Source organism: Aplidium turbinatum, chromosome 10 (genome assembly GCF_918807975.1).
Source record: "Aplidium turbinatum chromosome 10, kaAplTurb1.1, whole genome shotgun sequence".
Lineage (NCBI taxonomy): Eukaryota > Metazoa > Chordata > Ascidiacea > Aplousobranchia > Polyclinidae > Aplidium > Aplidium turbinatum.
The window spans coordinates 6,155,468-6,227,556 of record NC_137481.1 but is presented as its reverse complement, the minus strand read 5'-3'; the positions used below and the strand labels follow the sequence as shown (position 1 = coordinate 6,227,556).

At 39.2% G+C, this 72,089-nt stretch overlaps 3 protein-coding genes across 4 annotated transcripts; 2 read left to right on the top strand and 1 right to left on the bottom strand.

Annotated features, from left to right (window-relative positions):
- Positions 1 to 3,290: 3,290 nt before the first annotated feature.
- On the bottom strand, positions 3,291 to 23,055 carry LOC145778908 (uncharacterized). Its single transcript, XM_082590495.1, has 4 exons — positions 22,934 to 23,055; positions 22,242 to 22,370; positions 4,081 to 4,176; positions 3,291 to 3,855 (listed from the first exon to the last, which is right to left on the bottom strand). The coding sequence occupies exons 1-4, from the start codon at positions 22,977 to 22,979 to the stop codon at positions 3,746 to 3,748; spliced, it is 381 nt and encodes a 126-aa protein (XP_082446621.1). The 5' UTR covers positions 22,980 to 23,055; the 3' UTR covers positions 3,291 to 3,745.
- Positions 23,056 to 28,240: 5,185 nt separating this feature from the next.
- On the top strand, positions 28,241 to 54,680 carry LOC145778566 (cilia- and flagella-associated protein 43-like). 2 transcript variants are annotated; one of them, XM_082590078.1, is made up of 36 exons: positions 28,241 to 28,382; positions 30,540 to 30,793; positions 31,432 to 31,565; positions 31,809 to 31,942; positions 32,355 to 32,502; positions 32,742 to 32,889; positions 33,172 to 33,308; positions 34,011 to 34,202; positions 34,466 to 34,546; positions 35,076 to 35,239; positions 36,792 to 36,898; positions 37,228 to 37,422; positions 37,770 to 37,933; positions 38,311 to 38,457; positions 38,930 to 39,060; positions 39,563 to 39,708; positions 40,117 to 40,265; positions 40,724 to 40,849; positions 41,122 to 41,212; positions 42,316 to 42,446; positions 42,549 to 42,752; positions 43,124 to 43,243; positions 43,902 to 43,991; positions 44,628 to 44,798; positions 46,038 to 46,134; positions 46,672 to 46,792; positions 47,389 to 47,527; positions 47,827 to 48,002; positions 49,213 to 49,367; positions 49,869 to 49,962; positions 50,045 to 50,185; positions 50,727 to 50,886; positions 51,267 to 51,431; positions 52,084 to 52,200; positions 53,736 to 53,853; positions 54,288 to 54,680. In XM_082590078.1, the coding sequence occupies exons 1-36, from the start codon at positions 28,348 to 28,350 to the stop codon at positions 54,455 to 54,457; spliced, it is 5,052 nt and encodes a 1,683-aa protein (XP_082446204.1). In that variant the 5' UTR covers positions 28,241 to 28,347; the 3' UTR covers positions 54,458 to 54,680. The 2 variants fall into 2 exon arrangements, with proteins under 2 accessions (XP_082446204.1, XP_082446203.1); XM_082590077.1 differs by having other exon boundaries at positions 38,308 to 38,457.
- Positions 54,681 to 60,927: 6,247 nt separating this feature from the next.
- LOC145778533 (uncharacterized) lies at positions 60,928 to 64,645 on the top strand. Its single transcript, XM_082590030.1, has 2 exons — positions 60,928 to 61,087; positions 62,121 to 64,645. The coding sequence occupies exons 1-2, from the start codon at positions 61,061 to 61,063 to the stop codon at positions 62,616 to 62,618; spliced, it is 525 nt and encodes a 174-aa protein (XP_082446156.1). The 5' UTR covers positions 60,928 to 61,060; the 3' UTR covers positions 62,619 to 64,645.
- The last annotated feature ends 7,444 nt before the right edge of the window (positions 64,646 to 72,089 follow it).

Genomic DNA, 72,089 nt, shown 5'->3' with positions numbered 1-72,089 from the left:
GCAAATGCACTGCAACTGAGAAAATTCAAAACCTAAATTCTGTTCTCACGAATTTAGGTTACCCTTCCTGTTAACAAATGGAAGCCACTACATGAAGAAATTCTTCCATACCCCAATGAAACCGCCAACCAATCAGAACATGTTATAAGAGGCTACCGTCCAATTGTGACCCTTCTAACACTAAGCCAGAGAGTTAATCCTTGTTTTGAGCTTTATAGGCTTATGGTAGTTACAGAAAAAAAAGAGTAGCCTAATGGTAGGGGTGGTAATCGAACCCAATTCAAGAAATGACTACGGTACTTTCTAGCTCTAACCCCTAAGTCAACCAGCTGACAGAGAATCCATCACTTGATTTTTGTTTTTTGTTTTTCATCTTTATCCTGCATTGCGGGAAAGCGGACTTGAGCGCTATGCATCGGTGTACGCCTTCCGACGTACACCTGACCCACGCTGCAGCCGACGGCAATGTCTGTTTCCGGTTGTCTACTCTACACGACTTAAATTTGGTACTACCCATTACTCGAAATCGATCACTGGGTAGAGGCAATTATCATCTTCTTTTTGCCCTTTTCACGTCACGGAAAACGTAGCTTATTTGATTGGTTGGTTAGCTCGAGGTTTCAATGGCTGTGGCAAAATTTTGTCATGTTAAAGTGGCTCCCTTAACAAATGCCACTCTCGCGGAATTTAGCTTACCACATCCGTATTTTTGGAATCGACATAACTGTGTAACCGTTCCGCTTTCATAACTCCCACCATATAGGCTATTACTGATAAAAAGGCACGACATTATGAAATAAGCGGGGAATTGAAAAATACCCGTAACATATATAAACCAAAAAGATTTCTATTTAAAAACAGACGGCACCGAGAGAAAAGACCGAACGACTCGCGAACTCACGACGGGAGAATGCCGCTTTTCTTACACCCGTCGCAATAAACTAAAGTGATTTAGAGTTAGACAGGATAAGTAGGCTATTTCTCAATTTTCCGAGTAAATTTGTAATTTTCACCTAACAAAAAATGCATTTAAAATTAGCCTACATTATTTAACTTGCCTAATTTTGGAGGCAATCATACTCCTAAACAGAAACCCTAAAATCCACGTAGCTACAGACTCAGAGTCTCTCAATAAACAAAAGCCTACACTAAAGATAGCTCAACAACATCAAAAAGCCTACACTGGGAGCTTGTCCGGAATTTGACTCAAAACATCAAAAAACCTACACCTACTTTTTGCTGATTTCATTGTTTTGATCTATTTTTTATATCCTACCGGTACTTGATTTTCATCTATTTGTTGCTAGCCTACGTAGGCTGTTATTGGAGTTATTTTTCTTTTGATAATGTAGGCCTATACATGGATCAATTCAGTGATCCATGGCTTTTAACATAATTTTGCTGGCTTGTGATATTAAACTTATAGTCTTGTGTTCCTCACATCTCATTGTTTTTGTTACTTTTTGGGATAGGGATACGGTACCGTAGGCATTTCTGTGTGAAGTGATCCGTAATTTCACCACTGTTGTAGTCTATATCCGATTGTTCAATTAGTTAAGCGCACAAGTTTGTTTACAAATAGCTCAGTTGGTTAGCGCGTGACTTCTGGAACGAAGAAGCTTCAAGATCAAGCGGCGCTAGTTCGACTCTCGGGGTGTGCGCTTGAGCAGCGCACGTTAAGGACTGCTCTCCATTCAGCGGCATCTAATGGATGGAATAGTTTCCCGCCAACAAGATTTCAACAATCGGAAACTTCACTCTGTCAATCTCGGTGACCGGGCCTGCGTCAGTGATTCAAAGCCTCTACAAGTATGCGAAACTGCCAGGATTAAGCTCTGCAAGAAGCTTTTCCCAGTCCGAGGACAAAGATTCAATCAATCAATCAAAGAAACCTATTGAGATCAAGAAAAAAAATATACAAAGCTTTCGTTATTTAGTTGGCTGGTTTTTGAATCTTAATCGTTGGACTGACAAAGTCTTTGAAGGTTATTCCTAGCACTTTCGCATAGCCTAGCCTACTTGTAGAGGCTTTGAAGTTTGAACCATTGACGCTGGCTCGGTTACCAAGATTAAAGTTAAATGTTTGTTAAAGTGTTGTTGCCAGGGAACTATTCCATCTACTGGATGTCACTGAATGGAGAACAGTCCTTGAAATACGTTACTCAAGCGCATGCTCCGAGAGCCGAACCAGCGTCACTTGGTCTTAAGTGCACTTGATTGCTGAGCTAACGAAACGGTGTTGTCAAATGCTCTTCTGATTTTCAATAATTCGAGATGTTATTTCCAGTGATTCGAGAAATACTCTTCGTATTTGTGTAGTGATTCGAGATTCTGTTGACTCAATTTGGTAGCTCAGATTGTCAAAACTATCAATCCAAGATTGTCAATGAAAAACTATCAATAGTTAAACTATCAAAGAAATTTAAATTATGTTTATTCTGACTTTGGAGTTTTAAAACAAAGTTACATCGGCATCCAGTCATTAAGCTCGCACGTTGGCAAGGCTTGTGTAACTTATAGTAGACCTAGGCTATATACTGTATGCTATTCAAAACCAACCAACAATCTTGGCATTTTTAATCTTCCATCCTAAAATATGACTACCATTTCATTACCAATCAGTCCAATACTCCAAGTGGTGTTGACATAGGGGTCCAGGGAGTAGGCTACTTTCGTACCCAGGCTCCAGAATTTTAGAAGCTCGTAAATAGATCTCTTTGATACCGGCCCAAATTATAGTCCCAACGGCCCTGCATAACCGATGCTCATTGTTACAACATCCATACTGGCATTATAACGGGCCATGCGCAACTGCGCATGTGATAGAATGCCTCCATCCAGGCGCGAATCTAAGAGTTTTTTTCGGGGGGGGCCAGAAAATTTGAAAATCAATTAAAAAGAAAGAAAAAGCTAAACAGATATGAACAATGATACTACGACATATACGATATGCTAGAAAATAGACATTAAAACAACCATTTTCATCAATTGTGACGCCGAGGGACTAATATCAGCTGTTTAGAACCATATCAAACCATTTGATGCGGAAACATACAATTTTCCACAAAATTTCGGGGGGGGGGGGGGTGGGCCCCCTGGCCCCCCCCCATAAATCCGCGCCTGCCTCCATCCCTTGCCACTAAGCAGGCTACCTTTTTTACTAAGTTTATTAGGTTACGTAAAAACTGAGCTATTCTCAACCAATCAAAAAATCATGTTTACTTGAAAAGAATTAATTTCATTTTTAGCACAAGCTTTTTTTCACAATTGTTTTTATACTTAGTGGCAGCGAAAAGTCTTCCAAAAGCTTCAAAAACTTGCGGATTTCGTCTTATATTTTTTTTGCGATCTATTATGACTAACAGTAACAAATAATTATTAATTATTTAGGCACATGCTAGCTTAAAGACTTAAAGCAAAAGAATTTTCACGGGTAACGAAATTTTTAGGCAATGCTGTTTGTCTCAAAACGTTTTCCTTTTTGTGGAACCTCAAATTTACTTAGGCTATTTATTTGCATCAGTCACAAAGTCCATAGAATTTCAAGTTTTAACAGTCATTACATTACACAAAATATCAGACTGAAACAGCACCAATATAAAATGTAGATTTGAAATAGTAACCAAAAGACATGACATTGCGCAAAGGTGGATTAATAGAACTTTTGCAGCCTGTAGAACTTTTGCCTAACCAGTCTTGACCTGATAAGATGGACTGTAGGCTATTGCATGTCGCAGTTGTTAGGCTACAACAAATCAAAAACTTTATGCAGAGATAACAATGATGCAACAAACAATGCAAGAGTATCGAGTCTGCACCTATTAGAATCATTGCCCATAGGTCCATTGCAGAGGTCTGTTAAAATAAAAAATAAGTTTTTATACGGTACTTTACAAAAAACATATTTCAATAAACGGTGTTAAATAAACAGATTGCTGAAATTTGTGCAAAATTATATTAAACATGATCTTTTCCTAGGCTTAATGCTGCACAGAAAATCTTCACAGAACACCATTAATAAATAATTTGGTGCTCTGTGCAGCATTAGGCTACCAAGACTATTGTTTGAACAAATCTTACCTGTGTAGCACACAGATAAGCATGCAGTTGCAGGGCCGTCATTCAAGCACCCTTCAACTAATTCTTCTGTGAAGCAATCTCGTATCCACATTACGGCTGTAAAACATTTTATGAAGTTACCGAAAAATTGATTGATTGTTGTCTTTTCGAACCCTAACATCGCCAGGTTCATGTAAGCTACTCGTAAATGCTTTGAACTACCCACACAGCAGCTTACCCGGCCCGGTCACCTAGACCATGGATCCGCAAATAATTGTTGACGCGACCCAAAAACCAATAATATACTTTTAATTCTTTTTTGCTCAAAATACTTTGCAATTTAATATCAGTTTCAATACAGTCGTCTCCGCGTATTAAGCCTACATATGGACAAGACAAATTTGGGCTTATTAAGCGAGGGACGATTCTCTGTCACTCTTATACTTTCAGTAATTCCGGAAAGGACCAAATTGATCAAAAACGGGTGGACGTATTAACCGCGGGCTTAATAAGCGGGGACTAGGCTACTACCATTGAAAGTAGGCCTATAAATTGTTTGTAAGCTACAAAATGGTATGAAGCTTATCACATCACAGAGTATATGATTGTATTTATTTTTGCCAAACAAGTTATATTTATAGTAAGTTTAAACTGTTTTGCGACCCACAGAGGATGGTCTCGCGACCCACTAGTTGCGGACCCCTGACCTAGACTATGTTAGAGTGTAGTTTTCCTTTATTGAGGTCGCGTTGTCTGCAAATGATTATATTATTGTTCCTTCGATGAGGTGCCGCTAATGTAAGGTATCCTTGAAGCCGCATAGGTAAATTATCCTTGAAGTGCGTAGCTCAAGCGCTTCCCGAGCGTAAAACCAGGGCCGTGCTAACTGCATCCCGGCTGTTTGGGGCTCACTCATTTTGATATGAATAAATAGTTTTAACGATTTAAAAAAGCTGTTACAAATGCTCGATATAATCAATAGCTTAAATCATGTAAGGCCCTATTTACTGCTTTTCAAACCACTGACTGGGGCCCCACCTCCGTCTAAAGTTTCGAGCATATAGTTCGTGCGGCGTTTTTGGCTTATAATTTTACATGCACCGGCGACATTTAATACATTTTTTTTCATTTTTGCAAAATTTTCTCTCTCGTTGTGCTCGCTCAACCACATTTCATTCATCTAACCAGTGACCTGGGGCATGCATAGTTTTGAAAAGTTGGTGAAGAAAGTAAAAAGTTTTATGTCCCACAAAAAACTAACAAAATAATGCAATATTCCGAAGTAAATACTGCTCACTCAAATATCCTCATTATTTCAAGATATACATCATTAAAATCCTTCTCAGGTTGTGAATGATTTTTTTTAAACGGTAAGGTGACTTAAATTCAAACCAAACTTTCTACCCAAACCCAATTTTAATTTGATTAGCCTATTACATACAAAACGACTTAGGCTATGATTAATTGATTATACATACAAAGTTTGCATCTTGATAAAAAAACATTATTGCGCTAAAAATGCCAAAGGAGTGGCCAAAACAAGATTATATTAGTCAAAATTTTCAAAGGGGCAAGCCCCATTATCTGACTTTGCTACTTCGGATATTAAGTTGTGCATTGTCCATTCATCTTATAAAAATTTTGCTTTACAAGTTTACAGCATTAAAAGTCTGTTCTTCCCCTAGCGCTTTCTTGTCCAGTTTTTAAAAGCGACCTCTAAACATAGGAGCTCACTATTGGATTTCCACGGGGGCAAGATGGTGCCCACACGGCCCTGAGTAAAACCATCGTTTCTTGATCTTACCGATTTCCCTATTGCAAAGCTGATCGCGCAACTGATTGCGCTATAAGGACGGACTATTGTTTTTAATTTAAAAAATTGTTTTTTTTTGTTGCAAGTCATTATCACATAGGCCTACAATAGGCTACTGTACATAAAGTTAAGCTATTGCTTTCAATTTCGGTTGGATGCACAAAGCTGTTGGATAGATGCACAGACAACAGATCTACGGCAGGCACAACTTGGGGTGCAGGCAGGGGCGGCGCCAGCCAAAAATGAGTGGGGTGGACAAAAATATTTTGAGGTAATATGAACAAAAGAATAGAATGGGGCCAAACGCTCCCATACATTTCCTCTGCGGTCCATAGAATTGCCAACTACGATCTTTATGTTAGCAAGCTTGTCGTTATTTTATGTCATGGAGCTGCTGCAATGATAGACGGCCTCATAAAAATTTATTGGGTGGCCCCTTAAACAGAATTTTAAAAAACCTGGCTATTACCGGTACCTAATAATACCCATTGCCATAGGTTAAGAACAGAGATGTAGCCTACGTATACGCCGCAAATTCTACGCCGCAAGTATGCGGCGTAGACTTTTTGTTTACGCTAACGCTTGCGGCCACATTTTTTTGGATAGTTTGCGCTTGAGGCTACGCCGTAAAGTTTTCGCGGTTTTTTAGCGCATAGCGTCAACGCATAGGCTACTTTTTAATGTCTTTTTTTCGCTACAACACGCCAATACCTTCCAGCGCTGCAGTTGAAAGAACGTTTTCAATGGGCAAAGACATATTGGAACCAAAACACAGCAAAATGTCTGATGAACACTTTCATATGCTTGTGTTTCTTCGTGGAAATTCAAAATAAAACTTGTTTGTTTCGAGTGGTTTATACCGTGTGAATGTTTGGCACCTAGCAAACAAAATTAGTTTACGCTAATGTATGCGCTGACGCCGCCAACTTTTTTTACAAGTTACTTTGACGCATACGGCGCATGGTTTTTCAAACGTTTGCGTAAACGCTGACGGCGTCAATATTTTTTGTATGCGCGTACATTACTGGTTAAGAATCACTGCACTAAAGTTTTATTTTGAGCTCGCAGGTCAGTTGAAAAGCTTTCACCATTTTTGAGGACCAGTGTTGTCGGCAATGTCTCGCTTACTGCTGATCTGCACCAGATGTTCAAGTCTTTGTAATGATGGCAGGTCGCAGATAATAGTTTATTGTCTTATTTTGCTGTGGATACGTTCACAAGATGCCACAGTCATGGGCAAAGTAGCAACAGTAGCAATAATTTGAAACAAATCGCTGTACAAATGATTTAAGATCGTTTTGTCCACACAATTTCAAAAGTGAAGGCAGACACAACCACACGGTCCACTTTGGTGCTTTTCAATTTCTAGTTTCCACTTGTGACAATTAGCTGACCCCAAAAAAGAAGATCCTATTGCTGCCCAACCTGATTTTCATGGAAATTATAGAATTTGACTAAATATTCAACTTTAGGCAAATTTGATGGAGACATGTGCGTGTAATAAAATGCAGCTGCATTTGACATTAATTCACATGTTTGATCCGAGTAGCCTAACGCTTTTTAAGTTCATTCAGCATTCTGTCAAAGGATAAAGAAAAATCTCGTCTTAACTATTCTGTAATGGATTCAGATTCACTCCACGGAAGACTGTTGCAACCTATCAATAATATCTGACCATTTCGGAAATGGCTTGGTGGGTAGCGGCATCGCTTAGCCGGCGTAGTGGTTTCACTGGTAATTTGATTTCTATCTGCAAACAGCGATGTGTTGAAAACCAATTTGGTAAAATCTTCCTCTGAACGCAGTGAGTCAAATGCTCTTGTCAAGTCGTTGGTATGCAGAACAAACATCCAGTAGATACACCATTACCTTTGTTTGACATTTGTTGGAACATTGACAGCAGTGCTGGATATAGGCTACATTAATAACAACATCCAGATCATCTGAACGTGCAGACCAATGAGACCATCTAGTAGCCTATCAGATAACGAGTGCAATGCAATTTTTCCAGACGTGATTCCATCCTTTTTAAAATGCTCTTTATACAAAAAAATGTATCTTGGGAGAACAGTCCATAAAGTTGTAGATGTTACCAATTGTTTTGACTGTCGCTACGTTTTCAACACTGTGCCCAAGCGCAAGATTTAGTCGGTGTGCAAAACAATGAAAATATACCGACGGTTTGGCACCCGCTGCAATTAGGTGTTGCTGTGCACCTTCATCCTTGCCTGACATGTTGGTGGCCCCATCAAAACCTTTGCCTATTAGGTCTTACAAAGCTTGTGTCTCAGCTGTGATAAAAGCCATCACCTCAAAATGGTAAAATTAGACTACAATCAATCAATACAATAGAGCGATAACCATGAAGATTCTTTATTTCTTCGTATGTCAATGCTGCAACAGTAATTCATAAGTAAGTTGAAATTAATTGATGACGCAGTCACTAGGCCCCCCTAACCCCCTGCATACACCCCCCAAGTTTTCTCATCGGATCTCGACGAATTACATAATTGACCATAAATAGAAGTGGGGTGGACATGTCCACCCCAGTCCCCCCCGTGGCGCCGCTACTGGGTGCAGGTGCTGACACCTTGCGCAGTGCCACCCTGGCTTTCAACAACTTCACCACTGAATACTGCGCCCCTGCCGCAGTGCCTTCACCCGCCTCATCGATCAGCCAATCAATTAAAGAGCATATGAAGTAGGCCTAACTTATTTTGAAGATTATTTTCTTTCTTATGCATGGTCACAGCGGTAAACCATAATCTCTTCGTGGAAAAATTGTAACGTAAGATTCCCAAATCCGTTCGTCTGCATGCAATGACCCAAAAATAAACACACTTTCGAAACGTCTATTCAAAAGTGTATTCCAGTAAAATTAGCCCGAGGCTATCGAAATGACTGGTGCAACGCCGTACACCTAAAAACTGTCACTACAATACAAATTACTTGGATAAAAGACGGAACCTTTGTCCAGCTAGCAAGCACTAAGCCAACAGTTAAATGTGCGGCCAACTTTCAAACAATCATTTTACGAATGACCAGAATAGATAGCAATATCTCAAATTCACGTATGCAGTACTGTGACGCAATAATGAAAGACAATTATGAAGTCATTCCAACAGGTGTTTAAAGCTGATGTAATATTTCCTGTTTAAACAGGCCCAAACAGGCCCAAACAGGTTTGACACAATTCTTATGAACGCTGGTGCAATTTTGGCACATTTTCTAGCAACTTCCATGACGTAATATTCAGTAGACTTGAACGGTTTTATATGACGTTTGATTTGTACAGAGATTGGCCGTAACAATGCATCAACTGTAGTCCGATGATTAAAATTCCCGATTACTGATACACTACATCGATCAATTTTCGTAAACTGATATTTGGCTAGTTAACCAGGCCGTTAGCTTAATCCACCCTTAGAAGACCCGTTGTTAGTGCATCCAACCCTTATAGGCGAGTAAGAAGTGACATTGGACCCGGACGCAAGTTTTCAAAAGGTACCATTAAAAAATCCCCTTCGAACTTTGTCTGGTAATTACGGAAGAAAAAAGAGCATAGCAGCGGTGGGAATCAAACCCACGTCAATGCAATGACTACCACCACCCTAACCCTCTGCGCCAAGCCAGGCAGTGGCAAACCGATGAGATAATTTCGCAATTATATGCCTTTTTCTTTTGTTGCTCAAAGGGGATTTTTTAATTTTGATAACAACCATTTTTTGGTTGCAGGAGGCTTGTCTGGTAGTCAGACCAACGATTCTTAAATTCGGCAAAAATCGGACTTGGGGAACTGCCCCAAAACCGCATTTTAAATTTTCATAGAGCGCCATCTAGCGGTTGTAAATATTTGCTCTAAGTAAAGTGCAACTTAGTAAGCATATACACGTAATTAACACTCACAAAAAGATAAGTGTAATAATATTTTTTTTAAAAGGTTGTGATCATGGGTGTCGGCAGGAAAGGGGCACTTACCCCCCTCCCCCAAGATTATGATTTACATGTAATTTGCTCGAGAGTACAATTTTCAAAAATTATATTCGCCATTCACGCAAACACTTTCTCATCAGGTTTTCAACCAACTCTACTTCAGTTTTTTGATTTCTCTAAATAGTTTTGCGCCGTAGGCGCAACAACCACTTACATCATACGTTAATAGTAATTTTTTTCACAATTCTCGCACCTCACCACTTAAATGTTACTTTAAATTTAGAACTTTTCTTACCTATGTGGCAGCTTACAAGATGAATTTGGCTTCAAAAATTGTGCCCTCCCAACCCCGCTTCTCCCCCACCCCTGCATTTTTTCTGCCGACGCCCATATTTGTGACGTATTTGGCCATTTATTACAGTTTAATTATTATTACGCAATTATAATTGCCTACGTTAAAGTGTAATTCAATGTAGGCTTCAACAACATTAGCAACTGAAACAAGTGGTGATACAACGTTGACAGATGTATAATCAACGTATAATAGAAAGACAAACATCAGCGATTTGAGCAATTAATGCTTATCTGGAGATCATTTAATGTCGTTTATTCAGTGCTATTGCTTTGCTTCAACAGAAAAGGCAGCATATATTTAATATAATTATGCGTTCTCTTTCATTCATTGTAAAAATATTTTACTTGCAAAAACTACCACAGTAACAATTCGTGGTCCCGTTCTAGGGATGCGACTATTTTTATTAAAGTAAATATACTTCTACACTCACAGCTCTTAGGTATCTAACACTCTAAAAGTGATGAATTTTCACACTGAGCTTCACAAGCACAGTGAATACTGCATTTAAAACCTTTCTTGGAGCAACCACAAGATGTGCATAAACGCTTAGCGCTCCTGCAATTGCACCTAATTTCTTTCAAAAAGGTTTTGGGTGCACATTTATTATCGCTCATTATTGGGACCAGACCAGAAGCTGTTTCCTTGTATCCATAGAAAGTAGGATTCAGCACAGTTTTAAAATGACGCCATGTTGACACTTGATGATGCACACGAAGGCTGTAAAAGTAGCATGCTCTACTTGTTGGAGGCATTTTTTCAACTGATATTAGGTATCTAAGTATCTATATTTTGGGGTATCTATATTTCTAGGTATCTATATTTTGGGGATACAGCGTAATGGTAGCGAAATAAATTCAAAGTATTCATGGAAAACACTTGCTTGTACAGAATTTGGGAGAATTCTTCCAAATTCTGGAAATGTCATTTCTTTTAAAGCTTCCTTGTTTCCAAAGGAGGCACATTTACGTTGCACTTTGTCCAGACCTTTCAAGATTTTAAAAACTTTTACTTTTCCCGTTTCGTAAAAGCAGGATGTTGTATCGCATCCAGAGAACGCGTGGCAAAATAGCAAAGATGGGCACATATGTTCTCCGAGTGCAAGCTGAGCTCGACGAATGGAAATTTTCGCGTTAGACGTATTCATTTAGTCTAAATACTGTTTCCGCATGGTGCGTGATAAAGCAAAAGGATGCAGACATGTTGCGCTGGGGCTTGGCAGAGAGTGCTGCTTGTGATTGTGGTGAAATGCAGACGGCAGCCTACATTATCAAGGATTGCCGGCTATACAGACCACCTCATGGTATGGAAGGCCTAGTTTCTATCGATGACGACACCAGGCAGTGGCTAACCAACGGATGCCCTGACATATAGCGACAACACGAGAGAAGAAGGATGAGTACATCAGTATCGTCAACCATCACAGTTAGCCTACATATACTTGACCATAGGTTTCATGTTCTTCCATAACCTTACGGACGATAGCAACATCAGCGTCTCTTTCTCCTTTGGTCTTGTCCACAGTAATGCCATTATACTATAATAAGATTATCCTAGAGTAAGTTTATAAATTGTTATGTTTATTTGATAAAAACGGAGGTTTATTTGCCGGGATGGGTGTGTCTAAGCGAATTGCTACGTCGGGACAAGATGTAGTCAGCTTTATGCGCTTTTGCTCTGCTCCTTTGGTTGTTTCAATATCACAATTGTCAAAAACAACTCTGATATTGGTATTTTCCCTGCGTAGAAGATATTGAATGAACATTTCAAGCAAATTTTTCATATTCCTAACTTTTGGCCAGGAAAGTCAGTGAATGAAAGTACAGCCATCGAATACAATCAAAATACAAGATAATCGAGGATTAGTGCACAAAATATTCTCATTTTGCAAAATTATGTATTTGAACAATGCAGATGTCTGAGTCTGAGATTTCCGCATACTTCCGTCATCTGAGAAAAGGATGGTGGAACATTGGCAAGTTCATACAAAAATTTGTCCGGTTCCAGTGACCCCTGCAAACAGGCTATAGACAGTAATCTGTGAAAGATTTCGGTGGATGACATGTTTAATTGTGTGTTGTGTATCTCTTTATCTCCATATCAGTGGCTCCGAGAGGGGGGGGGAAGTCGGGCAACTTTCCCCCCTAGAATAACATTGTATAGGCAAAACGAGTAGTTTTTCGTTTTTTCACTTTTGAGGGGGACCCATTTTTTGTTACTAAAAAAAAATTGTAGGCTACCAACTTAAAAATAAACAAATTTTTGAGTGAAATGGGCAGTTTCGAGCATTTTTCCAACACTGTACTGTACAGTAGATGCTACTTCGTTTGTTTTTCATCAAGAACAAATCGTTGTCGTATTATGGTTAGGAGGTTGGCTATGTTCAACTGCTTCAATGCGTAAAATCTGCAGCTATTATGCCTACTGATTTGTGTGTCACTGAACCGTTTGTGTTGTTTCAATTCAAAAACTGGTAGGCTACTGCTTTGGCTAAGCGTGTAGCTTAGGCTACTATTCTTGCTTGACTAACTGAACCTTGACTTCAAACACTGCGTTGGCCAGGCATATTGATCCAACATGTCTGGAAAGGTGAAAGATTTTCAAGCAAGATAAAAGGAAGTAAACCCTTCCTGCTTATTTTTTGCTTATGGATGGCATTGCTTTAATCTAGTTAGGTTCATACTGTACAGTGTTTTCCAGATGTCATATCCATTTTGGAGTAAATCATCGAATGTAAGCTTGTGTCATTTTCAATTTGCAAAGATTCGCTAGCTTTTAAGTTATTTTGGCAGCCGATTGTAGCATGATGCTACAATCGGCTGCCAAAATAACTTAAACGTTTAATTGGAGGTCTCAATGGCTGGCGTGGAAGCTACACCGTTCTGGTTAGCGAAGCGTCACTGCAGCTCGCTGTGCTAGTGAGTAATCAGCCTTGTGCTGATAGCCGGGAAGAACGCCTTTCTTCACACAGATTCGCTAGCTGTTGATAGTCTGGTAACAAATGTATCAAGAAACTCAAACACACCATCGATTAGTTTGAAGTTCTATGGAAATTTCATCGTATGTCTGATGTGCAGTTGCAAGCATGTAGAACAATTTAAACAAGTTGTAGCCTACAACAATGACATTTTGGATGATTTGGTAGGGGGGAAGGTGGGGTTAGTTGAGTCATGTTTCAGATTTTTCCCTATGTTTTTTTACCTATTGTAGATACACCTATGCAACTCTAAGTGAAACAAAGGTAATGAAGTATGCTTGCTGCTACCCATTTATCAAAATGCTATCTCATGTTTAATTGCCATTTTTATTACCGGTACCTCAAACATAGGGCACCGTTTGACTCAACCAACCCCGCAGGCAGGGTTAGTTGAGTCAGTGGGTGGGGTTAGTTGAGACGCAATGGCAATCATGAGATGCATAACTTTTTGGGTCTATATTGGGCACCGCCCCCATCTGGCACCTCTGATCTATACCATCAATGAACGTTTATTGTATTGAGGAGTGGGGAATAACCTACTTTGTACTGTGGACCACAAGAATTATTAACAATACCAGGCGGGCCACATGGCCCCAAATTCGCCCGTTTCCACAGTCTTTTCCTGAAAAAAGAGTCTTCACTGCAACCAGACCCAAATTTTTTTCGGTTAGCCTATTTTACCCGACTTTATGTCGTTTTTCTAAGAAAATAAAAATAGGTCTTCACCGCAACCAGGCCCTAATTTCCCTCGATTTCGCCCTACTTTATGCCATTTCTCTAAAAAAAGTCTTCATACCACCTAGACCCAAATTTCATACATTTGATCGAAAGTGACGTGAAATCTAATACTTTTCATGCTTTTCCGCGGGCCACATTGTATTGCTTCGCGAACCAAATTTGGCAAAATTGGAAGTATTTCCATTGGAGACACATATGTGGTCTCTGAACTAGCTGAATTCCGAGCAGGAGTTACGCTGAAACAAGCTTGATGTGCAGCACTAATGTTGGGTGTTTCGAAGGTTGCGGACAACTGATCCGTGTGTTCATTGATTTCTGAAGCACAGTTTTCAGCTTGAATCTCAACACGTAACTCTAAAGGTCGGTTGGTCTTTTCTGATGCAGCAAAATCTATGTCAGTGAAAATGTCTCTGTATACAGGATATATCCCTGTTGTCTCAAAACCGGCTGCAATATTTTTGTGGGAAAAAGCATTTTCATAGGCTTGGTTTGTAATGCCAGCCACATCATTTGTACTACAAACCTTTTCAGGATTATTTATTTGCCAGGAACTCAATGCTCTGTTGCAGTAAGCCTTAAACGTGCCATACACAGCCCTGTCCAAAGGCTGTAATTTATGAGATGTGTGAGGGTGTAAAACTAAACAGAAAAGTAGGCCTAATGGATAATTTTAATTAAATAACAGCTCATTTTGTCCAAGTAACTGATTTAATAATGCGCGTTTAGCAATTCAAATTCAGAAGTAAGATTTCAGCAGCCTGCAACTTGAGGTAGGGTTAGTTGAGTCACTGCCTCAACTAGCCCTGCAGCTATTGACTCAACCAACCCCAATCCTTCCTCGTGACAATTATTGAACATATCATCTATACGTAAAGCTTTATCGGTCTTACACAAATGTAATGTGCTTAAGATAGCTATAAACTATATCAAACTTTGACGCTATCTTCGCTTACGCCTAGCATAGCTTCAGCATCCCAATCAACTTTGAGCTGAAAATATTTACTTTTTAGTCCAAAAAATGGCATTTTGCTGACTGTATAACCTGTATAACTTGCACGGCTGCTAAAGAAAGATGGACGCAGTTACCCATAATGCCTATTGTTTATAGCAATTAATCTTCACGAAGTCATGCTTGGTTAGTCAGAAAACAATGGTGACTCAACTAACCCACTGACTCAACTAACCCCACCTTCTCCTACTTTTAAAAGAAAGTTACCCAGCAAACTTGAGCTTCAAACCGGAACTCCTCTCATCACCCATCTACTCAAAGAAATCATTAATCGCAACTTTCGAAACACATTTCCAAATATTTTGTTGCTTTGAGAATCTTTTACGTAAACTGGTAGGTTGCCTCCAACCGTTGCGTGTTGAAAATGTGGTTTTAGTACACTGAAATTTGTAAAGAATTACTTGTAAACCATGACTCAAAACTGATTGAACAATCAGTACATGTTGTACACCAAATCATACGTTGCAGTTGATGCTGTGATCCACAACTTTGCATTGCTAAAGGTCCGGAGTGGATTGAATGCTTTGTTGAGCTATTTTCATTGCCTGCAGCCTATTGTGTGCTCACAAATTTTGCTCCATTTAGGTCAGTGATTCTCAACGTGGTCCAGGTGGACCAATTTCTGTTGGTCCACAGAGAGTTCTATTAATCCTTGATAAAACGTTCTTCATTAACTTCTTCAAAACTTATTTTACTAGTTGACGAGTATCTTATTGAACTGTTCATTGGTTCAAGGCATAAGTGAAGTGCTGGCAGGCCTAATCAATAAATCATATGTTGCGGTAATTGTTGTGTTGTCGGTGCACGAAGATTGCGCTTCTTCATCGTAACCTACCAAGTTTCTTTAGGGAGACTAGAGCTATTCGCTGTTTCACTGAATGTTAATTAAATTATTTTATGAATGTCACATGGTATATTTCTTCAAACGCTAAATTAAATATTGTATTCTACAGTGCTTTCAGATTAACAAAACGTCAAAAGCTCCTGTTGCTAAGAAGGCAAAACTGACAACTGAGACATTACCATTTTATTGTGCATGATGTGCATGTTAGAAATGTGCAAACAATATGTGCATGATGTTTTGTTAGAATAAAATTTGAAATTAAAATTATGTGTATTCAAGTAGTTAAGGTTGAGTGTAAATTAAGAGAGTTTGCTTAATTAGTTAATACGTTTTATTTTATTTGAACAGGCATAATTTTACGTATAATTTTATTAAGAACTAAGATTGAACACGCCCTTGAGTTTTCTGACCTATGTGCAATAGGCCAGTGGTACTCAAACTTTTTTATGCCGTGTACCAGCTGAGCACCTTCCATCACTTGGCGTCTCGGTCAATTTGCGAAAAAAAGACAAGAGCAAAGTCATTATTACTTTTGTAACAAATACACAAAAAAACAAGTGAAAAAACACTTTTATTAATGGTCTTTCGAATTTTTATGCGAAGTGTGCGCTTGCTTATTTTCAACCAGCTTATCCAATTGCGGTTCAATGGAAGACAATGCTACTCGAAGAGAAGCATGGAATCCAACGCGTTTCTGCGTTTTCCCTTTTAAACAGCTCATGAAGAAAAGCCGGCTTCACATAGATATGCAGAAGGGAATGGAAGCAGTGTTTTAATAGCCATGGTACACAGTCTCGGATATTCTGCTTTTATTTTGACCCAGAAGCTTGCAAGGGAGTTTGAATGTTTGATTCAAAAGATTTTCGCAAACCTTCATCAGCAGATAGACCCAATAATTAATTTATCTTTTAAATCGACACTTATATTTAACTCTTCTACGTTTACAGTTGGTGCAAACGGGTTTCAAATCCATTCATTTCCTCTTCGTGGATCTTTTTGTTCCGGAAAATAATGTTGAATACGTTCCACCAAATTTGACAAATGTTTTGTGGCAATATCTTGAACACATTTTACGTCCAAATTGTCTCCAGCATCGTCAATAACAGTAGCTAACTTAGGAAACATGTCGTAACAATTGTTCGAGACTCGAATCTTCCATGCTTTCAGCTTTTGTTGCATGCCGTCAATTTTATCTGCTGTTGCAAAAAGTGAAGCATTTTTTCCATGCATTGAATTAATGGATAATGGATAACAATTACGAAATAACATTTCTTTGTGACGTAACTGGAAGTCGTCGTAGTAGCGGGCCACCAAACAGTCTATAGCTGGGAAAGCAGATTGAACATTATCGTTGCCTAAAAATTATTATATAGACCTTCTGATCAACATAAAACAAATTACTCAATTTTCAATTTCTTCTAACTGACCGCGTACCAGCAGCCAAGTGCTCGCGTACCGGCACCGGTACGCGTACCGGCGTTTGAGTAGCACTGCAATAGGCTACAGTTTCGACTAGTGGCATTCAAATGGCGTCAACATAGAAAAGTGGTCCATCGGATATATTTTTTTTAAATATGGTCCATGGGTCAAAAAAGGTTGAGAATCACTGATCTAGAAGTTATACTAAAATTACCACCTAAAACAACTTGGACTCGCACCATGCTGGGAACCAATACTGGATTTGGCACGCCGACAAGTCGGCAGCAGTGGCCGAGTGGTTAGCGCGTTGGGCTCGCAGTCGAGAGCCTGCATGTTCGACTCCAGCCACCCGCGCACTTGCTGTTGTTTCTCTGGGCAAGAAACTTTACGATAATTGCCTCTACCCAGTGATCGATTTCGAGTAATGGGTAGTACCAAATTTAAGTCATAAGTAGAGTAGACAACCGGAAACAGACATTGCAGTCGGCTGCAGCGTGGGTCAGGTGTAGCCTACGTCGGAAGGCGTACACCGATGCATAGCGCTCAAGTCCGCTTTCCCGCAATGCAGGATAAAGATAATAGAACAAACAAACAAACAAGACTTGTCAAGGGGAGGAGACGTTATCACCGACCCAGGGATACCGACCAAACAACGGCTCTTCCAGAATATCACACAACAAAGAGAGTAGAATGAGTAACAGCTAACAGGATCACCAGCAAACACGCCTGCACTATCCAAACATGACAACGATGGGGTACTTTCAGCAGCCCTGAATGCTCACACTGCGAATCCAACATTCAGGACATCGATCACTAGGTCAAGGAATGCCCATACACCAACATCAGAAGCGGATATGGAGCAGTAGCTTACACACACGTGACGATGTTTATAAACACTGGTTAAAGCGTCAAAAGCACCGCAAATAACTTACGATGTGCACACCATACGACTTTCGGCCTACTACAATTTTTCTAGAAAAAATAGTGCGGAACAATGGTCAGTAGGCTATGCTGCAAGTGTAGTCGAGTGATTTCGATTGATTTTCATATTGAAAGAAGTTTTTTTTTCATAACGATATGCTGTAAAACTCTAAACTTCAAAGAAATTCAGGTTCAAAATGAGGAAAGTATGCCAAGTTTAGCTTAAGAGATATAATGCAACGCATGATACGAATTTGTTGCTTTTATTTTTGCTGAAAATTGTTTTTTGGGGGCCCATTTTTTGTACTGTTTCCCGACCAGTTCTGATTTCTCTCGGAGGCCCTGCACAGTGGCTCCGAGAGGGGGGGAAGTCGGGCCAATTTCCCCCCTAGCAAAACATTGTAAAGGAAAAACGAGTAGTTTTTTGTTTTTGCACTTTTGAGGGGGCCCATTTTTAGTACTAAAGTAAAAATGTACCAACTAAATAATCAACAAATTCTTAAATGAAGTGCGTAGTTCTAAGTATTTCTCAATCATTGTAAATGTCACTCTCGATGCTTCTCATCAAGAACAAATCGTTTTCGTGTTAAGGTAGACGATGTTGAACAGCTTCAAGACGTAAAATCTGAAGCTGAAATGATTTCTGTATCACTGAACGGTTTCGATTGTATTGATAGTGTCAACTTGAAAACTGGTGCTGTTTTAGCTAAGCGGGAACTATTTTTGCTTGACAACTGAACCTTAACTTCAAAATCTGCGTTGGCTAGGCGTAGGATGTTGTATGCAACATAAGTTATCTGGGAAAGTTAAAGGTATCAGTCCAAGCACGATTAAAGAAAGCAAATCCTGTATATTTTTTTGTTTATGGATCATCATCATCAGTCATCATCTCCGCCTGCAGCAGATTGCGCATCAACATGAGTTATTTGCTTCCAAGAGTGGCGATTTTGAGCCAATTCGCCCAGTGTCGTCAAGTTGAGTCCGGTCCATGATTGAATGTTGTCTTGCCATCGTTTTGGTTGTCTGCCACGTTTTCTTTTTCCTTCTACTTTGCCTTCTGTGCAAACTTTGCTGATTCCGAATTGTGATCTTTTAGTGTGGCCGAACAGTTTTAAAACTTTTGATTTTATTAACTTATTGCTGCAATTGGATGTAATTTTGTCATAGTTAAAAGATCTTCTGTTTTCGTGTGGTCAAGTATAGCCTTTTGTTGGTCATGCTTCTCATGATGTGATTTTGGAAGGTAGTGAGTTTTTTCTTTAAGTTATTTGAATTTTTTGTTTATGGATGTTGTTGCTTAAATCTAGTTGGATTTCATTATGTTGCCTACAGACAGCGTTGTTCAAATGTCTTATCATTTTGAAGTAATTGATTATATCTGTAAGCTAGTGGCATCTTTAAAGTTATAGCCCAGTCAGAGGAAAAATTCTGAAAAATCTGAAGAAGCTGTCCTATCATCTTGCAAAGAAAATTTCTTCGAAAGGGTAATCAAGGCGTGGTGCAGTCAAACCCAATGCTTTACATTACCTTTTTGCAATTGAAGACCAACAAGAGCTTGATCGGAAGCTGAGTCAATGCTAAAGTAGCCCACAACTAGCAGTTTTAAATTTGTGACTGCTTTGCATTATGTGGATTGCGGTCCTAAACAAGATTCACTGATGAATTTAATGAAATTGAAAGAAGATGTAATCTAAGTAAGAGAAAGCTGAGAAGAGTAGGCTACTACTCGCAAGCTAAATTTGCAGTGGCAATTATAAATTTAAAAGAAAACGGTTTTAGGACAGAAATTTAAAATTGACAGGAATTGACAGGAAATTTAAAAGGACAGAGCGCTTTTATAACTCTACTTAACTAGCTGAATCATTCGAAGGAAATGTATTCTACCGTACATTGCAAAGCATTCGATGGTTGTTGGAATTGACAAATGTATCAACAAACTCAAACATATCGTCGATGAGTTTGAAGTTCCATGAAAATTTCATCGTATGTCTGTTGTGCAGTTGCGGGCATGTGGGACAAATTTAAACCATTTGTAAGCTACAACAATGACATTTTTCAAGACATTTTGGATGAGTTGGTACTTTTGACAGAAAGCCACACAGCAAACTTCAGCTGCAAACCAGAACGAACCACCCCATAATCTCTACACAAGAAATCATTGATTGCAACTTTCGAAAGGTTTTTCCAAATAGTTTTGTTATGATTTTTTTTGTGTTCCAGTAGCTACCTCCAACGGTTGCGCTTTGAGAACGTGGTTTTAGCTATTACTGAAATTAGTAAAAAATTGTTTGCGCTCCAGTAGGCCTATGAGTGACTCAAAACCGATTGAAAAGCCTAATATACATGTTGGGCATCAATTCAGATGTCGCAAAATTTTATTATTTGACGCTGTGATCCGTAACTTTGCATTGCAAAAAGTCCAGAAAGGGTTGAATTAAATCAGGGATGTCCAAAGTCCGGCCCGCGGGCCAACTCCGGCCAACGAGACGTTTTTGTATGGCCCGCGCCTGTTGTTGTACAATGTGTTATTTTTGGCCTGCAGACACACAAAAATCATATAAATTCAACTTGCAGCTTTCAGAAAAATTATTGTGGCTGTTGGCCCGCAAACACTTATTATCAAAACTGATTCGCGTGGGAAAAAGTTTGGACACTCCTGAATTAAATGCTTGGTTGAACTATTTTCGTTGCCTGTAGGCCTATTGTGTGTTTACAAAGCTTTCTAGACAAAATAGTTAGCTCCAATGGCATTTTTGCTGCAAGTGTAATCCAGTGATTAAGTATTGATGATTTTTACATTGAGCGAAGTTCTTTTCATGTTGAGAAAAGTAGACTAATTTCAGCTTAACACGAACATGCAACGCAATATTTGCTAAAAAATATTATGGGGCCCATTTTTCGTATTGTTTCCCGACCAGTGCTGACTTCTCTCGGAGGCCCTGCCCACTGACAGAAAGAGCCGGGATGACTTGTAGAGTGCATTACCTCATCCGTATTATCACCATTTGCTTGGCTTACACTAGCTGATCGTTTAAACGCTATTACTTGACCATAACTTGCACAAAGACCAAAGGATGATAGTAGCCTACATCCAAGAGAATACTCGATCTTGTGACCTGATTTATTAAAATGCCAATTGACAATAAAAGTCTGGCGACATTGCATCGACGTAAGAATGGCTACTTATGTAACGACCTACTTCTTCAGGTAAGTATTTTTGTGCAGCTTTGGCGATGATACAATGGATTTAATGACTTGGCTGGTATATGTTATAGTTGTTATCCAACTTTTTAATTATGCTTTTTCTGAAGTCTTTTCTTTGTGAAAGTTCAAGATATAAATCATTACCAAATTTAATGTGTCCGTAATTTCCATGTTCGTCAGTTATGTTGTAACAGACGAAATTACATTTTCCGAAATCCATCTTAGTTAATTAGCATTTTGTAGAATTTTACAACCACTACACTGTGGGATGGCACAACGGGTAAGGCGTTGGCTTTCCAATTATGCAAACCTGGTTCGACTCCCGGCTTCAGCTGGTTGTTGAAAACACCGCTCACCTCTACCTGGGGTGTAATAAATTGGGTGGGCATAATTGCTGCAGGAAAGGTGGCCGAGAGAAAGGAACTGGCCACCCTACTCTCCTTAGTGCCGAAGGCTTAGTACAATGAGGACCTTATCTTCTCATACCCAACACTTGAATCAAGTATGGGACCACCTTTTTACACTATCATTGGAGCCTAATTTCTGTTACATGACGCACTCAGCAAACAAAATATGTTATTTTTGCGTCGATTCAACGTTGCCAGACGTTGAATCGACGTAAAATAGCAAATTTTACTGAAGAGTAATTCTAGACACTATGTTAATCATCCTTGTTTCACTTGAAATTCGGAAATTAGCACGACAGAAAATACATACATTTTTCTTCCGCTAGATGGCGCGCCGATCAATAATTGCCCCAGTGAAAAAGGCCTTTCCTCATGTCCGAATTTTCCCGAATTTTAGATTTGGGGTGTCAAACAGGTAACCCATCTTTTTATGAAGAAAAATGGTTGTTATCAAAAATGTCCGGGTCCGGCTATTTTTATGTTAATTCTTACTCGCCTATTAGCCTTAGATAGTGTATTAAATCGGGTTGAGAAACTTTTAAATAAATATTACAAAGTTGCTTACATGTTTCTATGGTAGTACGTAAGGTATTGCAATACCCAATATCACTACAATCTTTAACTTGGGTTGTGTTGTCAGGGGCTGCGCATTGAGGAGTGCTACTGCAAGTATAACATTGCAAAGCTCCAGTGCCTGGAGAAATTAAACAAATTGTAAATAGTAACAGTAGAAATATATTATGGTTGCCACGATTAAATATAGGCTTATTAATCATTAAATCTAAACACAATATAACTGCAAAAGAGATCACAATATAACTAAATTTAAACTCAATATTGACATCGCACCAGCACAGGGAGGCTGCGAAGTGATCATTTAAGGTCTTCAAGTCAAGCAGACTCCCTCAGACTTAACAATAGTCCAATAGGCTAATTGAAGAAAAATTAATAGTGGAGATGTGGAAGATGATAAGAAATTTTTGGATGATAGGCTTCATTGTGTAAAAGATTTCTTCAAAAAATCACGTCTTTAACATTTAAGCTTAAAGTGCTTTATTGCTAAACATTAAATTAAGGTAGGCAAAGCCATTGCAACTGACCACAATAACCACCTTTGTCATATAAAAACTAATTGACCCTTTGGATGGTTTGTGGCCTAATATCTTGATTCTATTGAGTTATTTAATAATAGGCTGGTTCAGTTTTTTAAACTAAATCTTTTAAATCTGTATTGTACTTGAGCAAACAACAACTCACCAGTGGTTCCCAGAAGGATCATGGAAGTGACAAAGATAATCATCATTTTTTTTATCTATTTTGATAGGGTAGCTTGTCACAATAGTCTACCTCAACGTTAGAATTCTGAGCCAATTTTTTTTCTGTAAATACAGTAAAAAAACACTTCAACAGTTTGACTGTCAAAATTGAATATTATTCTTTTTGGTGGCGTTGAATATTTCAATTTGATCTTTTCTTTTTCGCACAATAAGTTATCAAAAATTTTTCCATTGCGCTTGCTTTCACAAAAATCTTGAAATTGATAGTCTGTATAGCTTAATTGGTCAAGCAGCTCGATAGCTTAATTAATTGGGCGCCTGACTTTACGAACTATAAAACTGCAAGTACAAGCGCGTTGTTTCGATTCTCGGAGTGTGCGCTTGAGTAACGCATTCGAAGGACTGTTCTCTGTTTAGCGGCATGTAGTGGTGGAATAGTTTACAGACAAGAACATTTCGACAATCAAAAACTTCACTTCATGAAACTAGATAACCGGGCCTCCATCAGCGGTGAGGTTCAAAGCCTCTAAAGTAGTGGTTCTAACCTTCGTTGGCACGCTTCCCTTTAACCACTATAACATGTTTTACGCCCCCCCCCCCCCCCCCCCGCCCCTCCTACGGTTTCGAACAATGGTAACACTAAAAGTATTTTTGTTTTTGTTGATTACCGAAGGCTACATAAGCGACATTTTGTTTAAGAAGCTTAAGTTAAGAAGCACTGTTCTAAACTATTCCAGACCGCCAGGATTAAGCTCTCAAAGAATCTTTCTCGGTCCTAGAATAAATGGTAGAAATCAATCAGTGATCTATTAGATATTCTTATTTTTGATTGCGTCTGATTGGAGATCTGACTCACAAACAGCCGACTATAGAAACGAAACAGACTGCACCAGAAATTTTCATCTTTGTAGTCCTAGTACGAGGCTTTTGTCTGAAAGAAATTACACTTGATCTAGGCTACGTAGACTGAGACTACCTACAAATTTCAGTTTAAGCCACAAAAATGCAAAAAAAAAACAACTCCTTTTTACAATGCATTTTGTTGCTGATATAGCAACAGGAAATTCTCTGGAAGTAATGTAAGGATTGTTGACATTTGGAAGTGGTCTGCCCCCAGACAGCAAATCAGTTATATTTTACATTGATTCAACGTCTGCAGACGTTGAATCAATGTAAAAAACGACTGATTTGTTGTATGGGCCCATACTTGCTGGACGGTTAATCAAAGCAATTGAGTAGCTTATATTGTTCTGCTTGCCCTATGTCTGCTAAAAGGAAAATAAAAAGCGCAAGTCAAAAATGAGGTTGGGAACGAGATGGATAATAAATATAGGCTCCGTAAAGCCAACTGGTATCAAAAGACAAACAATCGACTAGATTGGTGGGAAAAGACTAAAGCTTTTGTTCTGCAATGGGATACGCAGCTGGACATCTGGACAAGCTATTTAAATTTTTTGCCCGTTGTCATGTGAAAATAAAAATAGCCCACTCGTCCCTGAACTCAACATGAAACATTTGAACAAATATGCTGTCTTGTAGTTAGTTTAAATTTTATTATTGCTGTGAGTTGGTATCACTGATCCGAAAACCTTTTAGGCTATAGGCTATTTTGCTCAGTATAAAGTTGGGATCAATGAAAAATCATCACACACTTGTAGGCTATAGTAGAACAACACTGATACCTCTGATCGTTCATAGCCTGACTTTGTGCACAGAGAAACTGCAAAATCAAGCAGCGTTGGTCCTGCTCTCGGGGTGTGCGCCTAAGCACCGTCCCGTTAGCTCAGTGGTTAGCCTACTCGCCCGGCTCAAGATCACGCGGCGCTGGTTCGACTCTCGGGGTGTGCGCTTAAGCAACGCATTTCAGGACTGTTCTCCATTCAGCGGCACCTAGTAAATGGAATAATTCCCCGGCAACAACACTTCAACAATCGGGAACTTCACTCTGCCAATCTCGGTAACCGGCCCTGTGTCAAGAGCATCTACATTCTACAAGTATTCGAAACTACCGGGAATAGCGTATCAAGGCTTTGTCAGTCCGAGGATAAAGATTCAAACCAACCAACCAGCAACGCACTTTAGGACTGCTCTTCGATCCATTTAGCGGCACCTAATGGGTGGAATAATTTACCGACAACAACACCTTTCCAATGGAAACTTCACTACACGGTACCGAGCTCGATAACCGGGGGAATAAGTTACTTGGTCACTTGGCTTCCCACAACGGAAAAAAATATGCAATTTTATAAATTTTGCAAAAAAAAAATTTTGCTCACTTTGCTCGATCACTGTTTTTGCTGAAAGGCCAATTTTTTTTTAAGTTTTAAGATGAGATATAGCGATAATGCTCATCTATCAGCTCATTATCAAGTAATAATACAAGTGTCCGGTAGGCTTATACAAAGAACAATGGCACGGAAGGGTTAGGCTACTATGTTATAATGATGTAGGCCTAACCTACTGTGATACCGGTAGGCCTACAGAATTTTGTGTCGTGAATATAGGCTACTATTTTGAGGCAGAAATGAAAGATTATAATTAGGCTAAAAGCGAATACCATAAATTGTTACTCTATATTACAAAATGTGCAGTAGCTTACATGATCCTAAAAGGGCACCATTGCCCCCTCTGCCCCCCATCCATAGAAAAATTGAGGGCATAGGGCATCCGTTGTATAAGTGTTAGCATACCTAAGTGTTACGGTATCCCGTATCCGTTGTATAAGTGGTAGCCTAAGTGTTAAAGCATTATATAGCTCGCACGAAAATGTATTTCAAAAAATGGCACTCTTACCTAAAAAGGTTCACGACCACTGAACTAGATCAATGACAACATTTAGTACAGTAAGAAGGGAATTTAATATACCGTAGCCTACTGTAGGCTATCAATTTACCTTTTGCACATGTAGGCTACCAATTTACTTTTTTCAAAAAAAATTATAATAATTCTGATGCCTAGATTGATTGACTGAATCTTTTTCCTCGGACTGGGAAAGCTTCTTGCAGAGCTTAACTGTCGGCTGCGTAGCCGAGTGGTGAGAACGTCTGCGCGACGTTCGAAAGGACATGGGTTCGACACCGCTCCAGAGCACGCGGCTGTGTCTCGGCGAAAGACGCTTAAAGGCAAGCCAAAATAAGGGGAGCAGCTGACTCGAAGACTATATGTCACTTCGCTGCTTCCTGTCGTCTGTTGTATCACATCTGTGATCGCAGTGTACTGTATGTTATCGCAATGGGCGCAAATAAAAGCATGATTGATGCTGGCAGTTTCGCATGATTGATGCTGGCACTTGTAGAGCAGGGGTTCTTAAACTGGGGTGCGTGGACCTCCAAGGGATAGGCCTACGCGGACTAGCTTTAGGGGGTCCATGAAGGCTCAATGGAAATCTTAGTGTGTAATATCAAAAAAGAACTACTCATTTTTGCCCTCTCGGAGCCCCTGGCTGTAATTCAACTCCGAACTGTCTGGACACTTTGCTTGTTCATTATAAACCTGCCAGAACTTTGCGTTCTCAACATCAATTGCTCTTGTGCAACCCTTCATGTAGCCTAAGACACAATATGGAAATCGCACCTTCCCAGTTATTTCTGCCAGCTGCTGGAACTGTTTGCCTATTCGTGTAAAAGATGCTGAAAATTTAAATGAATTCAAAACTCGCTTGAAAACGTTCTATTTCACTGAATATTATGACTGAAAGTACCCAGGCGCGGATTTATGGGGGGGGCCCAGGGGGCCCGGGCCCCCCCGAAATGTTGCGAGGAATTACTGTTGAAATTCTATGTATCCGCATCAAATCGTTTGATATGCGTCTACACAACTGATATTAGTCCCACGGCAGACTTAACTTATCTGGGAGGGGGGGGGGTAATTTTTTGTTATTATTATGGTTAAAATCATCCATCGATCAGACTCCTTTATTCCGTTATACAACTGTAAATGCATTTTAATAGCAACATTTGTTGGAGCTGACTCAGCTGAAACCAATGCTGAACCAAATGACGTCAGTTGAAACAATCTGAAACCTTGAATGGCTGTTTTATAGTTTTTAGCCTTCATTATAATTTCAATCAATTGCCGTCTATGCTTGCAAACATACAAACATCCAATTGGTCATGGACACTGCATACAGGGTTTTAAACCAGATTTCAAGTTTACTTTGCATGCTTAGCAATTTTTATTCAAGCAAAATGTATTTTTCAAACATTCACAATTGATGAAATGGCTGTTTCTTTTAATGTATGTTTTATTTTATGGCATATCGTATATGTCGTAGTATAGTGGCGTAGCCAAGGGGAGGGGGGGGGGGTTACAACCCCCTCCCCCTTTGGCACGCGTGTGACATCACGATATTGAGAATAATGCTTTCAGTCTCTGTTTCTCTAAAATAAAGTTTTCCTAATTTTAAACGAAACTGCATTAAAAGAGCGAGTTTTGCCAATACCAAACATTTAAATATCTCAGCCAGGATCTAGCAACAAGAAAACATAGAGACTTAGGTTTATTACCGAAAAATCCGAAGAAAACATGATCTTATCACCATTTTACAGGAATATTTATACCCACATTTTTGTTGAAAATGCTCCCAGAATGCACCAAATTCAAAGCAATTTTTCAAAATTTTCTGGGGGCTGCCCCCCAGACCCCCGCCGCTGGGTGTCGCATTTGGCGAAGACGCCGACGGGCTTCGCCCGCCGGCCGTAAAACCCCCCCCTTTCAAAATTCCTGGCTACGCTACTGTCGTAGTATCATTGTTAATATCTGTTTTATCTTTTTCTTTCTGTTTAATTGATTTTCAAATTTTTTGGCCCCCCCCGAAAAAAACTCCTAGATCTGCGCCTGAGTACCGTATTAATTATCACCATTGTCATGTACAGCGACCAGGAGCATAGTTTGACTGTGGATGTGGCGCTATATAAATATTGTTATTATTATTATTATTGTTACACTGATGTGTAGTTAGATTTACTGTGATGGGGTGGTGGCTGACTAGATGACTTATGGTCTTTCGCTACCATCCTGATTGCGCCATAATCTAACCAACAGCTGTAAAATGCATTGTTTTGACAATTACATTTACTCTGATTGTTTGTTAATATATGGCGCTGTTAAAACAAAATAAATTGACTTGACTTGACTTGACATGATCCAGTGTGATGAGGCATGCATCACCCGTCTGTCCAAAAGCTTGATAAAGAAATAAATAGCGCCACTTAATGGTGAGTAATCGTAACTAAGCAACTTGTTAAAATTTTGTTTTCTGAGATGTTCAGGCTTGCATTTTAGCAATGTGATGCTCATTAGAGATGTATTTTTCAGAAATATAGGCGTGATTATATTCAAACTTATCACGTACTCTGTTTGGAGTGTTGCTTAAGAGGGACTGACTATCTGTTTATGAATATGGAGGATTATGGTACATTGGGTGTAAGGTAAGTCTGTAGCAAATGTTTGCACCAGGGCAGCATTACCATAGGCCTATACCCTAAATATTCTCTAACGACACATATACTTTTGTTGCTTCTACCTTTTTCTCTGAACCTCTGTTAATTTTTCACATATTATTTTCATTGTGATGTCCAAAAATAAAACAACTGAATGACTAATGACGTGTGGATTTGGGATAAATATGTAAATGTACGGTAGGCTACCTTACGGTTTTTTGAATAAGTAAGTATGGTAAGCTGTGAAAAAACAATAATGTTCCTTAACTAAAGTTTTCACCAAGGCTGCGTTATCTTATCCAATGGCTTTGATTTCTGGTGCCACTGTAGGTTTATCAATAGCGTAGGCTACTCTACTATACTGTAGCCCACACTGTTGAGCAGCAACATTTGAAGCAAAGCCGATATCTTAGTTGTAAAGTTTGGCTTTGTATATAACAAAATCATGAAATCAAGCAGTGTTGGTTTGGCCCGGAGGTGTGTGTTTGAGCAACGTATTTCAATTACAACTCTTCATTTAACGGCACTGAGTAGATTAGAATAATTTGCAGAACAACACTTCTATCAGCAGAAACTTCATTTTGTCAATCTTGGTATATGGAAATGCGCCAGTAGTTCAAAGCCTCTTCAGCAGAGCTTCCCAAATTCTGTATCGCCAAAGCCCAATAATTTGAATGTGGTAGCCATAGCACAAACCAGCAAAGTGTCAAATTTGTTTGAAAGAGAGCATTTGCTTTCATGTTACAGTTTGCGACTATAAATTGCAGGCAGTTAAATGCATAAATTGCTTGATCATAAGGCGTTTGAAAAAAGGAGGTAGCCTACCTCCAAAATAGTTTAAATCAGTTAGTTGACAGTATGGCGACACTTATTGCAATGCAAATTTTCATGAATATGAGATTCTACCCTATCATCACTGCTCACATTGCATTAAAACTTAATGATTTTACTGGCATACATTGATTAAAATACAGCTCAAGTAATTTCTAGCACATACAGTTTGTTCAACGTAGCAGCTTCGATCAAGATATTGGTGAAAAGTAATATTTTGACAGAAAAACAACAATGTATGAAGGCAATGTGTCATGGTAGATCATGAAAATCTTTGGTGGACCGTAGATGAAAAACATTTGAAAACCGCTGCTAGTATGAGAAACTTTCTCAAGCTCTCAAAGAAGCTTTTTGAGTCTTAGAATAAAAATTTCCACAATCGATTTCCTTGTATTGGGCTGCTGTTTTCATATTTTAATGTGTCAAAATGTCAAAAACATTGTTATTTTGTGAAACCTTATTTTTTAGCTTTTTTTCATAATCATCTGTCTGTGGAGAATATCCTGTGGTATAAATCACACTGTCAGTTTTAAGTCTTTTGTAACTTTCTGTAGCAGGCTACTAGTAGCAAAGGCTTATTTGGAAGATACCATTGTGAGAATATCTTTACATCATACCATTAAAATCATATTAATGAACGTAACAGTAGATGTATGCACTTGATGTAAATTTGTATAGATGTAATTTGATTTAATTTTGATGTATTTGGATGTCATTTCAGCATTTTTACTGTAAATCCAAATTTAACGCGTAAAATAAATAATTTTTTGGTCAGCACAGTTTCAAAGTTTTGTCAATTGCCATGGGGAAACATAATTAACTAAGTTTTTGGAAAATAACTATTCAAAATTATTTCAAGTTATCTTAAATCGAAATCTGGATGTTTTCCAGATATGCCGTATGCTTATTCTGTAGCTGTTATTGAATTTTACAATAGAAACTGAAATTTGAACAGGAGAGTTGATATTGTGTACAACAATCTTTTTCATCGTGTGTCACATGGCGTAGCCCAAGAACATCGCTCAAGCTCTTGCTTTATCGTTGAACTCGGCTAAATCCTGTGCATATCCTGTATAATTCTGTGGGCTAAATCTTGTATAATATAACAATAATAACTGTTTCTAACATAGTTTCAATCCATTTCATGATGTACATAGCTTTTTAGATGTTTAACAAAGGTCACGTGTAGCCTTTTTTAGTGTTAGTTGTTAACTAATGCTTTAGTGTCAGTTGCTTGGTTTTGTGCATGTACGAATATTTAATAAACTTATAACAACCTCTTCTTTAAAATTTTACAATATTCATTGTTTTTAGTTGGGCTCATGGATATAAAGGTGACGAAATCTCACATGTTGACTCTGACAGCATTTGTTATGCCTGCGGAAATTGCATAAAATTTGTGGATATTGCAAATAATACAGAAAGCAGTTTTCAAACTGTTGGAAATGGCATCAAAAAGCTTACTACATTTCCTTCTAAAAGTTTGTTTGCTGTTGCGGAAATGGGCTTAAATCCACGAATATATGTTTATCGATATCCTTCATACGAAATTGTTCACACTTTAGAAGGTAGACGTTTGTCATAAATTTGCATTTTGTATCACTTTTTTTGTTTTGATGTATCAGGAAAGTTTAACCTTCTCATCAGTAGACAGTAGCTTACATTTATTTTTTGTGTTATACAGTATGTTATACTTTACATCAACCAAATAATGTGTGATGCATCTAATCTAAAACATTCCTATTTAATTAAGTCAATGAGTATGTGAACACTTATAGTATTTTTATATTAATGGCATTACATTTGTAGTTGATGACCTGTAATTGCACCAAATTGTCTTCGGCATATCAAGTTTTGTCTTAAATTTCTCACAGCCATAATTTCAATCATAATGTAAATGAAATTAACCAGGGTTGATAACATTTTGCTGATTACTTCCGTAGTCTAGCTTAAGCTTGGTTGGTTGTATTTACCGTACCTTGTGTGTTTTATAGAGTGTTTTTAATTGTTTGATTTCGAAACTTTGAATTGTACAGGATGCTGACAATTAATTGGCGCTTAACTTTGAAGGTTAGTTAGACAAAACAAACATGACGTGTCTGCTTTGGCAATGGTTGGATATTATCGCCTATCATTAGCCAAACCACAACACACTTGCCAGCATTGTGATTTGAGTGGTGATATAATCTACATTAATTTACTTTAGGAGGTGCTGAACTGGAATACAATAGTCTTGTGTTTTCAACATCTGGCTCTCTAATAGCGGCATGTTCTGGTATGCCCGATTTTACTTTATTTGTGTGGAATTGGTCAACTGGAGAACTCAAATGCAAAGAAAAGGTTATTTTAGCCTTAATATTGCTATTTCTGCAAATAATGTCCCAAAAACTGTAATTACCGGTACACGTAGTTTGACCATAAGCTACTTTCATTTGCTTTGGTACAAACAGTTGATTTTAATATCATGTTTCTATGATAATAATTAATGTCAATGCTGTAGTCTTTAAATATAACTTGTATGTATATGTAATTTAAATACGTTTTAATTTTAGCAGTATGTTATTGTGATTTTTATCTCAACAGCTTTTATCTGAAGAGCCTGTCACATCTATACTCTTCAATCCTTTAAATCAACATCAGATTTCTCTTATCGGTCCAACCAAGGTCACTCTATGGACATTACAAGAATGCAACGATATTTCTTCTCTCCGTTCAAAGTAATAATCTTAACGAATTGTATTTGCTGTAATAGTTTGAGGGTTTAAAAAGTCTTTGCAACTTGGCACTCAACTGGTACCCTTTCAAGCTTATACTGGTGAATAATGATAAAATTTAATGAAATGTGAGATAAGTTTATTTGAATAAAAAAATAAAGAGGCTAAAATGTAGATACTAAACTCATGTTTGGCAAACGTTTCAAAAACTATTGTCTTTATCTTCAGTGCGATAAGTGTAAGCAATCCCTGGTGCCGCTTGGTCTTAAATTGATTTAAATAGTTAAATAAAAACCAGGTGCTTCAATCATTTTGCTCCTAAGTTTAATTGAGTTCTTGCAGTAACATAATTTCGTTAATATTTGCTACATATTTTACATTGCATTATCATTGAACTGTTGTATTTGTTATCAAGAAAAATAAATCTCCCAACTTCTGATGGAGTTGTGCTGCGTGATGATGAAGATCCTACCTGTCGCTCAGCAACAAGAGCGGGGACCTTCATTGCTGTCCCCGCATCAGCCAAAGCTGGTCTTTATGGAGAAACAGTCAACAGCTTTCAGGTGCATGATTTCTTGGGTTTGCCACAGGAAAATAAGATTTTTTGTTGATACCGGTTTGTTTTGTTTGTGAAATACTGTACAATCATCTTAAGCACCGATAAAATTTAATTTGCACAACAATAATGGCAGTGAAAGACCTAAACGGTCACCAAAGTCAGGTGCCACTTAAGCCACAAGAGCTTTCTTCAAATTATCAAAACTGAGTGATGAGTAGGCTCTGATGGTTTTCTGTATTGCAGGCCCCTGAATTTCGACGACCTCGTGTAACACCAAAGTCACAATGTTGGAACAGCCGGGGTGAAGTTCTTATTGGATGCAATGAAGGGTCCTTGTTTAGAGTTGATGCTGACAGTGGTTCTGTCACTGTAGTGCTTGGAAGTTTTTCAGGTCTGTGGTGTAAATTGCTATATACAATTTTTACAATATGATAGATAGACAGTGTCATCATTGATAACGGTTAAGTGGTACCTAAAAGTTTTTAAGTAATTAATTTCCAAAATCTATTTTCAGCCAATTTAAAGCCTGCGGAACTGCTATGTTAATTGGGTACTTTCACCAAAGCCAAATTGAACTACTATTTGGTCCTAACAGAATTCAATGAATCACCATACCGCATTGTACAGTACAACATGAAGATTAGGTTTGCAAATGTAATGTTGATGTTTTAAGATCACATAATCAAAGGAGAGGTAACAGAAGGAATGTTTCAAAGCATCGCTCTCAACGCTCATGGCATTTTTGCTGGTGGCTCTGACCAGCGGATCAGGTTGCTTACTATTGACAACAATGGCTTCAAAATTGAAAAAGTGAGTTTATGTCCAATGCCTTGTGATCGGGCCATTTTATGCTTTTGTGTTGAGCGTTTCATTGCTATGTGCAAATCTTTTGAGGACAAGAGAGTATTTTGGCAATTCTAATAGTCAATTCACCAAGGAAAACCGATTCTAATTAAAACGTAGACACCTTGACTTCATTACTGAAATAGTTTTCTATATGTCTAGAAAGATCCCAAATAGAGAGATTAGGCTAATGGTTGCCACACTGGTCACTGGGTCTATTTGATAAAGAACTGAGCCTAAAATTCAGAAGCTGAACTCACTGTTTAGCCAGCGTTTCGAAAACTAAACTGTTGATTTTTAATTGTATAATACATCCATGATATGTTTCTCGACAGCCGATTGTAGCAAGAATTGACAGCGATAGTTACCATGTTACGCCCATGAGGCTGGGCTCTTCAGTATCGCACCACTAATTCATGCCATAAGTGTCGTACTGTACTAGTGAGTACTAAGTTTTATGCTGATAGTCAGGAAAAATGCTCCCTTCTTCACAGTACATCCACGAGTTACGTTTATGCATGTTGGACTTTCTTGTTTTAACCTAATCAATCTTCATTAAAAGTATTGAACGAACAGTCGGATTCAGCCTGCCTACTTGCAATCCATGAAAAATTGTAACTTTAACAAGACGATTTTGTTTATCCTTTCTGTGTTAATGAATTTGGTTAGGTTTGGAAAGGCAGCAGTGCAATCACAACGATGAGCTTTTCCCCGAAAACCTTTCAAACATTGGTCTATGGGACAAGTGCAGGATCAATCCACCAGTACAGCACAACTGATCACAGAGGAAGTTTGATCTCCAAGTCACACACAGGGCAGTTTGTTGGAGTTAGCTTTGGAGATAGTGGAAGAGTTTGCGCGGTAACTTATCAAAACTATAGTAGATTTAAAGTCCAAGTTATTGCTTCTATTTTAATAATTTTGATCAAATGTTGCATCACTTTAAAATCCGTGAATCAATTTGCGAATATACCTCTTATCTCAATTGTAAAATGAGTATGACATATTATGACCTACAAACGCACAGAAGGTAGTTTAACTCACAATCCTTTTCCACATATTGCATTTCCACCATTAGTTTGACAGTCTTTTCACCACATCACCATGGAAATGTTTATGTTCAGACGTGCAGAGAAGATGGAGAATTGCAAGTGTGGGACAGTGACGCTGGATTCCTACTTAGCAGTCTTTCATTAAACATGAGAGTAAGTTTTGTTTCAAATAAATTACAATCAGTTATACTTGTTATTTGTTATAATTTAAGTAACTTGCGTTCTTTTGGTGACTATTTACTATCAAGGTGGCTAAATAAAGTCCGTCGTGCTGACTGACGAAACGTCGGAAATACAAAAAGCTAGTTATCATCTATAACATCAGGAGGTAACCTAGTAAATAGTCACCAGAAGAACGCAAGTTACTTTAATTATCAAATGCATGGTGAACAGTCTCACTCTGTTTTTAGTTATACTTATTATATTTTTTTACATCATTTATTTATCTCACCTGTCAAAGCTTCGCACATTATAGCCTATAGATTTACATTTTTAGAACACACAATTACAAAATTCCTAACTTTTAACATTTTTATCTTTTGAAATAATAATATCGAAGCATGCACATACAAACCAATGAAGTCTGAAGTAACAAAGTTTTTGCTTTCATTGAATGTCGAGTGTCATTGACAGCACTGTGGAATAAACACATTGGTCACTTTGCATGTGTTTCTATTTGAAGGTGACCAGTGTAGCGTTTTGCCCATCCTCCCCTGTCATTGCCATCGGGACAGAAACAGGCCATATTTGCTATGTCGACGCGTCTGCGGCATTGCACGATGAGGACGGAGATATGAGACAAGTTTCCTCAATTAGAATCCACCATGGACCCGTCAGCTTTTTACTGTAAGTAAAATAGCATTTGGATCATATTACCCAGGAAAATACAAAAAAAGGGATGGCGCAGTGGGTAAGGCGCTCGCTTTCCAAACATGCAATCCTGGTTCGACTCCCGGCTTATGCTGATTGACAAACAGCGCTCACCTCTACCCAGGGTGTAATAAATTGGGTGGGCGTAGTTGCTGAAGGAAAAGCGGCCGAGAGAAAGAAACTGGCCACCCTACTCTCGTTAGTGCTGAAGGCTCAGTATTATGAGAGCCTTATCTTCTCATTTCCCGATGCTTGGATTCAATTATAGGACTCACTTTTACCTTTTTTTTTACCCAGGACGTATCCACGGGGCATGGGCTGGTAAGAGCAATCGCCTCCCCCAAAACAAAAAGTTTTCAAGACTATTACAACGTCGTAATGGCATTGTATTACATGTTCAATGACGTTTTATAAATGTTTGCCTGCATTCAGTAGCATTCAGGTGTCACAATCAATGTGTAAGGCCTCGCGTCGGGCTGCTTTGCGTCTTGACAGAATGTGCTGTTTTCATTATGGAATTTTGAGCGATGTGTTATTATCGGGTATTGACCTAAAGTAACCTCTGATGACGAAATCTGTATTATGTAACGTGTTTTCTACAACCTTCGGCCCTACGTGACATTCTTTAGACTTCTTTAAACTTGCTTGTTTATGCCGCTCAATGCTACGTGACCGACGATGAGTTCGTGTGATGCAACACTACGTAACCTTCTCGAAGTTACTAGACCGAACAAACCTTTTATAAATAGTGGTGTAATTTGCGTAATGGATTATTATGATTATTATTATTATGAGTTGATTATGAGAGTTGTGCTATGAGTTGTGGATTGGTAGTTGATGCAGAAATTATTGGTGATTGAGACTTGAAGTAATTGAATACAAGTAGATGAGAATTGGTGCTGATATAAATTGTGTTCGAAATTAGAGTTATTTGAGAAGCCGTTCGTTAAAGTTCTTCAAGAAGTCAGATTATCGTTTCACTAGTAGAATTATTCGACATTTAATTGACTGCTTTTCGGTTTGACCCATTAAACTACGTCATTGAACCTTTCCAAGTCTTTTTCCTGGTAAGAGATAGAAAGAAATCGTGACATCAGGTATATTTTTAAACAAACTCTTTATTTCAAATATTAAAACATTTTCTCCCCAATAGTTGGTTTTTCTCCCTTAAAATTTTTTCTAGCTACGTCATTAATATTACCCAAACTAAAAAATGTACTGGATTGTTATGCCATCAATCCAAACGTAAATCCATTTATCGTTTTCGGCCACGTAGCCGAGTGGTGAGAACGTCTGCGCGACGTTCGAAAGGACGTGGGTTCGACATTGCTCCAGAGCACGCGACTGTGTCCCGGCGAAAGACACTTAAAGGCAAGCCAAAATAAGGGGAGCAGCTGACTCGAAGACTATATGTCACTTCGCTGCTTCCTGTCGTCTGTTGCATCGCATCTGTGATCACAGTGTACTGTGTGTTATCGCAATGGGCGCAAACAAAAGCACGATTATTATTATTATTATTTTCCTTCAGGTATAACGGCTTAGGTGAATGCTTGCTGTCTGCTAGTAAGGAGGAGAATTATGTTTTTCTCATCAACGCAAAGCCTTCTGCTAATTTCAACTGCATTGGATACGTAGGTGAGTGAATTGCAAACCACGAATTTGTTTCAAATACCCACTTAATGTTACGTTGGTGAGCAGGAGGTTACTTCATATATTTCTAAAACACTCAAAAGTGTTGCTGGTTACGTGAGGTTTTGTAAAGCATGATTTTTTTTTCAAATATTAGTTAATGTTGTATAATTATTATCTACGTATTAGTAAAGTGTGATTTTATAGATGTACATCTATATTCTATAAATAGCTGATGGCCTACGAAAAAAAAACTAACTGATTTGAAAAAAAGTTTTTTTTTCCATTTTCTGTTATAATTTTTTTTACTTAATTCTTCTTTAATGGTCTGTCAGATTGCAAGAGCACCGTGAAGAATCTTTCCATCCAGCAGCAAGGGAAGGTCTCTAACGTGGTGGCTGTTGTGGCTCCTCAGGAGCAAACTCATCCCGATTCACCGTCAGATGGAATTGTAGTTTTCACTCTCTCCTCTGCAGTTTTGAACGATTCATCCAAACAACATTTTCACTCTTTAAGACACGACTTCAAAGGTTAGAATTATCGCAATGTTGCAAAAATGTTTATATTTTGTTAAGTAATTATTACAGCTTACTTAACAGATTAAACACTTCAATTCGAAGTTCATATAATTAATTAATTATTTTCTTTTTAGCTTTTGTTTCTGAGAAAATGTTTTGTATTTTCTTTGTATGAATGAAGTCAGAATTTCTCTGTAAGTCAGAATTTTCTGTAAGTTGTTCTACACAATCTACATTGACATTTTCACCAAAGTAAAAGAAATATGATGATGTAGGTAGTTTAATTTTGCCGGAAACCTGTGCTCTGGAAAGAATTTTAGATTCTTCTTGCCCAGAAACTTGTTTTATTTCGTTTTCAGATCAATCAGTATCATGTCACCGTTACCGTCTGGCCGCCCCTGTTGACAGCGCTGTTGTTATCAACATAGACGATGACAATGCTCAAGTAGCTGCCTTGTCTATGAAAAACAAAAAGCTCCTCAAATTTATCCTTCCTTGGAATAAGACAGAATCAGATTCTAAAGTACGTTGAACATTTCGGGTTGAAGTATCAGTCTGGTGCTCTAAACTCAATGGTATCAATGTTGTTGAATTGTTGCCGCTGTTTGGGGAATAGTTGAACGTATTGGATATTGTTTTCATTTTTCAATTGCCTCTTTCTCTTCTCTGACTTTCGCTTCCACATCTTTCTGTACATCTTTCTTCACCTCAGTCTTCCTCTGTCATCAACGAAACATAACTCTCTTAGAACGTCGTTCTTTAACCGATCGCGTCAACAAAGCCTCGTCAGAACAATGATTGGTCTATACATTGGCTGCCGTTGTCTTCACGACATTTTTTACCTTGATTTAATTGAAAATTTACGAAACTATTCAAAAATGTAATGTGTTGGACAAGGAGAAGCCATCGCCGCTTCCGTGCAATCCTGAGTCGGAACATTCTGCGCATCAATTGACGGGCGGTATCATGGCGCTGTCTCCACATGGGAAGTGGCTAGCATCTTCCTCCAAAGATGGATCCATCATCGTGCGAGATCTTCAAAATTGGGTACAAACTTTTACAAAAAAAAATTAACCGAAAGCTTAGTTCGTTCACAATTAGATGGACTTGTGTTTTGTTGTGAATTAAAGGGATTGAATAAAAAAGCACAGCTCAAGATGTACAAACTACTATTTTCGCCTCTTTATGTTTGCCTTTACCACCGAGGATTTATCTTTTTACCACCACAGATTGGTGGTGCTTTCAGGTCTACACTGGAATGCTGTTTGGAGAGCCAGACTTTGGTCTCTTCTCTATAGGCCTATTCATTGCTCAGTAAAAGTTTTCAAAGCGACACAGTTTTCATAGAGTAGGCTAAAGTTTGGAAAATTATTATTCATCAACATTGCATGTGTGTGTGTGTACTAAAAGCGATATATTTGAATTCAGTTTCAGTTTTCTGGACTATTTTTTTTTTTTTTAAATCGCTGATCAGAGAAATCGATATTGCGTGGATCTAACTTCCGTTTCATCACTACAGGACAGCTGCATCGCTATCTTTGGCCATTCCTACATGGAGGGAGGAACCAAAAGTTTGGATTTCTCTCCTGATGTCAAACAAATGGTTTCGATTGGGGTTAATGATGGCTCCTTGCTCTGCTACTCATGGAAGTGAGGAGATGAAAATTTAGTGAAGTTCTTGTTGAGCTGAAACTGTTACTTAATTGATGTAAATACGTCTTACGCAACTCCTTGTTACGTCTTACGCAAGTATCTCTTTGCAACCACATCCTTCGCAACTACATCCTACGCAACTACGTCCTACACAGCTACATACTATTGATTTTATTACGCAAACAAGTTTTACGTAACCACGTCCTATTTACTGTTTATTACGTTACTACGCACTACGTTACTCGTACTACTTAACTACGTAAAACGAATGACGACATAATGACAATGTTAACGACAATAACGACAACAATGTTTGAGTGGGAGGCTAGGAGCTCAAGTAGCACATGTTGGAGTTTGTCGTTATGTCGTTGGGGTTTGTACATCAACTCGACGTCGGCTAGCGATGGAGAAACGACGTAATAGGTGAACTTGTGGTGGCGGGAGACTGCTTGTGACGAACTTTCCAGAACTGACATAACATCAAAGTGTTATTACGCAGCTTTACAGACAAGGGCAGCATCGCAGCCACAGCGGCGGTCGAGTTTTCCCGCACGAGAAACATGCATTTGCGCAGTACAATCGAACCTGAATGTGATGCTCTCTATGAAATGGAAGAAATCATTGTCGGGCCCATGGAAAACGAAGGTGAGCTTTTTGCCGTGTGTCATTAAAGATTTAGATTAAAAGAACCGAAAGATTAGAAAGCCAACCTCACTGCCCACTTTCAACCTCATTGCCCGCCATCACTGCCCACTTTCAAGCATGTTACCAAGTGTCTTGCCAACACACAGCCGCATGATCTCAACTGTTGTCGAACCGTCGTCCTTCCGATCATCTTTAAGGAAAACAGACCTCATTTTAGGATTCCCCACCCTCGAAAAACCCCAAAACCCTTCTTATCTGTGTTGCACCAAAAATTGTGTTGACCAAGTGTATACTCTATCATCTTGTTTTATGTTAAAAATTGTTGGACATTTTCTACTATAAATAAGTTTAAATTTATTTGTTGCTGAATACACGGCTGCTTTTAATTTGTTTTTTACTTTACCTCAGCTACCTCAGGTGCTGAGACACCAGTAGAGCCTCTATCCGAGCGGTCGTGGTTGGATGAACGGGTTGCTATGGCAATTAAAGCAGACAATGCTAAGTATGATGAGGCGAAGAGAGTTTTACGGAGCAATATCAAGGAATTGAGAAAAACGGTAGAGTTTAAATCTAAAGCTGATAATTTTAAAAATAAATTTCAACTGCTTCACTATTTCAGTCACGTTTGTTTGCGCTTTTCTTTGTATAGGGACCGCTACCAAAGTTGAAAAGACTCTTTCTGTTTCATCACTTTACAAATCGTACTTGTACTGTATGTTCTATAATGTTACCAGACCCAGCTTGATGATCCTGCCTTGGGATTGGGCAATTTGAAACTTCAAGCAAGTGGGTTTATCAAATTGTGTTCTTTCATTAGTTGGAAACTTGGTTGGTTGGTTTTGAATCTTTATCCTCGGACTGACAAAGGCTTGATAGGTTATTCCTGGTAGTTTCGCATACTTGTAGAGGCTCTTGACACAGGGCCGGTTACCGAGATTGACAGAGTGAAGTTTCTGATTGTTAAAGTATTGTTACCGGGGAATTATTCCATCCATTAGATGCCGCTTCTTTACAGATTCTTGATATGATGGAAAACAACGACAATCTTCCTGAGCTAGAGCAGTTACGCCATGATGAATACAACTTGGATGCTGAGGAACAGAAGAGGATGCAGGCAGAGCAAGACAAAGACGTGCAAAACGTAAGTCTATCTCCGCTTTTCAAATTTAAATGAGCGCAATAAACACGGATGGTTTGCCAACCAGCATCGGAATTTATGTTTTAGGTTATCTCTCTGCCACCTATAAGAAAGGTGTTGAAAGTTTGATTTGATTTTGTGTGTCAAAACTATGTCAAATTTGATTTTGTCTCCAATAGGCAATATTGCTTTGTCAAATACTTATTTTTTTGACCCTGATGATGGCATTGGTACCATGAAGTGTTGTTAAAACAATGCAACATCTTTTCCTTCAGGTTCGAGAGGACATCAGATTGGACAACTTGGCTCAGCGATACTTGGCTTATCTCATCAAAAAGGAATGTTGGGATGACATGGTTGCAAAAGGTTTGTTGATTGACAGGTTTTTGCTTTGATTGACAGGATGCAGAAGGTTTCATGATTTGATTGACAGATTGCTGCCAGCAGTAGCCTATTATGACACTAATTTCGTGGCTTATAAACTGTATCTGCCTGTAGCACCTAAGGCACTCGCTTTCCGATCATGCAATACTCTACCCAGTGATGCTCTACCCATGCGATACTCTACCCAGTGATCGATTTCGAGTAATGGGTAGTACCAAATTTCAGTCATAAATAGAGTAGACAACCGGAAACAGACATTGCAGTTGGCTGCAGCGTGGGTCAGGTGTACGTCAGAAGGCGTACACCGATGCATAGCGCTCAAGTCCGCTTTCCCGCAATGCAAGGTGAAGATAAACAAACAAACAATACTGGTTCGACTCCTGGCTTAAGGCGGTTGTTAAGAAAACATCGCTTATTTCTACCCACGCTGTAATAAATTTGGTATTTGACGAAGTTGCTGAAGGAAAGGCGGCCGAGACAGAAACTGGCCGCCCAACTCTCGATTGGTGTGGAAGGCTTAGTATAATGAGAACCTTATCTTCTCATCCCCCGATGCTTGGAGCAAGTATTGGTTTTACCTTTGTTTCTACTAGGAATACTTGAGTGGACAGTAGACACCGTTTGAAATGAGTTGAACGAATGGATGAGAATAATTTAACAAAGCGAACAATTGCCATGACCAGTCGTGTCATCCGCCTCATAGATTACATAGTTGGTGATGTGGTTTTCACTTTCAAGTCTCAGAACTTTAGGGTGGTAAGACTTTTTTATCGGGCCAAACCCACTCGCATCACTGACCAATCCGACGTTCCAAACGCACCACAAACATTGGTCACAACCACCCAAAGTTCGGTTGGCTCCAACGAGGGGATTAAAAATTTACAGCGTTTGACGCTCAGTAGAACAGCGTACCAAATCCTCAGCCTGAAAGATTGCGCACCCCAAACATGCCCATGTTCGCATGGGATTGAAGGGGTTGGCTTCATGTTGCACCCCTGGGTTGATTTATACAGAATTTATCGACTTATCTTTTCAGCTTTTTTTTGATGAATTGGCCATAATTTTACTAACTTTTGCGTTTTTAGGGCGCGCACTGAAAACTTTTAACACGAACGTGGTCGTCAACAATTATCCAACCAGAGTTGTAACAGCTGAAGAGGAGGCTCTGCTGAAGAAGATAACTCAGATGCGGAAGATTGAAATTGCAGAAAGCGCGGTGAGATCTTTACACCATACGTCTGCAGACGTTGAATCAATGTAAAAACGACTGATTTGCTTTCAGAGTTTGTGTTTAAAAAATAATTTCTTGTTTTTTTAGGTCCGAAAGTCAGTTGTGGAGGCTGTGGCGAGTAAAACATCAGCTACTGCCGACGAAGAAGAAGAGGAGGAAGAGGAGAAGATGATCGGAATCGCTCTTCATGGGAGCCTTGGTCCAAAGTATCATGGAGATAGTCATTTGTTCTATTCGCAATTCGACCTGCACACAAGAGAAGAAAAAATAGCCCAGTTGATTCTTGTGAAGGTAAACATAGGTTTCATTGTAAAATTATGTGACATTTCTTCAATAGTTTGTCAATGCAAGCAAAGTCTTTGAACAGACTTTCGCGGTATTACGTTCGTCGGGTTTGTGACGGAATGTAGAAAACTGTTCATTTGTTTGATGTTTTTCTGAAGAGTTTTGTTGCTTACGTGAATGAGCCAAGTCGAAGAAAATTCGTTGACTCACATTTGCTCAACGTCTGCGGTCATTGAACCAACGTAAAAAAGATTTTGTAATATGAAGTTATGTTTCCAGACAGCAGAATCCGTCGTTTTTACATTGATTCAACGTCTACAGACGTTTGTACAATCTTGGCAGACCAATAACGTTGATTGCCGTGTTTTGTTGTTCAGGATGCTTTGAGACGGATCAAAAATGCGTTCAATAATTCCTTCACGAGCGTCTACCGGAGCAAGGAGCAGGAACTCGCTCGTATCAAGGAGAGAAATGTTCGCATCCGCGTCATTATGAAGGTAACGACCCAGACAGCAAAACTTGTCATTCTTACAAAAAAATCATCAAAATTCGTCATTCGCAAAAATTCGTATGGGAAGTGGTTTCTAACTTTCCTATAAGCTGAGCTTTCCTTTAGTACATAATTGAAAATATGTTAGATAAAAGTTATTGTTTTTTTTTTTTGCTTTGTCATTACGTTTAGATTTGGTGATTAGCATCCGAGGCAGCAAATCATTATTTTTAAATATTGATTCAACGTCTGCAGCTCTGCTCTGTAAACGACGCTGATATTTCGGCTTGGTACTTTATCAAAATTTTGATTCATAATTTCTACTTTAAGCTTTGACAGAAAGTTTACTAGTTTTTCCACAAGCACACAAAAGCTAGATAACAAAACCCGGTGTTTGAATTTAAAAACATGATGCGCTGCTCTGGCACGAAATAAGCTAAACTGCCGCAGGGTGTCACAAGAGAATATCCGCATATATTTCGACGTTTGGTCAATCAGCCACGACCGACTTTTTCAGCGAGTTAGATCAAGTAATGTGTATTAAATTTTCATTTACTGAAAACTAAATTGAGCATTTTGACTTTCACTCAGCTCTAATTTCAAATCTAAGTCTACAATAAAAGTTTCAGTTAAAAAAATTCAAATATATCTTTAATTCTTTATAGGACCTTGAAATGGACAGCTCTGGAGTTCTTGACTTTGAATTGGATCAAGATGAAATGCCGGAAAAGGCTTTTGTTGTGTCTGACGATGAGGTAATCATGTCGTTTACATTAATTGTAACTGATACATAACCTACCTTTATTGTAAAGATTTATTGATCTAAACTAAACCATTCGTGTGATCAAGTACAACTAGTCCTTGGTGATATTGTTTTTTGTCGTAATCAGACTTCCGGTGGTTGAAGATTTAAAGTTTATGGGACGGGAAAGCAAGAAAGCCAATCTTTGTGTCTACCTTCAGGCACGCCTTTTAGTGTCCTGCCAAAGACACAGCCGCATGCTCTTGAGCGGTGTCGAACCGGCGCCCTTTCGAGTGCAGTATCAGTGCTTTTACCACTCGGCTATGCGGCCGGTGTTATTGTAAAGTAATATTTTGACAGATGTTGTTTTAATGGATTATGTGGTATTTTTAAGTAATGTAGTGTTTTTGCGTTATTATGTGGGCAGTAACGTAGCTACTAGTTTGTGTAAGAACGGGCAGATATAGCTGAAGTATAGCCCATTGGTAATACTTGGCGCTAAGTATAAACAAATAAGGGGGCAGCTTTCTTTTACTTTACACCTTGCTTGTAGACTTCATTTGGTAGTTGAAAGATGTAAGTTAAACCACTAACCTCTGATGTATTGATTTTTGTTACGTGATTTGTTTAATGACATTTGCCATTAAAGGTCACGGTCGAGCGAGTGCTCAGCGAAGAGGAAAAAAGAGAAAAAGAAGAGCAAGAAAAAGTTGAAGAAGAAAGGAGAGCTGCTGAAAAAGGAGATAACAAGAGAGAAAGAGCACTCTATGACATGATGGGTGGAGTGCTTGAGGTTAAAAAAGAGGATCTATTGAAACAGGTGAGAGCTCCTCTTGTATTGATAATAATTACGCAAGAAGACTCTTCACAAAATAACAGTATCCGGCATGTGCAATCTATACGATGTTGTAAATATCAAACATCCGCTTCTGTGCCAATTCACGCTATCAACACAACAGTTTCAATGAGATGCATCATAATCTCAACAGTTTTACTGACACTTGCCTGAAATCATACTATACTTACATAAACTACTTTTGAAAAACTATAAATAAATTGGTGAATGTTGTGTCGATGAGTTTTTGTCTTCTCGTCAAACCTCTAACTTTATAAATGTATTACAGTAAAATACTGCAAACATATCTTATTATAACCACAAAACCACCCTGAATTGCATAGTGCCGATAGATTGTTGTGGTAGCTGCATTCTCGATTACTGCTAATACATTATTTTTGACGCGAACGCATCACGTAAAAACGAATAATTTCAATTAATCTTATTAAGGATATTAATTCAGAATATCCTTAATAAGATTAATTGAAATTATGAAGAAATGGAAGAAATGTATTTGTTGGAATGAATAGCATTTGGAAGAGCAAGGATATAAAATTAGAAACAAAAAAGAAGCTGATCAAAACTATAATATCCCCAATTGCAACTTACGGATGCGAAACATGGACGATGAACAAAGCAGACAGAAGAAAGATTGACGCATTTGAATTGTGGTGTTGGAGAAGGTTACTGCGTGTTCCTTGGACAGCCAAAATAACAAACGAGAAAATTCTTGAACAAATTAAACCGGACATATCCCTAGAAGCTAGAATCGTCAGGCAGAAACTTTCATATTTTGGCCACATAATGAGAAGCAAGTCAATGGAAAAAGACATCATGCTTGGTTTGGTAAGCGGAGGAAGAGGAAGGGGGCGCCCGAAAACAAGATGGCTTGACACGATTGTAAATGACAGTGGCATGGGAGTGCATGAATTGAAGTAGGCTGCGTGGGATCGAGAGATGTGGAGAAAGATGACGTATAGAGTGACCGAGAGTCGTAAACGACTGAACGGATGATGATGATGATGAATTCAGAATAAGAGTTAAAGTGACTGGTAAAGGCGGTGGTCGATACTCTGTAGCTGAATTAGTGGTGCGATACTGACGAGCCCAGCCACATGGTCGAAACACGGTGTCTATCGCTGTCAATTTTTGCTACAATCGGCTGCCGAGAAAATCAAAATAAATGTTCATAGAATGAGTAATGTGAATTTATGCTTTTTTCAGGATCTTCCACCGCCTGATTTTGCGGTAGAGACGCGAGAAAAAGATTGGACAGATGAAGAGAGGAAGAAGTACAAGGAATTTGAGAAACGGTTGAAAGGTGTGTAAAGTTGTGCTGTGTCAGGGCTGTAAATTTCATAGATTTGCATTCCAATTCTGATTCGGATACTGCATGTTTAGCAGGCAAGTTTGTTACAGGTGATCACAGCAGTGGGGATTTGAGATCCAAATGTGACACAGCTGTATTGAGCGCCAGTGACTTCACACAGATTTTTTTTATTTTGGCTGCCGGAAGAAGCTCTGGTAGGCCATGCTTGGTCGTCGGAAAACTATAGGAGCTTAGAGGCCTAGCCCAAAGTGATTTCTTGTCGATTGCAACTTTGTGTTTAGAAAGATATCTTGTTGTTCACAACTTTTTCGAAGTTATGGCTTGTCGTCTTATTCAAAAAACAAGACAGTGTTCTTTGTGCTTGCTGTTCTGGCTTTGTGACAATGATTTGTTAGTCTCAAATAAGCAGGATTCATTATCATCAACCACTTCTCATTATGCAGGCCATGAATTAATCCTCTTGTCGAGGGTGTGGCCTCTCTCAGTCTAGTACAGTAATGCAAGCTTCAAATGACGTTTTTGCTTCAGACTTGCAAGAAGAACGTGAAAAGTATCGCAAGAATCTTGAGAATGAATTGAAGAGGTTGCAGACCATCAACATTGAAGGAATGGCCGCGTTCGATGAATCGCTGACGCAACTTTTCAACAAGTAAGCTCCCATCATTTTCTTCTGCATACAACCTTCAAATTTTGAGCTTTTTGATTTTGAAAAGAAACTGATCCACAGCGTAGGTTGCGGGGTGCGAAATAGTGGTTGTGTGTTTAAAGAAAAACTTCGTCATACAATACAAACCAGGAATAACACGTGTATCTGCCTGGTTCTGTTGGAACTGTATTTTATTTTATTTTTAGTCCGTCCCGATAGCTCAGTTGATTAAGTGTGTGACTTTATGAAGAAAGAAGCTTCAAGATCAAGCGACGCTGGTTCGACTCGCGGAGTGTGCGCTTGAGCAACGCATCTCAAGGACATCTCTTCGATCTCCAAGCAGCGGCACATGGTGGATGGAATAATTAAAAAATGACACTTCAACAACGACAAGCAAAAACTCCACTCTGTCAATCTCGGTAACCGGACCTGCATCAGTGGTTCAAAGCCTCTACAAGTATGCGAAACTACCAGGAATCATCTTTCAGAGGCTTTTTCAGTCCGCGGATAAATATTCCCACAATTAGTCGTCACAATATCGCTTAGTCCGAGAAAGTTATAATCGTTCAGAGTGTTCAGAAATATTATTTGACTTTTAGAAAAGTTAAAACGGAAATGGTTATCAACCAAGAAGAGTTGAAAGTCCTCCGCCTGACGAAATCCATCATGATGGATGATAATGTGTCGACGCACGAAAGGCATCTCAACTATCTTTTCGAACTCAAGAATAAATTGCAGGTTTGTTGCCATTTGTTTTGCACATTTGAATCTGTCTAAACTCTAAATTATTATTATTTTAATATGGTTCTATTATTAGGACTATTTTATTATTTTTCTATTATATTATTACTGTTGTTGTAGATCCATTTATTATGTGATGGATGATTGCATCATTATTCCAGCTAGCACAATTGATCTTTTTGCATTGATTCAACGTTGAATTAATGTGGAAAGATCAATTTAGCTGGCTGAGATGCGATTACCTATTGACAGGCTTATTCAACATGAGTACTTTTAACTGACGATGTTTATCTCAGACTTCCAGCACGAAAGTGGAAATTGAAATTCGTAAGAAGGTCGATGATTTCCGTGAAATCTACGACAGCATTGTAGCTGAAGACAAGATGCTGGATCGTGGATTCAAAAGGGAGTTTTCCGATGTTCCGCTTACCATCTCGGATCAATTGTATAAACTCTTCCGAAGACGACCAAGGTAAACTAAGTCTTTAGAGACATTTTACTTTTGACGCCAATCATCTCAGACAGCAAATTAGTCGTTTTTTACATTGATTCAACGTCCGCAGACGTCGGGTTGCTGCAGACGTTGAATCAATGTAAAAAGCGACTGATTTGCTGTTTAAGATGCAGTAGTCCCCAAAAAAATTGCCTTTTCTAGATTGTAAAAACAACAACTTTTGGTGGCTGGGTGAACAGTTAAGCGCTGTTCACACTGTTGTGCCATGTCTCGTGATGTTCTCTGAAACGTTTTCGCTCCAGTGGTTTTCAGTGCTGCTGTTCACACTGCGCGGCTTGTGACGTGGTCGTTTGATGCTTGAGCTTCTTTGTACGCTTGAGCCAAAATTGCAACGGAGTGATTTCGGCTCAAGTCACAAGCGAGAAGGCAAGATTTGTAAACAGAGGTTGAAAGGCAAGCAGGACCTTCGTGGGTGTTGTGACATCACAAAAACTGCTATAAATGAAAATTACTTCCATAAAAGGTTTTGACTTGAAATTGGAGGCAAAATATGTCATTTTATTTAACCTTCCTTGCAAGTGCAGTGCTTACAGTGCCACTAGCAACACCCACTTGTCGGGACCTGGAGCCTTGTCTGGTACATACAATGTAAACCTACTTTCACAATGCTCAAAGCTCCGCTCAATACAAGGCACAGCACAAGCCTGTCAGTGTGAACAAGGCTTTACTGAGCCAGTGTCATGTTACAGTTACATACAGTATGCTTTACTCATAAACAGCGAACATGGCTAAGTGGCTGATTTAATTTTTAATTAAAGAGTTTCTTGCTGGATCCCCAACAGTGCTTTCCTCACACTGACTACCCAACCAAGAGGCGGCGGGGCGCTTATGTAACTTCCCCTGCCATGTTTTCGTATCAAAATGATGCACAAGATTCCACAGCGAAAATAAGGCACGGGACCAAAAAAGTCCTGCTTCAATAAAATCCTGATCCGATATATTCCTGGTTCATCTTGAAGAAATAATTCTATTCTCAATAAAGCTAACGAAAACTGGACAAAATTGAAATATCAATTCTCTGAGTCGGTAGACCTGAGTTCGATACCATGTCGGATCATGACAAGAATCTGATGAATATGGCGCTGAATTGTGCCCTTTGCGTAGATGATCTTAGATTGAGAATTAACAATTAGAGTTATGGCGATGAACCATGACATCACTTTTACAGAAACCAACGCAATCGAGTTGCAGAAGATAAAGCCGGGACTCTGGATCCATACGTGGCCCCTGACAAAAACATCGTGGCCCCCGCCCATGCAAAGGACACAGAGGCTGTAGCTTTAGGAGAAGCGTGTGCGCGGAAGCACTTACCGATGGGCCCAGGTATAAAGACTCTGACTTAAACCTAATAGGGTGAAGCTCTATCTAACTGCTCACACTGCCAGGCACCACAACATCAGCACAACAGTAGTTTGACCAAACAACTTGTAATGTACTGAGCTTAAACAGTTATAACAGCATGCAGCACAACTCAATGAGAGCACTTACCGCATCTTTGATTACAATCTTACCGACTAATTGAATGTAGGATCTGCATACAACGTACGATTTGTAAAATTATTTTTTCTTTTTGCAATGCTGCCTACCGAGTTACGCACAGGGCAGTGAAATCGGATTAAAAATATACGACCCCAACTCCTCGGTTTATAACTGGCCGACTTCGGACACGCCAAAAATCCTTTCGACACCACGACTCCGACTCCACAGTCCTGGTCTTTTTCTAAAACAATTAAATTTAAAGGTCGTTACGGTCCAATGACATATTTAAACTCGAGGCAGTCGTATTACGATTTAAAAAAAGGGACAAATTTGCGTTTGTTGCAGAGGCCACCCTAGCCGCACTGGCAGAGTTGGACAACGAGATGTACATGCCAGAAGGAGTGGACGCTCCCTTGTGGGAGCGGCTCTGTGATGCCAGGTATGAAGGAGACGACTTACAACTTTCCCTTCCAATTAAGCTGATAACGACTGAATGCAACAGTTTTTTATTTTCATTTCAGACGAGCGAAGGTTATAAACGAATTGAAAGTAAAACAAACTGCGCTGACGTTAGCGGAAATGACGCAATACTTACAAAATCGACAGGAAGAGAATGACAAACTTGGACGAGATATTGAAGAAATCGCGCGGCAGCAAGCCAAGTAAACAGATGTTAATTACCAGACAGCAAATCGACCATTTTTTACATTATACTTCAATTGGCATTCATTCACAGAATGCAAAACAAACGTGCGCTATCTCCGGTGGGAAAATAATATGCGGAGACAACATTTTATAATGTAGCCATGCACTACCATTTAGCTTTTCGTATACGCGATTCAAAATTGCAGAGTGCAATCACCCATCGTAATACGACTGCATCATCAATCCTTTTATTGTCGGCTGCATAGCCGAGTGGTGAGAGCCCTGGAACGATAATCGAAAGGGCGCCGGTTCGACACCGCTCAAGAGTCTGTGGCAGAACACTTTAAGGCATGCCTGAAGGTAGACACAAAGATTGGCTTTCTTGCTTTCCCGTCCACTTAATATAAATCTTCAACCACCAGGTGTAGCCTGGATACGACATAAAAAAATCCATTTATTTGTTTTTTTCGTCGAAATAGTCACAAGGTTTGATACCTTCAGTGCTTTCTGCCTTGCGATTTAAATCATCACCTCTTCATTCTTCGTTGCTGCGATCAGATTATGCGATGATTCGATGAGGAATACGCTAAACTTGGAAGTTCAATTGCTTTTGAAGCAAGGACAGGTTGAAGTACCTTGTGGTGATTACATTCCTGACTACGGTGACAGCATCTTGGTCCATCGCGGAGTTGTGGAAGATCTCAATGGGACCATCCGGGTGAGTCTCTCTGTACTGTACAGCTGCATGTACACCATCCGGGTGAGTCTCTCTGCGTGTACAGCTGCATCAAAGTGTATTGCTTTTGCTTGTTTTCCTTTTGCTTCTTTATGTCATCCATTTTCTTTCGAACAATTATTTGCTCCTCTTCATCATTTGTTTGCTTTTTATTTTATCCGTTTACTCCTCTCTATTATCCATTTTGTCTCCAAATGTTGTTTACTCCTCTTCAATATTTGTATGTTTCTCTAGTTTATTGTTTGCGTCACTCTGTTATCCATTTTCTGTTCAACTTTTGGTTGCTCTTCATTATCATTCGTTTTCTCTTCTCCATCTTACATTTGCTCCCCATCATGAATTATCAAAATTTTCTTTACCAGACTCTCGGTGAAAGCAAAGTGGCAGCGATGACGGAGAGCAAGGACTTTAAGAAGGGAATCCACCAGTTGGAGTGGGAGCGGAAGAGAATGATCATGCAGATGGAAGATCTTCACAACAGAGCAAGGCACATACAAATGCTCAAACTTACCAAAGAGTTACAAGCGGTAAGTCGAATGCTGTTTTCTTTTTTAAGGAAAAATATCATTTATTTTTAACTGATATTCCAAAAATTGAATAAGCTTTCACCAGACATTTGGTTGGTACTCACACGTCGGCCTGCTCCGTGGTAATATGGCCCAAATGTGCGGTAGTCTTCTGAAATCCGAAAACATGTGGCGATGAGGTATCAACTGAAGTTCTCAACCTTTTTGCTCTCATTTACCCTTTGCCGAATGTGTGAGGATAAATTAACCCCATCAATTTTTTTCAGATCAGGTTTTGAGTACTATATTTATCATATGATCCGTTTTTTTTTTTTCGTTTTTTTGTAAATTTACTCCATTGAAGGATGAGGTTTACATTTCATCCAATTAATATAGTTAAAAAGTACTGAAATTCACCCGAGAGAAATTTATCTGTCTTTTGAGAGCCCTTAATCTTGGTAATCACAGGGTAATGTTTGTGATATAATTTGAATTTATTTACATGTTTTGCTGATCATAATATTAAATTGGAACCGAGATTACGTACAAGATCTTGTGATTTCAATGATCGCTGATAGCAACAAAGCGCTTCGTCATTTTGTCTCCATTTCCATCTCGCATCCGACCATGCGCCACTACGACTATTGACTCCATTTGAATTGTGTTTTTTTAGTTTCTGAACGAGGACAACCAATCAGCAAAGCAAGCCAAGCAGGTGGCGGTACTGGAACAGACGCTTGTTCTGCAGGACAAACAATTGGACAAAAATATAGAGCATAAAAACGCCATTGTAAGTCAAGTCTGTTGGATAGTTCTCCTTACTGACAAAGTTGTTTTGTTTACAGTTACATTGTTTCAAGTTCATGCAATGTAATATCAACAACTTTTTTAAGTTGCGAAATTAAGCAGACGCTGAACTAGAAGGACCGATCACGCCAATTGACATGTTTTTATTTTAAAATGCTTGCAATTCCTAGTCTGTAAAACTCAATTTCTTCGTACTTCCTGGCTTTATTTTTTATTTCATGCATTTCAGCGTGTCATTGGCTCTGACGTCAATTGGGGTGCTTGGTCTTTCTAGAATCTAGGACCTAGGTGATGCTATAATTTTCTCGGTAACCTTTGAGCTCCAAAACACGAAATTCGATTAGAGTGTATCTCCCAATCAAAAAATAATTGCACAAGTTGCCAAACCTATTAGATTGTATGTAGGCCTACTTGGCTTTGTGGGTTGGGCACGTTTTCTTCGAACAAAGTTTGGTAACAGTTTCTTTGTGTTGATACTGAAGTTGCAAACCAGCCTAGAACCGTGTTGCGATGTCGGTTGACGTTGAATCGACCATGTAATGACGAGTGGCGATGAAAGTCGAGATAGAATTAATCAATCTTTTCTCCTGTGCAAACACGACCACTTAAAAATCCCATTAAATGTGCGGTTTAAATAGCCACAAGAATGCGCTGAACAAGATCAATCTTATCACAAAGCCGATTGCCCCGGAATTAACTTTGTGACGTCAAAATCTTTGTCTCTCTGTTTTCGTTCGCCTAAATCCCGTTGAAAATTGATATCACTTTGTGTTGGTTCAACGTTTGACGATTTGAAAACAACGTCACGCCAGCATTTTGCTAACTAGAATTGCCATATCCTGTTTGTTCTGGTTAATTGTTCGTCTCAATAGAAACGACCGTTGGTAATTTGTCAAACAGCATCAGCAGATGTTGAATCAATGTAAAAAACGACTCCTTTGTTGTCTGTTTGTCACTAAATGCCGGTTGTGCGAAAGGCGCAGTTAGTTGAGTGGTCTATTTTTATCAACCCTAACAAGTAACAACAATCAGTTTTATTGAACTACCCAGCATAGGTTTTTGCTTTAATGACTACCCAGACGTCAAAAACATTAGAATATTCAACACACTGAGCAACAACTGACTTGTCTGTGGGCGTAAAACGTCAAGCTGCGTTCTGCTCATTATGTGACTTTTATTATGTTGCTTAATTTTCCGTTTGACTTCTGTTTGTATATTGTTTTTATTTTACTCTCATCGGTGGGCAAACAACACTCCAGACTGGAGCGAACCCAGCAAGTAAATGTAGAGGAGTAATTTCAGTACAATTTAGTGCTCTAGTATTGGAACTGGGTTTTTATTTTTAACAATCAAAATACCGTAAAAATTCAGTGCCTACTGAAGTCTTTTCACCATCATCTTTTTGCCCACTGACAAAATCCACCCACTTCTGTATCAATTCAGCATTAACCTACGCTGGTGCGACGTAAAAACGACAATTTTTTTGCATTTGATTCGATCTTGTGTTCTTCCACACAGACTTCCCAGCTCGCTCGGAAGATACGAATGAAAGAACACGAAAACAAAGAACTCGACAAAGTGTTGGAGGAGCTCCACGTATCTGTGTCCGAGAGGCAGAACATTGTTGATGTTAATGGTGAATATAAACTTTGATCTGTGGCGTGGGGTTAACTGTGTATTAGTCTGTTGGTAATTTATTGCTTTTGTCAAAGTTCGCCCATTTTTTTTTTCGCGCAAGAACATCAGACCCACGGAATGACGAAAATAAAAAGTGCAAAATAGTTGACCGCATCAAGAAAAGTAAAAAGTGTATGAAGTGATGACCTGTTTATTTTGTAATCAAACCAATGAAATGAAATCGCAGATGTGTGACCGAATGGTAAGACTGAGAGCATGTGCTCAACAGGAGGGATCAATAGTCACACACCCCAATGTTTACTTTCTTAGCTTCCCAGCCGCTTAATTTGATACCGCAGCCTATCTCGTCTGGATGCAAGGAAAAATTTTGACATCAAGATAAAGTAAGACCTTGATATCTTGACTGTACCTAACTTTTTTTTATTTCTTCAGCTTTGGAACGCACAAAGAATACGGCTGATAAACGTTTGCATGGAATAGTTCAGCGACGAAAACTGGTCGATTTGGCGAAGGCACAGGCTCAAGAAGTTGCCGTTCTTCGGGCTGAAGTTGAGCGATTGAGAATGAAAACTTTTCCAGCTTTGGTGCAAGTCGAACGCTGAATTGTTGACAGACACCAATTTTTTTCCAAGAATTTTATTGTTTGTTTTTGATGAAATACGTAGTCTGCAACTGTTTTGCCGTCTTTTCGCCTACTTTGTTGCTTGTAAAATTAGTGCGCAAGATACAATTATTTTACTACATTCCTTACTGTTCACGTGTTTATTTTCTTTGAAATGTTTTGTCATGCGGTCAGAAATAAAAGCTCTTTAGTTATTGACATAAGTTTGTTCTGTAATCTATTGGCTATACAGCAGAGAAAAAAATTAGATCGTTTTGCTTTGATTTGACGTTTGCAAATGTAGAAATGTTGTTAAAATTTTGAAATAGTGTTGGTGAAGGCAAAAGTTTAAATTACCAAGAAGAATTCCTAACTTGAAAAGAAAATCACATTTTTTCAAATGTAGCTTCATCAAACAGTCAACAAGTGAAATGTCCACTATCCACCCGTAAGGTACTTCCCCCAAAGACATTTTACCAGAAAAGAATTTTACCAGTGGAAATATCAATCGGGTGATATTTACCAAGGGAATTTTTATTCCGCGGCGTTGCTTGAAGTACCTTTTAATTTGAAGCCTTTTTGACCGGTTGCCTAGAATAAAAACTGTTCTATTAAATTTTTCCACGGCTTGCATAAACTAGAGTAAATGGTTTGGATTGGTTGACAGCCGGGACCGACAGAAAAGGCTTTCGACTACTACATACACAACATCACCACGCTTTTGTCCAACAGTCAAAGCAAAGAACCAATGTCACTTGCCATAAAATAGCAGGGGTCTGGAAAAAAGTAGAAGCGACAAAACGCGAACTTTAAAGCGTGCTCGAGAGAGAAATGATTCTCAAAATATGAGGATTTTGGCACGGTCGCACCACCTTAAAAATGGAAGCCAATATGAAATAGAAAAAATCACATTGATGTCTGTGGGCCTGAAAAAAACAACTTGATAGCATTTATCTTTTCATTTAACAAACAAACAACTGTTCATTCAACAATACTGTGATTGCTTAATGCCGCTTTCATTTTGCCTTGCGAAGCGTGTTTTCTAGAAAATTGGCTAGCAACAAGTTGTGACTAAATCTATAGCTATTGATCACCCAGGCCTGAGTAGCCTAATTGTTATAATGGATTTCACAACTCTTCGTTGTACACAGGAAATTGCGTTACTACGCTGGTGGAAACAAGAGGTAGTCACAGACAAGCTGAAATGGCGAACCTGTTCTGACAATCACTGCCGTGCAGTGGAAACTTGGGGCGTGAATTGCAGTCCACCAATGAGATGACTCATCTCACATGCCAGCATTCGCAGGGTTGCGCGCATAGAACAGCCACCATACGCGATTGCGTTGGTCACGAGCTAGCGCTTTCTGACAGATTGAGTTACTCACGTTAGTCATCAGTTAGTCATAAAATAACTTTAAAACGGATTATTATCAATTTTCACAAATTGTCGAAAGATTTCACAAGACTGAGTTCTTGAAACTTTTATTTCAAGCAAAAGGCAGAACTGCTTTTCAATTCATGTCATTAAATTAGTTTCTAATACTTCATTATTTCCAGGGCCGTGTTAGCACCATCTCTCCTCCCCTCCGAAGTCTACTAGTGAGCCCCTATTTTACTGAAAACTTTTTGACAAATATAATCTTGTTTGGTCACTTTTTAGGCATTTTAAGGAGTAATATTTTGTTTATCAAGATGCACACTTTTATTTTTTTATTTTTTAAACAGTCAAAAAAGATTAGACAGACTGAAATAAGTGGGCCCCAAAACAGCCGTGGGCCCCACCCGGCTGGGGGGGGGGGGGGTACGGGAGACAGTTAACACGGCTCTGATTATTTCCAATGTCCAATTTTCCAGAGCTGTTGGAGTAGCCTACATAAAAAAGTATTTTAAAGCCTGAGAGTGCGATGATTGCCTGTGTAGTTTTTGTTGTTTGGTAGTCATGTGTGACTCAGAATCCACGCACAGTTGGTCACAGACCTCATTCCAGGCAACAAGTTAACCTTTTTTAAGTTGAATCATTAAATCAACGTACATTAACATTGATTAAACCTAAATAAGGAATGATTATCTTGCTGAGATCAACAGGTATGTTTGGACAACAAGTAAGCGCATACTTTGGTGTCTTGCGCCATATAAAATCTTTTGTATCTCTGTCTTTGTCCAGCAGGGCCAGGCCTGCCCAGGCAAATAACTTCTGCTTTGTCAAGCACAAACGTGTTGAAAACGAAATCACAGCTTCTTGGCGAAAACAAAATACCAAGCTAAATACGGAATTACACCACTGTGCCGTTGCTGAATTCTTTTGTTACGGTATGCTCGACTTGAGTCAACGCTTAAGTTCTGGACATTGTATTGTTTGTTGCGGTAATGTTTATGCGTGGCAAGGCAATGTAGCTTATTGTAAGTAATGGCAATTTTGGTATCCATCTCATCTGTAAAGAAATTTGTATTTCTAAAAACACAATTACGAAAAAGTAACGTTGCTTTAAAGTATCAAAGCAGAACAGTTACTCTTTATGATGTTAAAATATAACAAAGTTTGTATTAATGAAAAGATATATTCCATTGGTGTGCAAAAGTTGCCTATTTTTAGCAAAAACACTAGTTGATTTAGATACAAAACGAAAAAGCCGCTGAACGTTGGAACTTTGTAAAAAGGTCAACTTGTGTTTCTTAAATGTGTGAAAACTTATTCCTATAAATCGCCTGAAGCGAATGCAATCACTTAGCTATACAACAACCGAACCAAATTTGAACAACTTTTTTAGTATTGTTTGTACGTGATATATACGCTGAACAGCAGCAAAGGAAAATTCTCCCTTCCGACGCGAACGGGTCGTGCGCAAAAGTTGCGGTAGAAACTTACAAATAACGTCACAAATGTTTTGAAGAAGTGGACGCTTCTGCAACCGCAGTTCATAAATAGAAGTGCACTCGACGTAAAGAGTGTTGGACGTTCACACCCGGTATTGTTTTACTACGAACCCTCTTCACATTGATGACGTACCAGCACAGCCGTGGGCCTACTGATCTTGCTTCGGGCGGAGGGTGATTTTGTTCAAAATTTATACTTTTGTCCAACATATGAGCTTTTTAGTGTTTCCAAATAGTGTTTGCCAAGTCAGTGTTATTTGGATGATTCCAGAAGTAGATGACAAAAGTAATTTATTTATGTTTAGCAAGGGTTAATTCGAGACTCTTTATTTTGAAAAATTGCACAAATTTTGATGAGGGGCCAAGTGGACTAATCTTCATCCATTGATAGTGAAAAAACAGATATATTGTTTATTTATTTTTATAAAAACATTCTAAACAAGACAGGCCTGTGCCAGTTTCCTATATTTCCGTTTTATCAGGCCATGCCCCTATACTGAAACGATTTTGGCTTGAAAGTGTAGGAAAACCTGAAAAGCGAAGAAGTGTCGCAAAAACAACAGCAAGTGCGGGACTCCAGCCACCCGCACTTGCTGTTGTTTCTCTGGGCAAGAAACTTTACGATAATTGCCTCTACCCAGTGATCGATTTCGAGTAATGGGTAGTACCAAATTTAAGTCATAAGTAAAGTAGACAACTGGAAACAGACATTGCCGTCGGCTGCAGCGTGGGTCAGGTGTACGTCGGAAGGCGTACACCGATGCATAGCGCTCAAGTCCGCTTTCCCGCAATGCAGGATAAAGATAAACAAAACAAACAAAACAAAAACAAAACAAAATAGTTGTAACAAAAAGATATTCATGCCTTCTGCGTAAAAATGTTTAAAGATTGGAACAATTTTGCTGCCTGGGTTTGAATAACTTTGATAAAAATACAGCAGCGCTGAAACTATTTTAATGAATTTATTTTTTAATTTAATTGATTATTCCTATTTTATCAAAACCAACAAATTTTAGGAGGTGACACTTCACAAAAATGAATATAAGTTATTTTCTCATACGTAGCCTAATTGTTTTTTTAAGTTTTTTTTTAGATCAGCCTGCCTGAGTAACCTGCCTATAAAAGGTAAGATATTGACTAATGCAAGAAACACATCTAGAATTGTAATCCGGAAATGACGTAGCTCTATAACCCATCAACTAATGTGATGTGCATATAATGCTTTTTAATGACATGTCTGATTCATGTCAGAAAAGTGCTTAAAATAGAAACGCATTTCCAATTCGAAACTGTCCAGCTTGAAAAAAATCCGTTCTGTTTCGTTAATTCTACGTCTGTTCTGTAGATGTTGAATCAATGTGAAAAGGACAGATTTTGCTAGCTGAGATGGAGACTGGTTGTATGAAGCGAGCGAACCAAACAGCCAAGTTTTGTTGCAACATTGTGGCCAAGGCCGAGAAATTTGTTGGTACACACATTCAGGAGAGTAGGCCGCGACGTTCAGGAGTGGTCCAAGAATGAAGCATGTGACTTCGTTGTTGCAATCATGACTCATTTGACGGTCCGTGTGATATTAATCATATTATGATGATGATGATGATGGCGTATGAGCGATCTTTCCAGGCTAGATTGGAGGGCAGGAAATCTTCAGCCACTCAGCAGTCTCGTCGTCCAGGATTCTCAGACCATGCGCACCGTGTGGAGGCCGGTGGGTTAGGCAGTGGTGGATGACATGGTCTGCGGTCTGTTCCGTGGCACCACACTCGCATTTTGATGAAGGAGCCAGGCCCCACTTGTGCATGTCCGAACGAAAGCGGCCGACGCCAGTTCGCCATATTATGATGTAAAATATGTCAAAGAACAAATGTTTGTATTGGTTTAACAATGTCATATTTCGCCAATGTCAGTAATTTTTGCAATGCGTAGAGTAGGTGAAAAACTAATATTTCACTGATGTCGTCTCAAAAGTCTCGAGTAAAAAATGCCTACAATATTTTGTGATTTAATGACAATGTCATGTCAAATTGCGACGTTAAAGTGATGTTCAATTATCCGGTCTGTAGAAAACAGAAAAATGCTGTTGATTATCATATAGCGAAACCAAGCCGTCCTTTCAGTGGTGCATTTTCTATTTGTTCTGTTATTCGATCGCCCTTTGTGACTTTGATTTTTTTGTCTCGTCTTAGGTTTTCAACTTTATTTGATTGTTGTTTGACAAGACCTCAAACGCTAATTCATCAAAACAATGAGTTTTCGGTTTGGTGAGACTTGAGAATAACTAAACCTCACAAAAGTATTGACGCAACGCTTTACAAAAACAGAATCAATTTTAGCTTTACCCTTGGGTCTGCAGCAGGCGCGGATTTATGGGGGAGGCCCAGGGGGCCCGGGCCCTCCCTCGAAATTTTGTGGAAAATTGTATGTTTCCGCATCAAATGGTTTGATATGCTTCTAAACAGCTGATATTAGTCCCTCGGCATCACAATTGATGAAAATGGTTGTTTTAATGTCTATTTTCTAGCATATCGTATATGTCGTAGTATCATTGTTCATATCTGTTTAGCTTTTTCTTTCTTTTTAATTGATTTTCAAATTTTCTGGCCCCCCCCCCGAAAAAAACTCTTAGATTCGCGCCTGGTCTGCAGGGATTTGATTGTGCTGGGGCTTTCAAAACAGAGACAAAATGAGAACAGCTGATTAAGGGCAACTACCTTAACTACATATTGGGGAAATTTAATTAAATTTTTTGCTGATAACTTATTGCTAAAGCACCGTTAGACAAATGTGACTTATGAATGAGGTTGTCAACATCACACATCAGGACGTATAAAAGTTGAGAGCAGCGGATGAAGGGGCAACCACCACCTCAGTCAGCGTCTACTTCACCAGGCAAAAGCTGTTCAACAACAACTTTTCGTTACAACAACTGGCTGCACGATTGCCTACGTGCGTCTGCGACCCAATTGGATGGCAGGTTCGTGACGTAGAAGTCTTGTTGCTTTTCTGACAGTATCACGTGACCTTCTGGCAGTGACGTCAAAGATATTTATAAAGATTTTCCTGATTGGTTGACCACGCACGTGACATAAATACCGATTTCTGATAGGTTGATTTTGTTTAGTTAAGAAGACATTTTAGTTTCCCGATCGTAGTTGAAGCAGGATGAACGAGCTTAGTGTGTGTTATGTCGTTTCTTTGTTCACGACTTGACAAGTTGGGTTTGCTTCTCGAGAAAGTGGTTTGTGATCTGCATATGTAGTTTAGTCAAGGTGTTTCATTGTTATTGGACACTTTCAGTTGTCATTATTCGCTGATCTATGCAGCTTAGCCCATTTCCGAAGGGAATCGCGCTTTAAAAAATGTACGGTTCTCTTCACAAGTCTTCAGTAGGTGTTCACTTCCCTGCTTGCAGTGATGGTCATAAGTATTTTAAGCAAGGGTGGGTTTATTTTCAGACAACTGCGAAGGGAATGTTAATCAGAAACAACGCAATCAGATTGTGGAAGTGTATTTACATGCCATAATTACCGGTAGCTTACATCAACAAATAAGACACTTTAAACCTTGAACTTATTAATCGAACATTGCAGATTTGGAAACTAAAAGCTGGTGTTGTAAACCAGATACTGTAGTAACTTGTGTATATTTCTTCGGAACAACTTCAAGAAAGAGCTTTAAAGTGATAAATCCTGTTCATTGCTACATCAAGTGAACAAGAGCAACTCAAACTATGAAAATGGACAAACGCTTTATCCCGGTATTACTTTTCTTTCAGTTACAGTGTAATAATATAGTCTGTGTGCGTATTTGCAACCATTTTTTTCAAGGACTTCTAAAAATCGTAAGAATTGAGTTGAAAAACGGTTACTGGTACTCTTTTTTTAGAAGGATATTTTCATACTCTTAAGTATGTAATAATTTGGTGGTATTGTTGTTTTTATTTAATTTATTATTAGTATGAAAGTAGTGCTAAATTATTATTAAATTGCAGTAGAGCATTTTGTGATGCTGTTTTATATCCAAAATTCGTCCGAACACCACTATCATTCTGTTGGAATAATTCTGCATGATCTGCCCAATAAAACAAAATGTAAAAATGTATGGTATACTATGTAATATATAATGCAATGATAGCAACAATATGCTGATCCTGATAAAAGCACTTCTCATGAACATATTTATTTTTATGCTGCTTGAAAATTAGGATGCTATTTCTTTAGGCTATAGCCTATAAAAAAAAACGTTTTTCAGAAAGTGTGATTTGAAAACCAAAAAACAAGTAGTTAGTGTAAAACAATAAAACTTACCCAAGTTGTGATAACATTGATAAATAAACAGTTACGGTATATATATACATTTTTTTCTATCAAAGTAGCCTATTTTCAATTGCAAAATATTAACAAATTTGAAAAGTAGATGCAATGATTGCAAATATGCACATTGACCCTGCTTAATACATAATAGAACTTTGTGTTTTCTGTGATACAAAAAGTCAGGAACTGGGTATATTTTTTAGTATTGTATCGGTAGGAACATATATATAGTTTAAATGGATTGATTGCTTTTTGCTTGCACTGTAAATTGAATAAGCATAGAGTTTTAGTAAGTTTTTTTTGAACCATGTGAGGCAGTGATAATGGATAATTTAGTGTTAACTTTAATAGAATTATAATATTGTCTTTATTAATTTGTTTACTGCATGTAATTAAAAGATGAATTTGCAACGTCTCATATTTTATTATTATTTTGTTTTCAACAAGTTGTGATAATGTTATATATGGTTTGTTTAGATTGATGACGATAGAGAGTTTTGGATGCAGAGCAATCACTTTAAGAAGCAGAAAAAAGGATGTGGAAACAGTGGAAAAACTAATATCCACAATTCTCGTAAAACACCTTCTCCTCAAAAGGAGGTAAAACTTCTTCAAAGACGTTCCCCAACTAATGGTGTTGTGGGAAGTCCTAATGCTGGCACTCTTGTCAGTGTCACTCCTCCAAGTCGACTTTCACCTACTCGCATGTCGCCAAAGGCGAGAGTAGTTGCTGCTAACAAGATTGCAAATTGCCAAACACAGCGCTGCCTTGATTTTAGTACCAATCAAGCGATTTTAGATGGTGACAATTATGCTGGAGCAAGGTTTCACAGTCCTCCAACACCTGATGCTTTGCCCAAGCCTCCGACGCACTGGATGGGTGCTTCCTGTGCAACCATAAATCGCATGTATTCCCCTTTTCATCCAGACTCGATTGCTTCACATTTGAAAGGATTGCTTAATGTTCAAGCGTAGCTGACTGTTTTGTATCGGACTGAAACTTTTCAATGACCCCCCTAGTGCATAATGGACTTGATTTTTTTTTTTTAATGAAAGCAAGAACAGAGACACTAAAGCAGAATTAAATGGTTTATATGTTAAAATTCAACAAAGCATTGCAAAATTTCAAATTATGGTTGACAAGTTTGAATAGTTGCACTGTAACCTTTCTACTTCAACCTTCTGTTTAAACATAAGTTTTCACATTTTGAAGTGATTATGCTGCTACTTAACAGTTTACCTTTTTGTTGGTGCTTGAAACTAGCTAGCTTATGGCACCTGGGTTACTGTTATCTATTTCGTGCCTGTTGATTGCTCTCGGTAAAGCAAGAATGATTATTGCACAAAAAGGCCCTTGCAAGCCTTGAAGTCATCTGTGGTTGTTTCAGTGTTGCGCAGTTTTTTTATGAGCTTTTACTGTTTCGTTTTTGGATTTTTTATGTATGCTTATTGCGGTTGACCAATGCTGACTTCAAATCAGTACATGTAGAGGATGATGGTCCACAGTTTATTGTGTTTCATCTCTCTTGTGAAAGATGCATGATACTAAGGTGCTTCTCAAAATGAGGCATCTTCAAGGCTTGCTTGCTGAGACAACCTGAATTTCAAATTGATTTATGAATGAAACTTGACATAGTTTGAGCTTGTACAAAAGGTTCTTGCAAGCAAAAGTGATTTCTCGTTTTGAGTTCGAGATAAATTTTACTTAGAGTTTCCAGTTGCGATGTTTTCTTGTTCTTGCTTTGCCATTACTCTGAAGTATTTTTTTTTAATATTCAAGAAGTAAATCGATCAATCTTTCTATTGATATCAATGTTTTTGTCTGTGTCATGGCCAAAGCTGCCCATAACTTTAATGCTTATTTGTCAGCAAATCGCCAATTCTTGCATTGATATTGGTTTATCGAGATGTAATTTTCTTCGTGAATATTATTTGTATGCACTGTGCCTGCGTACAGCAAAATAATCTTAAAAAACAAAATTGGTTTTTCATGTTCTTGAAGTGACATGTGAGTGTGAGAACACTGATTTTGTTGTTTAGGATCAAGTAGAGTTTGTTAATCGTTCGAAACATTCCCGATGCTACTGCCACGCTCGGTGATTGTATGTCTTATTCTTGTATGAAAAATGGTGGTTCCCACCCCAAGGTACAATTTTTCTAACCTTGAATTGCCATTTTTCATGTTTTATATGATTGACAACTACTCATATCACATGGTTTAAACATTGAATTCTTATTAATTAATTGCTTTCGGAAGGCAAACACATTTTTTCTCAAAAATCTGGATATTTTTGAAGGTGTATTTATCGTACATGTTCAGCACAGTTGTCAATTCGCATTTTACAACAAAGCCCATTAACCTGATTTAATGGGCTTGCTAACATTTTTACTACCTCCTTGACTTTATCCCTGTTTTCGCAAACGCGATGTTACTAGAATCAAGAAATTTAATCAAATTATTCTATTCCTCTGTAAAAACCTGACTTTATTTGGCTTTTTCCCACTCAAGATCAAAACTTCCCTAATCCTATCCCCCGGCTCTTTAGAGCCACCTATTCATGCAAAAGAGTTGTTTCCGAAGTGTGCTACGACTGACACGGAAGAAGGTTAGCAGTAGAGGTTCCGCTAAGTTTAAATCTGCAAAAACCATTAGCATAAACTTTCATTTTCGCACCTTTTCGAGGGTGCGATGTCCTAGCTTTGTATCCGGTCTCCATCTTAATCATAGTATTTTTAGCAAATCATTTTCCTGAGCAGAGAGAGTACATAGCGTGATTATCGAAAACTGTCGTGGGTAAAATAACCCACATAAGGTCGAAGCCGGGACCCGTTGAGAGTAAGATGGGCTTGGCACCAATGAGATGAACTGATTGGTACTGGTATCCAACTGATATGCTACTGGTATCTTATCCAAAGCTAATTATATTGTGAATGGTTTGTCGTCAGCCCTACGAAACGAGGCTCGAGTCAAATAACATGGATATCACAGATTTTGTAGCATTGCGGAGACCGACTTTGACTTGACTCACGATATTTTGTCGTTTGTTTGATTTGGAGTCTGAGGTCCAAGAAACTATCCTTCTAAAGGGCGCAATTGATCTTGAAATGTGACGTATTTTGCTAACTTCCGTGGAGAAGTTCCCAACAGAAAGAAAACACGTGTAAAAAGGCGAGTTTGTTACAGGTATGGCATTGGCAGTAGAATTGATTATAGTAATTCAATTAGGAAACTCACGAATTTAGCACCAACAACAGGGAAAGATGGCAAAACCAAAAGGTTTAAAATATGCAAAAACAGCTATCTTTAATTTGCACAGCCACAAAACCTGGAAATGAGATAGAAAAGATAAAAAATTTTATGTGAAAACGGCAGTGCAACAAGGGCGATTTTAAACACCAGCTGAAGTTCAATTCTATTTAGAAAAAAAATGAATTGAAAACTTGACTTCAAGCCCACACAATAGGTAAGTACCGTACTGTAGTTTACAAACCTACAACAAATAAATTCTTCAAATCCTTATGTGGTCGTAAAAGAAAGTAACTAAATCGTGTTTAAAAGTGAACTTCAATTTTAAATCAAAACTTGTCACTCAATCTTAGAAAGTCCAGTTTTAGTTTGGTAATATAATATCGTGTCGATGGTACGTAGTTAGTACTTAGTAGGTAGGCCTAGAGGGGTCTAGGTGGTACTTTTGGGCCCTGATTAAAAAAATTATCAAGATCTAAAGGAATTGCCATCAGAAGTTAAAACAGATGGTAAAGTACCTGGCCCACTTCAGCTTTCTGGTGGTAAAATAGCCACCAAACAGTAAAATAAGAATTTAGTCTTGCATAGTGATTTCCCTAACCACGAATATTACCCGAAACACCATTTCAAAATAAGCAGGCTAATATTTGTTTAAACTGAAATGACACAGGTAAGAAGAATGCTTTCCCTACTTCTGCACCAAATATTAGACCAAAACCGCTTTTCAGATTGCAGCAATGCAAATGTTTGACCTAGGCCCAAACACCTTTCCCAAATCAAATTGAAAACTGTCTGCAGTGCTGTAAATTCTCTTCTGGTGAGCCTGGAATGACCAGTGAAACATCAATGGAATAGGGAAGTAATGCTCTAGCGCAGGGGTTCTTAAACTTTTTTTAAGGCAGTCCCCTTAAAAAAAAACTTGGTTTGCGTGGACCCCCTTTGTGGCCTAATCCGAGGAACTTTTTTGATCAGCATGAATTGGACATAACGCAATAAAATTAAAATGAATTGGTAACAAACTTTATGTTTTGAAATAGCGAATGCAGATTGTTTTTCAACATCTTCGATTTAATTTCATCAATGTGAAGGATGCTGCTGTTTGTTTTCAACAACATGAAATTGTGACTTCGTCTTTGATAGGGCAACACGCATGTCATCCTTTGCATCCATCCGGTTTCGACTCTTTGTTTTGATAGTTACCAAGGATGAAAATCCTGACTCACATAAATAGCCTATGTAGCTAGTCGCAACAGGGATAAAAGCAGCCATGGCTCTCTTTACCAAAAGAGGATATGCTTGCGTCAACAAACTCCAAAAATCGCCAATACTTTTTGAATTGAAGGACAATGATTCCATTGCCCTTAGTTTAATGAACTCATCTTTTGCAAGGTCCTCATCACTGATAGATTCCAGTTCAACGAATAAAGAGTAACGTATCCGTGCTGTATTTTTAATATCTTTTACGGCTAAGCAGTAACCTCAGAAAGATTTTTGCAAAGCTTCCAAATAACTGCACATGTCTCTGTGCAGAGAAGATGGTAGAGCATTACAAACTGCAGTTCCATTTTGAAGCATCAATTCTTCCGACGTTGAGAAATTAGAGTAGTTGTTAGTCTCCAATCTCCTTTTCCACAGAGATAACTTGTCCTGAAAAGGTTTGAGTTATTCAGAAGCATCCATAGTTGTAACTGCAGGGCCTTGAATCGAACGATTTACCTCATTCATATGAGTAAAAACATCCGCCAAGTAAGCTAACCCTTGAATATACTCTTCACTGTTAAACTGCTTTGAGAGTTCAATATTTTTGTCTCTTAGAAAAAAAGAAACTTCCATTCGAAGTTCAAACAAGCGCTTCAAAACTTGTCCCCTTGGCAGCCAGCGAACTTCTGTATGATAGAAGAGAACTTCATGTTCTGCTCCCATTTCTTGACATAACCTCTTGAATATTCGATGGTTCAAAGCACAAGCTCTGATAAAATTAACGATTTTCACACTACCAGACAAAATTTCTTTCAAATTTGTCGGGACAGTTTTCGATGCTAATGCATGGCGATGTAGCCTAAAAAGCAATGAGTAACGAAGACCTGAGGAAAATCATCAGCGTTGTTTGAACTTAATCTCTTTTCTTTTGAAAAATTTATTCCATTTTTGAAATTATACACCAAGATTTCCATTGGGCCTTCATAGACCCCCTAAAACTAGTCCGCGGACCACTTGGAGGTCCACGGACCCCAGTTTAAGAGCCCCTGCTCTAGCGCCATGTGACAAATAAAAGTTCAAAAAAGAAACCGCTAGATATAGTAAGTTTGTACACAACCTTCATATTCATAACATTGTCGATGAAGGGGGCCCGAAAATAAATTGGTACCGGGCCCGAGAAATCCTGTCAACAGCCCTGGGTAGGCCTACTGTCAGGGTTGATTTCTAAGGTTTTAACCGGTCAAAACTAGGTTTAAACCGGTCAAAACCCAGAAAAATATTTTTATGTAGTGAATGGTCGGCTACCTGGGCTATGGGCTATTTAGGAAATATAAAAGCAGTTGTGAGTTGTGACCATTTTGATATGCAGGCCTCGAAATAGCTGGCGGCCATGGCCGTCTGAACTTTCATTAATGGTCGCCAATACCGACCTGTCAGGCAAAATTTGATGGCAAATGATTTTATAAAAAAAAAAATGTTGGAATAAATTCTTGTACTTCAGTTGGCTGTGCAAATTGTTCATCGTTCTACCAAGCATTTTTTGGTTCTTCAGAAACTTATTTTTAGAATTTGAATTTGCTCAATAAATAAAATACCGTAACCAACTGATTGAAATATCAAAAATAAACAGAGAAATTGAATATTTTTTGTTCCAAAACCAGCATTTAGGTTATTGTTGATCAAAACAAAATATAGTTGAACATCTTGTGAAGAGAGGGGCGTTCTTCCCGGCTATCAGCACAAGGCTGAGCACTCGCTAGTACAGCGAGCAGCTGCGATTCGCTAACCATAACGGTGTAGCTTCCACGCAAGCCATTCAGACTTTCCAATCAACGATATGTTTCTCGGCAGCCGATTTGTAGCAAGAATTGACAGCGATAGACACGTGTTTCGCCCATGAGGCTGGGCTCATCAGTATCGCACCGTATTCTGCCACAAATTTATTCGACCACCGCTTTACCAGTCAGTTTAACTCTTATCTTTGTGGAAACAAAGAAAGAGCCAACAAAACCAGCAGGCGCCAGGGCAGAGGACATGTGAAGAGAGGGGCGTTCTTCCCGGCTATCAGCACAAGGCTGAGCACTCGCTAGTACAGCGAGCAGCTGCGATTCGCTAACCATAACGGTGTAGCTTCCACGCAAGCCATTCAGACTTTCCAATCAACGATATGTTTCTCGGCAGCCGATTTGTAGCAAGAATTGACAGCGATAGACACGTGTTTCGCCCATGAGGCTGGGCTCATCAGTATCGCACCGTATTCTGCCACAAATTTATTCGACCACCGCTTTACCAGTCAGTTTAACTCTTATCTTTGTGGAAACAAAGAAAGAGCCAACAAAACCAGCAGGCGCCAGGGCAGAGGACATGTGAAGAGAGGGGCGTTCTTCCCGGCTATCAGCACAAGGCTGAGCACTCGCTAGTACAGCGAGCAGCTGCGATTCGCTAACCATAACGGTGTAGCTTCCACGCAAGCCATTCAGACTTTCCAATCAACGATATGTTTCTCGGCAGCCGATTTGTAGCAAGAATTGACAGCGATAGACACGTGTTTCGCCCATGAGGCTGGGCTCATCAGTATCGCACCGTATTCTGCCACAAATTTATTCGACCACCGCTTTACCAGTCAGCTGCTCGCTGTACTAGCGAGTGCTCAGCCTTGTGCTGATAGCCGGGAAGAACGCCCCTCTCTTCACATGTCCTCTGCCCTGGCGCCTGCTGGTTTTGTTGGCTCTTTCTTTGTTTCCACAAAGATAAGAGTTAAACTGACTGGTAAAGCGGTGGTCGAATAAATTTGTGGCAGAATACGGTGCGATACTGATGAGCCCAGCCTCATGGGCGAAACACGTGTCTATCGCTGTCAATTCTTGCTACCGGTTCTTTAAAGTCTCTGACCTGGCTATGTTTATTGTGTTCTTCTCGCCGTGTCAATTATTTTGTACTCGTGCGTCGTTGACCAAAATAAAACAGTTCATCATCATTATTGCGAAAGTGCTGAAATAAATAAAGAAAAGGCTACAAAGAAAGCTTAAAGTTAGATTCAGATCACCGTTCTGTCGTGCGGATGCTTAGTTCCAAATCTCAGTCAAGAAAAGAAAGAATTTAAAGAAAAAGTGAGTTGTTCTGAAAACCCCCCCTTTTTTTTGTCCCCACCCCCATCCTGGCTAACTATTTCCACCCCAATCAAACCCTGGGATCTGCAATTCCAGCCCGGGCTTGGTATCCCTATCTTTTCCCCCGAAGAACAAGGTTTAAGAAGAAAAGGAAAAACATTTCACAAGAAAGGAATCATATAAAACTGTAATTGTTTATGTCTTGTTAATTGTGTGCTACAGTGGTTGCTATATGTTCATTATTTAACCTAAATTTAGCTTTATCGAGTTTTAAATTAATTCCTAGCCTATTTTTCCATTTCACTTTGTTGTTTCGTTTTTAACCTTAATTCTAATCAGTTAGTATCTTGCTACTTAAATTAATTAATTCGTGGACTTGTGCCTCTATTGCAATAATAGATCCATCCGAGAATCCTTTTTTTACCCAATTTAAACACCCTTGTTCAGTTAATTTTCGAAATCTCGGCATTCAAACTCCTGCATTGGCAATCTAGTGTTGCCAGTTGTCTGCCAAATCTTCCTTTTCTTGCATCTGAAACACGCATCTTCCATAACTTCCTTTCTCCTTGAAGTGTTCACTTGAATCATAACCTTATCTTGTTAATATTCTATACCGTATAATTTGAACAATAATCCTCTCTTTATCTTTAAAGTCTTTTGAACAATTATTTATATCGATCCTAACTAATCGTACTTCAAATCAAAGGGTCACCCTATTTGTTGGTTTAAGTTTTCAGTAGTGACGTCACAATTGACTTTTTAGTCAATTGTTCTCAAAGCATTTTTTAAACCTCCTAGCTCATCAAACTTATTTGCAGTACCGTAATTAACTGATATTCAAAGCCTAATTCTAATTGCATTTAGTAACGTTGAGTCTATGTAAAAAAAAATAATTATCAAATTTTAAGTAGTAACCTCTGATTCAACCCTCTTGTAATCCGCCAGTAGTTCTTTGTTTTTGTAATCCGTTACTTTCAATTTCTAAACTTTGAGCTGTCGCTGTAAATTCCGAAACATCTTAAACTTAACCAACTTTTTATATATTATATTTATACATTTTCTACTGAATATGTCACGCCATTTAAGTCGCACAGGTTCAAAGACTTTTCAAGATAACCTGGCCGGTGTTGATTTTACCTCCCCGTCTGCTGAGTCCACTAGTTTAGGCTGGCCGACGAGGAAGCAGGTTCCTGTGAGTGGGCACTCAGTCCCACTCAACCCAGATGGTGAAGCCTCACCGGTAGACTCTATTGCTTTCACGAACTCGTTGCTTCGTCGTGGCGACGAGTGTCCGATCCGTGATCCCACACCACACAGTGGCTTACCTGTCGCATGCCACGAGTCAGCTCCACTATATCTGAGGTCGAATAGACTGCAGTCCGTCTGCCCTATTCGCCTCACCCTCCCCAATCTATTCCCCCTTCTCTGTCCTTTCTCCACTTGCAGGAGGGCATCTCGACCTTACCGAGATGTGCAGGCGTATCAGGACCATATGCGAGCATTCCATGGTTCGCGCGCCGAGTTCCTGATCACCTGTAGCAGGTGCTGCCGTGTTCTCCCTCGAGCTTACAAGCTGGATGGGGCCTTAGAGCACTGGCGATCCTGCCCCAAGGGCCTTCAATTGCCAACCTGCCTTCCCTGGCCGAGCAATGACCCGACGCCGTCGGAGAGCCAAACCAGGCCCCCTATGATGACCAAGCCTGGGCCTTCCTACGCCTCTGTTGTTAGGCATGGAAGGCGCCGGCCCTCGACTGCAGGCGCATCGGTCGAGGGGTCATCCCTTCCTTCCTCTTCCTCTGTCATCCGCTCTCAAGTCTTCTGGCGCCAAGACCTGGAAAGCACTTCCACTTTGCCCCCCCCACCTGACTTTATACCAGAACTTTTCCGTACTGTTCTATCCCATTCAGGCAAGACTTCGCTCAGCCCAGCTGATGCTGACAGCTTGCCTGATCTAGATGTGCTGTTTCTTCCTCGCCTGTCTTCGGCCGGACCTGGGTCGGAAAGTGGGGACTCTTCCGACTCGTCCGACTCGTCGAACAGCAAATCTCTTTCCTCTTCCTCCACTTCCTCGCCTGATAGCCCAACCACGGACGGTTACGGCCCTACTGTCAGTGCGAATCCTTTTCTATATGCACCTCTACGCAAGCCGACCTCCACCGGAGCCGTGGCAGTGGACTCGCTCGGTTTATCCAAGCCGGCTTTGCGCCCATCTTCTCTGCCTCGGACGGCTACCACCGGAGCTGAAGCTGGGGACTCAATCAGCTCTTCCAAGCCGCCCATGCAGACCTCTTCTTCCAAGTCTCTCCAACACTACCCATCTCACTCCCCCTTATCTTTTAATCCTGTTTCCATCTGTCCTATACAATCTTGTACCTCGACGCTGTCTGCCGAAGCCCGACCCTTTACCCCACCTACCCAAACCACCCACAATGAATTCCATTCCACTATCTCTTCCCAAACCTTGACTCGACCCCGAAGCGACACCATGGCATGCAACCAAGCCATGCATGACCCCGGACTCCCACAGACTACCCCAGGGATGTCCATCACACCCAACACTCAACGATCCATCCAAGACCCTGTTGAACCGGTCAGGGAAAGTAAGACGAAGAGCTCCAGGCGGGCTCTTTGCAGTTTAGTGAACCTTACTTTAGCGGGTGGCATAAATTTCGACCAGTTCTGCATTGAATTGGAAGAGTGGACCGCTGGCACTTCGCCACCCAAGAGGACACGTCCTCGCAAACCACGCTTCAATCGTGGCGCCCGGGCTCGCGCGGCTCGCCGTCGTTCGAACGGGGGTTCTCCTCGGTCGGACGGCGGGGGTTCGCGCGGGAACGGAGCCCGATATCGTAGGGGAGTGGAGTTGCGAGCCGCCTTCTCGCGGGACGC

Bases quoted from the DNA above. Each gene is read 5' to 3' on its own strand.
- LOC145778533 (XM_082590030.1), top strand. From the start codon at position 61,061: ATGAAAATGGACAAACGCTTTATCCCG. The intron at 61,088-62,120 runs GTATTACTTTTC...TGGTTTGTTTAG, and splicing joins TGGACAAACGCTTTATCCCG to ATTGATGACGATAGAGAGTT.
- LOC145778566 (XM_082590077.1), top strand. From the start codon at position 28,348: ATGAATATGGAGGATTATGGTACATTGGGTGTAAG. The intron at 39,061-39,562 runs GTGAGGAGATGA...GTTATTACGCAG, and splicing joins TTGCTCTGCTACTCATGGAA to CTTTACAGACAAGGGCAGCA. The intron at 42,447-42,548 runs GTGAGATCTTTA...TTGTTTTTTTAG, and splicing joins TTGAAATTGCAGAAAGCGCG to GTCCGAAAGTCAGTTGTGGA.
- LOC145778908 (XM_082590495.1), bottom strand. From the start codon at position 22,979: ATGATGATTATCTTTGTCACTTCCATGATCCTTCTGGGAACCACTG. The intron at 4,177-22,241 runs GTAAGCAACTTT...AATGTTTTACAG, and splicing joins ACGTACTACCATAGAAACAT to CCGTAATGTGGATACGAGAT. The intron at 3,856-4,080 runs GTAAGATTTGTT...TTATTTTAACAG, and splicing joins CTTATCTGTGTGCTACACAG to ACCTCTGCAATGGACCTATG.